Raw genomic sequence first — 66765 nt, forward strand, 5'->3', positions numbered from 1 at the left:
ACTTTGTTCACAGATTTTTTTTTAATGTATAACAATAATAATAATGGCATTCCACTGTTTAAAACTTGTCCATGACTTCTCACTGCTCTTAGAGAAAAAACCAAAATCCTTAAAATGAAACTTAACATGATCTTGTCCCTGTCTACTTTTCCAGTCTCAACTTGTTGAATCTTTCCTTGGGGCTTACTGAATTTTTTTTTTAAGTTTTATTTATTTAACAGAGAGAAAGCACAAGCAGGGGAAGCAGCAGGCAGAGGGAAATTGAGCAAGGAGCCTGATGTGGGGCTCAATGTCGGGCTCAATCCCAAGATCCTGGGATCGTGACCTCAGGGGAAATCAGACGCTTAACCAACTGAGCCACTCAGGTGCCCCTGGGATTACTGCATTCTGATGTTCTTTTTGTTCCTTGAACAATCCATATGCTTTAGAAGTATGAAGCCGATGTATTCCCTATTACTTCTGCCTAAACCATTCATTCCCTAATTCCTTGCCCATATTCACTAAATTTTTTTTCTTTTTATTTTATATATTTTGGCAATACCTTTTCAAAATCTTTGCACCCAGGATTAGATCAATTCCCCATTATTCATTCTCACAGCACTACGTATTTTTCCTTCATAATTATAGATTTGTTTTTATAATTGATTGATGTGCCCCCCCCCATTACACTGCTTCTTCAGGATGGAGCTATGTCTTTGCTGACCATAATACCCCAGGGATCTAGCCCAGTGGACAATAAACAATTTGTTGAATAAATGAAATGCTTAATTCATCCATCTCTGTCCCTGATTCTGTCCTCTCTTCTACATCAGCAGCCTTTCTCTCCTGCCCTCCCTCTCTCCTTCTCTTCCTCCTCCATCTCTCTTTCCCTCTCCTTTGGCTTCTAATCAGCCTTGAAACATATTCAAGCTTTTCCAGGCCTAAAGCATTTCATCTTTTGAAACCATATCCTCCTCAAGTTATAGCACAATTTCCCTACTTCTCTTCTCATCCAAACTTTCAAGAGTCCTATACACTTGCTCTTTCCATCTCCCCAGTTTCTATCCAATCTTTAGTCCACTGCAACTTGGCTTCCACTCATACCATCCACCAAATATGTGCTTGCTGTGGTAGGTATAACCTAACTGCCAGGCCCAGTTATCAATTTATAGTCAGTGTCTCGCCTGATCACTCTTAATAACTTCCTTGATATTCAGCTGTTTTTGTACATCTCTGATCATCTCTTTTTTGACTCCTTTATGAGCTCTTCTTCAGCCCAGGTCTCAAATTAATTTGTTTCATATAAGAAATATGTATTTAGTACCCATCACGTGCCAAGAGCAACTAGGGATGCAATAGTAATTCAAACAAACAAAAATTCCTGTCTTCATGAGCTAACGTTCTTTTTTTCTTAATTTGTGAATTTTTAATTAAGGTATAATTGACGTTATATTAGTTTCTGATATACAACATGATGATTTGTTATTTTTATATATATTGTAAAATGATCACCACAGTAAATCTAATTAACATCTGTCCCATACATACCCATAGATTTTTTTTTCTTGTGATGAGAACTTTTAGCATCTACTCTCTTAGTAACTTTCAAATATGCATTACAGTATTATTAACTATAGTCACCATGCTGTACATTTCATCCCTAGAACTCATGTATTTTATAACTGGAAAATTATACATTTTTGCTTTCTCCACCCATCTCACCCACCTCCCACTCCCAGTCTCTGGCAACCAACAGTCTGTCCTCTGTATCTATAAGTTTCATGGTGTGTATGTATGTGTGTGTGGGGGGGGTTAGTTTCCACATATAAGATCATGCAGTATTTATCTTTTTCTGTACATCCTTTTTCACTCAGCATAATGCACTTGAAATCCACTCTTGTTGTCACAAGTGACAAGATTTCATTCTTTCTTATGGCTGCAAAATATTCTATCTTACATATATACAACATTTTCTTCATCTACGCATCTGCCAATCGACAGGTTGTTTCCATATCTTGGCTATTGTTAATAATGCTGCTATGAATATAAGGGTGTGTATATCTTTTCTAATTACTGTTTTCACTTTCTTAGGATAAACACCCAGAAGAAGAATTGCTGGATCATATGGTAGTTCTATTTTTAATTTTTTGAGGAACTTTCATACTATTTCCCATAGTGGCTGCACCAGTTTGCATTCCCAACAACCCTATAAGGGTTCCCTTTTCCCCACATCCTTGCCAACACTTATTTTTCTGTCTTTTTGATGTTACTCATTCTGACTGGTATGAGGGGATATCCCATTGTGGTTTTGATTTGCATTTCCTTGATGATTGACACTGAGCACGTTTTAATATGCTTGTTGGCCACATGTATGTCTTCTCTGAAAAAAAGTGTATTCAGATCTTCTGCCTATTTTTTAATTGATGTTTGGGGGTTTTTTGCTGTTGAATTGTACAAGTTCATTACATATTTTGGATATTAACCCTTTATTAGATGTATGATTTACAAATATTTTCTTCAATTCCACAGGGTGTCTTTTCATTTTGTCGATGGTTTCCTTTGTTGTGCAGCAGTCATAATATTAGAATTCCCCAAGATTTTATCCTTGGCTCACAGCTTTTATTTTGCATACGTTCTCTTGGTAATCTTAGTTAATACTTATGACTCCAACTACCACAGATTAGTTGATAATATCCCTTTTTTTTTCCTTCAATCTAGACACTTCCCATGAGTTTTAGGCTGGATGTATTTATTTGGACATAATGCAAGAACTTTGAAATAGGTATATCCAAATAAGAACACTTTCTTTTTTCCCTGAGTTTCTCATTTCAGGGGATGTGCTCAGTTACCTAAACCAGAAGTAACCTTAGATCCTTCCTCTTCTTTCTTTCTAATATCCAACCAGTCACCATCTCCTGACAAATTTACTTTATGTAGCATTCCCCTAACTGCTCTTCATTTCTGATCTGGTTCCCTTTGGATTCACTTTCCAACAGCTTCAAATACAATCTCAGTCCCTTACTTAAAAGCTTTAAGTAGTTTTTTCATCACCAAAAAAGATGAAGCCTATGTTTTCATCATAGTGTAAAACTCACTGTGATCTGATCCCTGCTTGATCTTCCAGTGTTCTGTTTTTCTTTCCAGCTTAAAGATTTTGTTGGTTCACACAGTGTGGCATAATGATTAATATTACAGTCTTTGAAGCCAGGCTACTTAAGTGTGATTCCCAGGTCTATCACATATTTACCTCATTATACCCATTTTGCAGTTGAGGAATAGTCATTATGAGATTATTTGGAGGACTGAATTAATACATGTGTGCTTAGACCAGTTCCTGGCACATATTTACTATTATATTAGACTCTTCTAATATTTCTGCTTTTGTTAACCTACTTCCTCCTCCTTCTTGCAGTATATAATAAGTTCAGCTATGGATTCCATACAGTCATCAGTTTTTTATAAGCTTACATTTGATTTACTACCCAAGAAATTCATACCAATTATGACTTATTTCATGTTAGGGTTAATGCTCTAAGCAGGTATCCTCATAATGTTTTTTTTTTTTTTCTTTTGATGATGGCAAATGTAGCTACTTCAACTGTTTGTTCTATGTTGCCGGAGATCAAAAATGCGGTTTTTGTACCATATCATTTAAATGTAAAAGTGAGAGAGAGAAATATGGCTAACTCCCTAGTTTCTAGGTTGGATGACTAGGAAACCAGACAATACTGTAGAATCTTCAAATGTTTGTTCTCACACACACACACACACACACACACACACACATTCTTGTTTCTCCCAAGTTTCCTTTTCATCCTGCCACTGTAATTAGTATCACTTTGACCAACCTACCCTTCTCTCACAAAATTTTCCTTCTCTGCCACACCCACCCACCAACCAGAAAAATGCTTCACGACGCTGCCTTCCCTTTAAGAACAGAGCTACACGGAAGGTGAACGCCTACTCGTGCCCTCTGGGTTTCTCCGTCGCCGTAGCAACTGGAGCAGGAAGGGGCGGGTTCCGTCTTCCTACGTCCGGCTCACGCGTGCGCCAGCCGCTTTGGTGCGGGGGGGGGGGGGGGGGGCGTTCTAGGGTTGAGCGGGTTTCTTAGGTCGGGGTTGGAGTTGGAGCCGGAGCCGGAGCCGGAGCCGGAGCCGGATTCCGCGCAGGCGGCCACGTCAACCTAAACCTACACCGCCCTTCCCACCCTGCTGCCGTCGCACCCGCAGAGCCTGCCGCAGGTCCTCCCAGGCCGCGTCCTCCACGCCTTTCCCACAGTGCCCCGCGCCAGGCCCCGCCCCGGCTCGCCGTGGGGACCGGGGCGCGAGGAGCCGACTGGAGCTGCCGCGCTCGTTGCTGCCGGTGCGGCTTGTCCTCCCCCGTCCCGAGCGCGGCGGCCCGGCGGTCCGAGAGGGCGTGCTTCGTTTGCGCGCGCACAGCTTGCGCTCGGTCGGGTGGGGTCCGCCGCCGGGACTTGAGGATGGGGGAGTAGCTGCAGGAAGCGACCCCGCTACACCGAGGTGGGCATGGGCCGGGGCCCGGGGCTCAGCCGGAGCTGGCGGCGGCCTGGGCTCTCCAGGAAGGGCGAGAGAAATGCCTGTGCACCTCAATCTCCCTTTCCCTCTCCTCCGCCCCTGCGGCCGGCTTATTGTGTTCTCGCTCCCCATCTTTACCCGATTACCTACATCGTCACCCTCCTTCCGACCTCGGTTCCCTGCTTTTAACTCCAGTTTCTCACTTAAACCTCAGCTACTCGAGCTCCTCTCTCCCATGTCCGGCCGGAGACTTCATACACCAGCAACACTTAATAGTTTCTTTCACGCAATGCGTCCCATCTTTCCCCTCTCCCGCATCCCATTCTGGAGTGATGGCAGCTAGAAAGCCTTCGTATCGCATTATACCTGCAGCTTCCACCTGTCCCCGAAGCTTGGCACTGATCGAGTAAGCCACACCCACGCTGAGAACGACCGCTAGGCAGGGAACACCACTCATCCCAAAGGGGTGTTTAGGAATATGTTCTCTCCTGCTCTCCAGTCTTGCTTTCTAGTCTGGGTATTTGTTACTCTCCATCTTTACAAAGGTATGTTTTGGTTGCATGAAAAGGAGGAGTTAGGAATGAGCCAAAGACCATTTGCAGGTAAGAAAGTTTAGAAATAGACCTTTAGAATTAAATGAAGAAAGGAAAAACTGAGAATGCTAAAGTTAGTTTTTTTCAAAGCAGTTTGAGATCTTTTGTGATCTGATGAAGTGGAACTTATTTACCCTTTACAGGTGAGCATGTCAAAATAAGTGATTCCTTCTTTTCTGGTTTTTTTTTTTTCTATTTTTATTTATCTCAAACGGAAACATTGCAATAAAATTACACTTCTAGTAGTTATTCTGCTATTTGTATAAAGTAGTCTCTATGTATAGTGTAAGCACTTTTTGAGAAAACTCAGGATAAAACGGCCATACCAAATATGTTGTCTCTTAAAACAATATAAATTAATGCCATTCTTGGGAGAATTATATGAAAAAAGACCCTGTATTTCCTTCTAGCCCCTCCAAAGGATATTTCCTATAAGTGAAATCTGATTAAAATGAAACCGATGTAGACTTAAGTGGCAAAAAAAAAAAAAAAGTAGTTAAAAAGGAAATGATATTACAAAAGAGCAGTTCTTAAGCTAGATAGCAAAGGGAAGGAAACCGCTTTTTCCCAAGCTTGTGTTCTGGTGCTGATCAGAGCAAATAGTTGAATTTGTTTGTTTTTAAAGTGTTCTAGCTAGCTACAACTACATACTACCGTTTACCTTTTATCTCCTTTCTTGAGTAGTTTCACAAATTGGAGAGGGAAGCAGTGAAGGGGCCCCCAGAGGATAGAGTCTGGGTCCTCAACGGTGATTTGCCACTGAATGGAGACTATTACTGGTCATGTTATTTAATAGTGTTAGTACTATTTTTTAAAATGTATTTTTAACTACCTGGTTTCCTCTCTTTAGATTGACAATTTGATGATGCTTGATGCACTCTTGGAGTAATGTGAACAGAACTTCTCCAACTTGCATATTATATCAGCTGGAACCAGCGGTGTATTTTAATGTTCACTTAAATCAGAACTTGTATAAGAAAAAGAATGGAAGTCTGGTTAAATAAAAATGACTATGTCAGAGACTTGAAAAGGATCATTCTTTGTTTTCTAATAGTATATATGGCCGTTTTAGTGGGCACAGATCAGGATTTTTACAGTTTACTTGGAGTATCCAAAACTGCAAGCAGTAGAGAAATAAGACAAGCTTTCAAGAAATTGGCATTGAAGCTACATCCTGATAAAAACCCGGTAGGTAAAATTTTCTTTTTAAATATCTCTAATTAATGTATTTTAGTAAAGTTTTGATACATATTTAAATTTTAAATAAGTGCTCACATGGTTAAGAAAAATCATGTCAAAAATCACAGTTCAGTTTTTGTACTAAGAAGCAGCGAAATACTCTAGTTGAGAACAATGTGAAGGAATGTTGATACCAAAAATTTAATTCCCTCTTAATTTGAAAACTAATTTACAACAGGTCCATTACAGGTGTTAATTCCAAAGCCAACAAAAATGTGGAGTAGTTTAAGTAGTTTTTTTTAATAAAGTAAGTTAGGTAAGGGACACCTGGGTGGGATCAGTTGGTTAAACTTCTGCCTTTGGCTCAGATCAAGATCCCAGGGTCCTGGAATTGAGTCCCACATCTGGCTTCTTGTTTAATAGGGATCCTACTTCTCCCTCTGCCTGCTACTCTCCCTGCTTGTGCATGTTCTCTCTCTAACAAATACATAAAATCTTAAAAAAAAAAAAAAAAAAAGTAACAGAAAAATTATTTCCTTAGAACTGGAAAGGTTCTTGCTAAAAATGGCAGTAGGAGCTAGTAAGAACCAGGCTTCATCTTTCACTGTTTTCTCCCACATACAAATTCCAGACTAGAATCAGAAATTACTACAAATTAAAACTTAATAACAGCCAAAGCCAGTTAATTCCCATCATAAATATTTGATTATGTATTCAATAATGTCATTTTTTCAAAATAAAATGTTTTAATACTTAGAATATTTTTAGTAATTTCTGTAACTTTTTAATGAGATTCGGCTTATCAAGAAGAAAGGCATGGTTTATAATTTTGTTTCCTCTGTAGAAGTTTTAAATAGAGTTATTTTATTTTCATTGCATACAGCTTAGCAGTAGAACTCTTGTTAGTTGGTTATCTTTCCTGAGATCTGCACTCTATTTAGAATTTTTATTTTTCTTATTTTTCTTTTAAAATTACAGAACATGATTTTTAAAGTTTCTGTATGAAAGATGGTAGTCTTTATAGCTAATTATTTTATAGCTAATTATTATTTAGATGAAAGCATTCCTTAGAAATCATTTCTGTGCAACAGTAACAAATGAGGAACATTTCTAATCCAGTTTTGAGTTTTACTCTGACACCAGTCCCATTTAATTATCTGGTGGATTGGGGCACATACCTTTTGTTTTTTGTTTGCGGTGGTTTTTAGTTAATATTAAGTTGCTGTTGCCTCAAATGGAAAAATAACCAACAAATTTCTTTGTAATTGTTTTAGAGGTAGCATAAAATTTACAAATTTGAATGTTTCTAAGGTTTAGTCTTAGTTGCATTTCTTAGAAGGAATGATATACTGTAAAACCGTATCTGTCAGCCTTTGGAGGCATCAATTCTCATTTCTCTGTTACTTTCCTTATTCTTTTTTTTCTTTGGAAGATTGTAGTTTTTTAGAAATACTTTCTTATTTTAACCTGTGATAACACATTTCATGTCATCTCCTCCTTACTTTTTCTCCCAGAAATCTTTAAGATTAAATTAAATCTTCATATAGGCTTTGAAGAGACTTGATCACATACCTAAAACAAATGTTATATCTAATATTTTTAATAGAATAACCCAAACGCACATAGTGATTTTTTAAAAATAAATAGAGCATATGAAGTACTCAAAGATGAAGATCTGCGGAAAAAGTATGACAAATACGGAGAAAAGGGACTTGCAGATAATCAAGAAGGAGGCCAGTATGAAAGCTGGAATTATTATCGTTATGATTTTGGTAAGATGATATGATACTCTGTATGAAATATCGTTTTTATTTGAGTAAATTTTGAAAACTAATTTTGTTTTACTACTAAGCTTATGTAGTTAATATGTGTCACTTTTTTAATATAACATTGGAGCAGAATTCCAAAGGAGGGGAGGGGAAGTAAAATAAACACAGGTATCAAGGCAAGAGAGAGCATTCACTTACCCAGCATTTCTCTTCATTTTTCATTATCCTGAAATGCAGGCTAAGAACTGAGATATTCTTTTGTAGTAGACCACATAAATACTTTAAATTCATATTGGAGTATTTTTTTCTCTAGACTGACTTTTTTTTTTCCAAAATAGTATTTTCATTTATAATCACTGCAGTGCAGTAGGGTGTATCAGATGTCAGCAATCATGTTTCACAGGCTAAATATGGCCTGCCACCTCCTTTTATAAATAGAGCTTTATTAATCATAGAATTATGAGACTATGATAATTATGAGAGTAAAATCAGGTTCATTTATTTACATATTATCTTTGGCTTCTTTCAAATTGGGGGCAGAGTTGAATAGCTATGATAGATACTATACATTCCACAAAGCCTATTTAACTGGCCTCTGCAGAAAAAGTTTGCTAACACCTGGTCTTTATCCATCACTAGTATTATTTTTATATTTCACATAGTAAGAAATTTTCTCACATTGATTTTAATTATGACAATTTATATTTACTAAATAAGTTGATCTCTACTATAAAAATCCTAAGACTATTAAAAAATATTTTAGTGATACCATTTATTTAAAAAAAACATGTAATCTGAGAAGGAAGTAAGGTCTGTAGTCGAGTTAAGAGTAACAGATAGTGTCAATTTCCTAGTTTTGATATTTTATTAAAACTACATAAGTCACCATTAGGGGAAGCTAAGGGAAGGGTACATAGAGGTCTGCTATTTTTACAACTTCCTTTGAGTCTCTAATTATTACAAAATAAACAATTAAAAAATAATAATAGAAATTTTCTGTGGAGATGAAATCATGGGAATATTAGGAACTCCTATGCACAACTATAAGAGTCCCTATCAGGAAATGGATTTTTTTTGTTTTTTATAACTCTTCAGAGGCATCACGAGTGGTATTATTTACTCTCCATTTTTGTTCGTTTGTTGCACATTCTTCAACTTTGAGATTTAGTATAGTAATCTGATTTTTGATGAATAAACAAGAGCAAGTAACCTGTTTTTCTGTGGTAATTTATTTTTATGATGAACTATTAATTTATAATTTTAACTTTTAAATTAGGTATTTATGATGATGATCCTGAAATCATAACACTGGATAGAAGAGAGTTTGGTAAGTTCATGATCATATGGTTTTCTAAAACTAGTCCAAGACCATCTTTTACCTAAAACTCTTAAGGACAGATATATTTGAAATTTAGAATTTTTGTTGTTATTGTTGTTTTAACATGATAATCAGTATTTTTAACTTTTAAAATAAAATAGTTATTTTACCAGCAAAAATAGGTTTATTCAGGAATAGCAGAAAATTGTTACTCAGGACATGCAAGCTATGGTAAAACCATAGGCAAATAAAAGGAACTTTTATCTTATGGAGAAGGAAGTTGGGAGAGGTTTTTCTGAATGAGAGTCCATTAGAGAAAAGCAAGAATTCAAAGTGATAACAGTTTCTTTAGCTGATTTGCAGGGGTAGTCAATTTCTTATAGAAGACTCAATGTCCATCTTTTCCTATTGTGGCCTGTAATTGATCGTTTTTAACTCTTGATGATTCTTTTGTTAGGATCTTCATTTGACAGTTCTTCCTGTAATTGACTTTGAGTGGTGTGCCTCCCCTTTTCAACTTTCCCAGTCTTCTTTAATGAGGTTGTCCCACATTTCTCCCTTTTTGGTCAAGATCTTTATCCAAAAGCATCTCTGATCAAGAGCCAGGATTTCCATATTTAATGGTTTTGTTCCTCAGTGCCAGAAAGGACCTTTTCTTGTCCACACATCCTACTTCAAGGAAAGTACGTAGTAGTTAGAAACCATTTATGATCACATTTGAATAACAAGGAAGGTTAGGCATTTCTCATGTATAGTTCCTATTTATCAAGATTGTAAGCATTGGAGATCATCTCCTTACTGGGTATGTGATTTTTACAAAAGTTTGCCAGGCAACAAAATACAAAGCTTAAAATATATCGTGCAAAACAGAAGAAATAACCTAAATCAGATTTTATGAGGGTTCTAAACCAAGACCCTAGATCAGAAAGTAACTAACTGGGACACCTGGGTGGCTCAGTGGGTTAAAGCCTCTGCCTTTGGCTCAGGTCATGATCTCAGGGTATTGGGATCGAGCCCCTCATCGGGCTCTCGGCTCAGCAGGGAACCTGCTTCCTCCTCTATGCCTGCCTGCCACTCTGCCTACTCGTGATCTCTCTCTGTCAAGTAAATAAAATCTTTAAAAAAAAAAAAGAAAAAGTAACTAACTGAAAATATTTATTGGCACTTCCTCCAACAAAGGGGAGAAAGGTTCTCCCAACAGAAACAAACCCAGAGTTATGGATGCCTCTTGGAAGTCCCCACTTAGGTGGCTATGAAAGCCAATCAGTGAGTATTGCAAGAGCACACCGAATTTACAAAGTGCATTTGGGATAGTACAATGCAAGTATACGTGAAGCAATAGCTAATGAATTTGTTGCAGAAAATAACAAAACCTCAAAGATGTATTAAAACAATATTGCTATCTCAAAAGAACTTTTAGAACAAATGTTATCTAACCATACAACCTGTAAGGTTGCAAATTCAGAGACCATGAATTTGGATAAGAGTTCCAGAGTCAGATAACACATCAGATGAAAGAAGGACTTGTGAATTTTCAACCTTCTAACCCTTCAGAAAAAAACCAAGTAAAGGATTAATTTGATCACAGGATCATGATCAAATTAATGATCATGGATCATGATCCATGATCACAGGATCAGGCTATTTCCAAAAAGCTGATCAAAAAAAGAGGTTTCCCCCTGTTGTAGAGGTTTGGAAAATGCAGACAAAGCCTTCCCTTCTCTCTCACATACAAAGAGGAAAAAGGGAAGTTGGATGTCTAAAAGCATTTATTAGGGGCTTTACTAGGTTTTTCTTTAAAGTCCCAAAAGCTGTGTCTATCCACTCTTTCCAAATAGCAGGGTCAGGTGTGTCCTTTTTTTTTTTTAGTAAAGCATATAGAAGTTGAGCCAGAGGAATCCACTTTCAGCAGTGTCCAGTCGGTCCAAGAAAACCTTGCAATTAGAGATTAGCTTCCGAGTTGGGGGGGAAGTTCGGGATCCACTGAAGCCTACCTGAATTCAAAATGTAGCCCTTGCTCTGGCATAATATTTTTCTAAGAAATGTCAACCTGGTAAATGAATAGAGTGGCAGAACTAAGGAGATAAAGGTGGATATTTCTTAAAGACCCAAGACAAAAGGGAATAGGTTCAGAGCTAGGAAGCTTTTGAGGTTGATTAAAGACCCGCACTATTTGAACTATTTCAGTACTCTGGGGCAAGTTGATTTTATATAGCAGTGAGGTAGAGCAGAAAGACTATAGCTTTGGTGTTAGGGACAGGGAAAAACAAGTAGTTTTTCCAATCTAATTAAGTGGGAAGCTTGGGAAGATGCCTGGTAGTTCCTTGGATCCCTATCAGTGGGAATTAGGAAGGCATTGGAAAGGTGTCTAGAGGACTAAAGACATCTGAAGCACTTAAGAGGGTAACAGTCTTTTATCCAATGTCCTGGCTCTTCTCAACAACAGCAGACACTAGGAGGTTTTGGTTTTGCTTAGCGGCTTTCATTTGCTGGGGTTGAAAATTAAGAATTTTAGTGGTTTGTCTTTCAGGTGACTCATTTAGGCTGTGAGCAGGCTGGTTTGCAAAATTTAATCTGTAGTGGACATAGTTTCCCATTTTGTCTTGGTTCTTTTAACTAAAAGAGACCTGGGTTCAGCTTGCTAATAAACATAAAGTTAAATGCTACCTGTGTGGATTCAGCATGCACAGTAAGAAAAGAATTTTCTTTAAAGATAATTTGAAGTTCATTGTAGTAATCATGAACAGGCTCATCAGGCTTTTTGTGCGCAAGCCTGAATTTTGTTCCAGGCAACAGGCTTAGGAAAGGCTGCTATAATTGCTCAGTGGAGGTTTATAGCCGAGTGTTCTAACATCTTGCCAAAAGTTCAGGGTCTGTTTCTCAGAATCCCTTTCAGGATGTTCTCCCTGGGCTGATTTCATCCAGCGTTTGGCCTGGCCCTCATGAACAAGCATGTAGACTAACTGAAAAATATCTGAGAGACCAGGTTGGTAAGTTTGAATAACTATGCGAAAATCTTCAGCAGACCTATGGGGATCATCACTCACTTTAGGAAACTAACTATGGCTTGTAATTCAGCTTTAGTCCAGGGAACCTAAGAAATTTGGGGGTTTATTTGGATTCTCAGAAGTCTCTAATGGGGCAGGTTTAGTAGGTTCAGGAGAGATGGGAGCAGGGAGAGGTTCCAAATAACTCAGAGAAGTGCAGTTAGAAAATTCAAATGAGGAACCCAAGGGCCTGGAGGAGGTGGAGGTAGAGGTGTGTAGTAGGGAAGGAGGATGATGACAGTGGAGGTGGGGCCTGAGCGTGGCGAGATCGGGGAGGGGGAAGGAGCCCTAGGAAGCCTTTTAGCCTTTTTTTTTAATTGTTCACCTCATTTAGTATAAAAATTGTATTTTGCAGAGGCAATTTTAGGTTCCTGGTAAGATGCTTCAAAATTCCAGGGAATACAGGCATCCCATTCAGTTTTGACAACTGTAGAGCCATGGCTATCCAGTTCAGTTTTGAGGAAAATAAGTTTGGGGAGATCCATAGTTCACCATAATGGTCACTGAAGTTCTAAAATTAAATTTAGTTAAGTGGGTCCATTTACTTAGAAATATGCATAAGGAAGGACCATAGTTTTTAAACATAAAACCAGCTGAAGTCCTAGAAGTACAGACACCCTCAAAGCATTTTGATGACTAGTACCCCATTTATTAGAGTTTTTTTTCCTAAAGCAAAAAGAAAAATTCCTAAACAGCACAGTTCCAGTAGGAATAGTCTGGTTCCAGAAGGAATCAGTCTAAAAGCCAGTACAGTCCCAACAAGAATAGTCCCTATAGAAAAGGTCTGGTCCCAAAAAAGGAGTTGAACCAAAGGCCAGTGCAGTTCCCACAGAAACAGTCTGGTTCCAAAGAAGATTTGGACCAAAGGCCCAACGAGTACTCTCAAGAACAACAAAGCCTTAAAACAGATCCTGAATAAATCCTGGAGAGCTCAAATTGCAGAGAACAGAACTCAAAATCCAGGAAAAAAACCTAACCTCAGATTACAGAGTTGTAAGGAAGGAGTTAGCTCAGTTGACTCTGTGGGTGCCAGCATCTGCTGCTCACCTGTCTCATAGTTGTTGGGGTCCTGCCTGGAGCCCATGTCTGATCGCCAAATAATGTCAACCTGAAAACAGGATATTTTACCAGAAAAAGAAAGGGTTTATTCAAGAATAGCAGGGAATTACGGTTTGGGACATGCAAGGTAGGGCAAAAACATAGGCAAGTCTAACAAACAGCAGAGAGGAATGTTACTTTATGGGGAAAAAGGAGGAAATTGGGAAGGGTTGTTCTGAATGAAAATCCATTGAAGGAAAGCAAGAGTTCACAGTGACAACAGTTTAATTGGCAGATCTACAGACTATAATTGATCATTCTTTTCTGTTAATAATGATTCTGTCGGGGTTTATAATTGACAGTTCTTACTATAATTGATGCTGAGAGGTATGGCTTCTCATTCCAGCCTCCAACTCTAGTGAAGTTTCATTTTATTACTTTTCATCAATACACTGTGGATTAAATAATGTTCTTTGCAGAATGTTGGGCAGTATACTTTTTTCTAAAACATTAATATTTTCTGCAGAGTAAATGTGTCAGTATGTACACAAGAAAGAAAAAGAATGAATGATAAGTGGCCCCAGAACAGTTCAGGACAGGTTTGGATGCCATGAGAGCTTGCTGCAAACTTACGTATAAATTCCCAGTTTTGGAGCTTTTGGATTTCAGAGTTTTGGTTAACTGTGGTTATTTTGGAAACAGATTTACTTTGACTTTCATTTTTGTGAAAATGGATGTAAAAATAACAGTTCTATTAAAATCTTCCATTGCATTTTATAAACTCTAAACTATTGGATTAGATTCTTACTTTCAAAGGCTGTGCAGATGTATAAAATAGGTTTAGTCTTTCTATTTCAAATAAATATTTTACCTCAAATTTCAATTTTATTTTGTTCTATTATCTCATTTGATTTAGAAAATAAAAATAGCATACTAGCTGCAAAAAATAATGCATATAGTGTTTTTCACACATCATCATTATCAAAGATGTCTAATAGTCGCTTGATTTTGAACAGTTTCTTCTGACCAAGAACTGCACTTATTTTCTCTATCCTGTTGGTGAGCCTAGGCCTACAAAGATATTCAGTGCATTTTGTCAATAGTCCTATACATGAGCACTTGAACAAGTTCTTAAAATAAAAAGGTGTGTCTTCTATACAAAGAAAATTGGAAAAATTTGATTTTTTTTTATTTTTGGTAGACAGAAATGGTACTCATATCACAAGCTAGAGAATCATAACTCCACTGAATGTAGTTATATGAACCTATAGCTTTCCTCTATGGCTCTTATTACCTCTCATCAGCTAGTTTGCCAGTGGGTGTTTGGGGACCAGTAGGGCAGAAAACTGGAATTAGAGATAGAATTGGAAGAACTGAACAGAACTTGAAAACTGACCAATTAAATGGGGTAACCCAGAATGAGAGATTTTCCTGATGGTTATATTGCATATGGGTTCAAACATTTTCAGGTGTGTCACTATGGAACAGTTATTAAAAACTGCTAATAATTCATGTACAACCCCCAAAGAGTAGTTAAAAATGCAGCCACAAAACCTTAGACATCATTTTTCGGAAATAATAAGCTAATACTGATAGGTTCAGTGCATAGTTGCCACCATGGCATCTGATCTCTGAAGGTACTCTGTAACTGGGCTGAAGCAAGCTGCTCCAGATGTTTTAATTGAAGAAGCTGAAGCAAGATAGTATCAATTTGTACTTGTGTAAATATGACATTGACCTACTTGGTTGTGTATTTCTTTCTATTACTGGTTATTTCTGTTGGTTTGTGTTACTTAGTTCTGTTGTTGTATAACTATGCATATAATTGCAAAGATATTTTAAAATTATGTTGTTCTCTTTTCCCAGAGAGGAGTTACGCTTTCTTCTGGCTGAGGTCACTAACAGCCTCAGATCAGTTTTATTCAGAGACTGAAATGTTTCAAAAGCCGAGCTTTGGATTTTGAGAGGACTGGTCACTTTCCAGTTCATCTTTATTTAGAGGACCCTTTCTTAGATTTGCCCTGTACTCCATTTTTGTCCCTCTAGCCTCATGAATGTATTGAAAGTTCTGCTCACTTTATTGCCAGTCAACTACCTTTTCTTGAAAATGCCGGCGTTGTGATTTTCACCTCCTTCCATGCTTTGGCCCTCTAGTTCTTTACTATATTGGTAAATGTCTGATGCTTTCAGCAGAAGTCTTATATTTTGTCCAATTTTGCAGTTGTTGTGGGAGAGTTAGTGCTAATTACATAGTTCACTTTTATCAGTACTGAACTCTAGAGTGTTTATAGTACAGAAGAGAAAATCTGATTAGTAAACTCTACTTAAGGTTCTCATCCTTTCTACTGAGCATGTAGTAGGACAGTAGCACTGTCTTTTTATGTGTTACAGAAAAGTAGATTTTTAGTCATTATAAGCAAATTCTAGACAGTATCTGCAAAAGCAGAGGACATCTCAATTTTACTAGTCATTTTGAATAGTACTTACATAATACAGGCATCCTTTTGAAGACAAACTCAAGAAATTGCAAAGGAGCTCACAGCACCTCTGCCTTTTTTTTTTTCTTTTCTTTTTTCTTAAATCCCCATCATCTAACAAGGTGAAATCTAGGATTTTGTTCAATTATTTGTCAGAAAACTCTTCTTTTGAAGAGTAGTTATTGTTAATTTCAATTAACGATTATGAATTGTAATTCTTGTAGTTATGAAGCAGACATATCTAGTTAATACAAGATGTAAAGGCATCTAACAAAACCCATTCAGTGTTGAAGTGATACAAAGCACAGCCTGCATAGGGTGAACTTCTCAACATTCTGGACCATGTTTGCAGGAATGTATGCATAACTGGATCCTTATTAGTAAGGTTTGGGGGAATCTCAGGAATAGGGGCTATACTGGATTGCTTCTCATTGATAAGACTTTTTTTTGAAACCCTTTTCCTTGGGACAAGAAAGATGAAATTCTACCATTGGAAATAATAACACAAACTTCCTTTAATACCCTAAATTTTCTAATTTTTTTCCATAATAGTCACATCAGGGAGTGAATTATTTCTCAATAACTAAAGTGAATCAATGAATAAATAAACATCCTCTTAAAAGGCTTCATTCTGAGGGACAAAAATCGTAGCAAAAATTTTTTAATGTGCAGTTTCATGGAGCTGTTGATTTCACAACTGTGCTGTCTGCCAGCAAGTCCTGTGCTGCCTCTTAGTGAGTTATTACGACAAAGTTCTTCCAAATAATAAGTGGTCATATTATAAGAATGTTTTGTAGGTAAGTGGAAGAGAATAATAAAACATTGCTTTAATTTGTGAGCATCAGTTCCTATTCCAGGCAATTAATATTTAACATACCTAATCTTCACAACAAACATCAATATTGATACTAGGGTTTTTTCCCCAGAAATTACAAACTGCATTTGAGGGGAAAAAACCAATTACATACCTAAGTTCAGCTATTAGGTAATTGTGGTATATTTTACTATATTCATCCATGTTGATTGTTTCTCTTTCTCTGTGATGGAGAATTATACATCCGACTCTGTAGAATTTGGGTATGACCACATGACTTGCTTTGGCCAGTGAAATGTGAACAGAAGTAATGTGTGTCACTTCTGGGCAGAAGCTTTTAAGAGCCAACATGTAGTTCACCATTTTGCTCTGTCAGGAGAAATAGTGTTGTTGAAAATAGAGCCTGCTTCACCGGCCAGGGGTCACGGAGAGTTGCAGCCAACTCAGTATAGACATGTAATAAATGGTAGAAATAAACCTTTATTGTCAGCCCATTGGAATCACTTGTGTACTATAGCATAATCTTTCCTGACTGACACAGTACCAGAGATAGGGCATACACTCAGCTCTGGTTCATCTTAAAGCCTATGCTTGTGCTGCTCTTTTTTTCTTAAATGAAGTGAACCTGTTAGCATTAGAGTTACTCATCAGTTGTCTTATTGACTGTATTCCCTATACTTTTACATTTAGTTTTTTTTTTTTTTTTAAAGATTTTATTTATTTGTTTGACAGAGAGAGATCACAAGTAGGCAGAGAGGCAGGCAGAGAGAGAGAGGAGGAAGCAGGCTCCCTGCTGAGCAGAGAGCCCGACGCGGGACTCGATCCCAGGACTCTGAGATCATGACCTGAGCCGAAGGCAGTGGCTTAACCCACTGAGCCACCCAGGCGCCCACATTTAGTTTTGTCTTACTTAGTAATTTATGCTCTTAACTCTTCGATCTCTGTTACCACTTGTACATTTAGTTTTCTCTTACTAGGTAATTTATGCTCTTAACTCTTTGATCTCTGTTACCTCACGTGTTTATGACCTCATCCTATTGTTACATTTTTCTAAGCTAACAAGTTGTTAGCTGTCGTTGTGTGGATATAAGTGGACACTACTGTAATTGTAGAATTTAGAAGCTGAAAGTTGCATTCTGAAATATACTTGTTTTATTCTTAATAACACAGCATTAAGAATATTTTTTTTTAATTTTACTCAGCAGCAGTGGGAACTGTATAAATACGTTAAAAGTGCTCTGTGAAAACAAAAGTACCAAAAGGACATTTTTTCACTGTGAACAGTTTTGTTTCTTAAATGCCATTCAGATTTGTCATATGTTATACTTTTATTTAAGACTTATGATCAGGGCGCCTGGGTGGCTCAGTGGGTTAAGCCTTCGGCTTGGATCATGATCTCAGGGTCCTGGGATCGAGTCCCGCATGGGCTCTCTGCTCAGCAGGGGGCCTGCTTCCCTTCCTCTCTCTCTGCCTGCCTCTCTGCCTACTTGTGATCTCTCTCTGTCAAATAAATAAATAAAATTTTTTAAAAAAACAAAAGACTTATGATCAGTCCTATTTTGTCTAATCATTTCTTTATCTTTTTATATATAAATACCCATCTCATTTCTTATTTATAAATAAGCTAATGAAACAACCATATTTCTGTTAGAGTCTTCACTGAGTTTATAAAAGTTTTACCTAAGTTATTACCAGTTGGTGGTCCAAGTTTATATGGCAATTATTTTAGCCACTTAGATAGAATGATCTGTTGGTCAGACTTTCTAAACATTGCCAGGGAATAGCTAATAAAATGATAAATTATATGCTTTACCAGTAATGTACAAATTAACTTTTCTCTACAGATCCATGTGTCTTGAAATTGAAAGTAAACATTGAGTTGTTTTTTGAGTAGAGTTGACACACTATGTTACATTAGTTTCAGGTGTACAACATAGTGACTGAACAGCTCTGTAGGTGTGCTGTGTTCTTCACCAGTATAGCTGCCATCTGTCACTGTGCAATGCTGTTACAATACCACAGACTGTATTCTCTGTATCTTTTATTCCCATGACTTATTTATTCCATAACTGGGAGCTGGTAACTCCCACTTCCTTTACCATTTTGCTCTTTCCCCACACATTCCTCCCCACTGGGAACCATCAGTTTGTACTTACATGTCTGATTGTACTTTTTGTTTACTTATTCATCTGTTCTGTTTTTTAGGTTTCACATATAAGTGAAATCATACGGTGTTTGTTTTTCTTTGACTTATTTCACTTAGCATAATAACCTTGTAGGTCCATCTTTATTGTCACAAATGGCAGGATCTCATCCTTTTTATGGCTAATATTCCATTGTATATATACCACATTTTTAATCTGTTAATCTGTCAGTGGACACTTGGGCTGCTTCCGTATCTTGGCTATTATAAATAATGCTGCAGTAAACACAAAGGTGCATGTTATCTTTCAAATTAGTTTTTTGTTTTTTCTAGGTAAATACCCAGTGAAATTATTGGATCATATGTTAGTTCTATATTTAGTTTTTTGAGGAACCTCCCTATAACAATTTACACTCTCATCCACAATGCACAAGTGTCCCATTCTCTGTACATCCTTGCCGTACTTGTTATTTCATCTTGATTCTAGCTATTCTGACAGATGTAAAGTGATATCTCATAGTGGTTATGATTTGCTTTTCTCTGATGTTTAGTGATGTTAAGCATCTTTTACATACATCTGTATATCTTCTTTGGAAAAATATACAGATCCCCTGCACAGTTTTAATCAGATTATGTGGGGTTTTTGGTATTGGATTTTATAAACTTCTTATGTATTTATCTTCTCTGATTTCGGAGGTTCCTTTTTTTTTGGTGATGGTTTTCTTTGCTGTGCAAAAGCTTTTTATTCTGATGTAATAGTTTATTTTTGCTTTTGTTTCCCTTGCTTTAGGAGACATTTCTAAAACAATGTTGTTACTGCTGGGGTCAAAGAAATTTACTGTCTATGTTCTCTTCTTAAGAGTTTACATCTGGTCATTTTATAGATTATAACGCATAATAGATTATTGGCTAGATATCATGTGATATTCAGATCCATTATATTAGCAAATATGTATTTGTGTTTTAAACTGTTAAAAACCATGATCTAATGTTTTTCTAATAAAAGAGTTTAGGTAAATGACTTAAGGACAAAGATTAAATTTAGTCTCCACAGTCCTTACTGTCTTGTGTAGTTGTCTTATTTCATTCTTTGAAAATTTGAAGTAGCTGTCAGAACTGATTTACCCAGGTATGTAACCTGTTCTGCAGTTAGTAGATGAACTTAAATTTCCAGCTCTCTCACTGTTTCTCCTCTTCATTTATTTCTCTTATCCACACAAACTTGTGTATGAGGTTTGGCTGCTGATTCCTTATGCCACATCTCTTCAGAGCTTCATGATGACAAGTGTGTCTTGCTTTAGTCAAGTATGTGCCCAAAGGAGGTTTTTTGCAATATTGTTACTTTGATAGTTGATACACAGTTGACCGTTGAACAGTGCAGGGGTTGGGGCACTGGCCTCCCACCCAGTTGACTTTCCCAAACATAACTACTAATAGCCTTCTGTTGACTAGAAGCCTTGTAGTAACATAACGGTAGATTAACACGTTTTGTATATATGTTATATACTGTTATTCTTAATAGTAAACTAGAGGAAAAATTATTAAAATCATAAGGAAGAGAAAATACAGGTACATTACTGTATCAGAAAAAAATCCAAGCCCATATTGTTCAAGGGTCAACTGTAACATGTTCTCTTTTTATAGAAAAACTTGCACAGGGGCGCCTGGGTGGCTCAGTGGGTTGAGCCTCTGCTTTCGGCTCAGGTCATGATCCCAGGGTCCTGGGATCAAGCCCCGCATCGGGCTCTCTGCTCTGCGGGGAGCCTACTTCCCCCTCTCTCTCTGCCTGCCTCTCTGCCTACCTGTGATCTTTCTTTCTGTCAAATAAATAAATAAAATCTTTAAAAAAAAAAGAAAGAAAGAAAGAAAGAAAAACTTGCACAGAAAATAACAAAGGTAGTATGGAAGATGTATGACTAAAACAAAATTTTAACTAAAATATGCACAAACCTTCAGCAAATAATTCTAAGTTGTTTTGGTTTTATATGCTTTAGATGCTGCTGTTAATTCTGGAGAACTTTGGTTTGTGAACTTTTACTCCCCAGGATGTTCACACTGCCATGATTTAGCTCCCACAGTATGTATTTTTTTACATCTTGATTGTTAAAATTTTATTCTGATCTGCCGAGTGTTTTTTTAATATATTAGGACTTTGTTCTATTATTAGCAATGATAACTATCAATTATCAAATACTTTCATATATGTATGGTTTTATTTGATAAAAATACTCTTCTTTAAGAATGCGTAGCTTGAAGAGTGTTCAAGGAAAGAAAAATTACCTTATCAGGGCAATACTTACTCTTTTTTCTTACTAGTGGAGAGACTTTGCTAAAGAAGTGGATGGATTACTTCGAATTGGTGCCGTTAACTGTGGTGATGATAGAATGCTTTGCCGAATGAAGGGAGTCAACAGTTATCCCAGCCTCTTCATTTTTAGGTCTGGAATGGTAAGGGGTAAAGTTGGCATTTTTTAAATTTGGAACTTTATGACAAGGAAAATACTAGTGAGAACACAATACATGATTTTGTAGAATGTTTTGATTTTTAAATATGATTTTAGGTGCCATCTAACTAGAGTCTAGTCATAATAAACATTTTGGATTATATTGTGAATAATTTAAATGCCATTACTTTGACCTTTCTTTATTTCAAAATTAAATGTTTACCATTGGTTTCTGTCTTAACTGAACCATTATGCATATTGTACTTCATAGTTCACAAAATATTTTACCTGTATTGTCTCATTGAATATAAAGTTCTGATATCTCCTTCTTTTTCTAATGAAAAAACAAACTAGAAAACTATTATAAATAGTGTTGTTGAAATGTCTTTTGTGGAATCTATACAATCAAGATCTGCAGTATATCGTTTGGAAATAGTATTGAGAAATAAATCTTATTGTATTCAAAATAAGGTAAAGTTGAAAGCATTTGGTATTATTCCTACTGAGTTTTTAAAAGAAACAATAAAAGATGTTTTTCTTTTTATAAAAAAAAAAAAAGGCTGCAGTGAAATATCATGGTGACAGATCAAAGGAAAGTTTAGTGCGTTTTGCCATGCAGCATGTTAGAAGCACCGTGACAGAATTATGGACAGGTAATTTTATTTTCATTTCTTTGATTTTCAAGGATACTTTGATTTTGGTATTTTAATTTTTTTCAGTAATAGTGTTAACACGTTGGTCATAATATTGAAATTTTTAAGCTATCTTATCCATGCTTTTTAAAAAGAAGGGAATTTTGTTACTTTTCTGACCTCTGCTAAATAGTTGGTATTTAACAAGTGAATCAGATTTGTATAGAAATTAAAGCAGTTAAGATATGGGAAATGAATATGGTGTGATGCTAGGTGTAATGGCAGCTTTCAGAGTACAATGTTTAGTTAACCAAGCATTTTATTGCTTTCATAAGTGTACTGTATCAAGCAGTCAATTCCTGATCCAGTGTAATTTTAAAGTTTAAAAACTCTTTCCTCTAATCTTAGACTTTTAATTCATCAAGTGACTTTAGGTGGGTTTACTCTGTGATACCCATGAAATGATAGTATTCATATCTAGTAAGATGTTCACACCATTCTCTGAATACAAGTAATGTCTCTGGAACTGTGTTAAATATTAGGGCTGCAGTAATATGTAATTCTCATTGTTTTAGCAAGGAAGGCATTAGTAAACCATTAACGCAGTGTAATAACTATTATGGTAGAGGCAGTCTTAGGGAAACATGAAGGATATAAAAGAACTCAAATGAGGAAAACTGGAAGGATTAGAAGATATTTCTTGAATGAAGTCAGACCCAATCTGTCATGAAAATGAAGAGGAAGCCTTCAAAGAGCACTGTGAACGTTATAAACTGCCATTACTTTGCCATAAATCTAACAGAAAGATGGGCAGCAGGTGGAATAGTATGAGGAAAAACACAGCTAGCTGAATGGGTGGACAAAGCTCAGATCACAGGGGCCTTGGTTACCAGTTTTAGTTACCAATTTCTTAATGAAATAATGAATTAAGATTTTAGATGATGAAAACAATGGAAAGTCAATGTAGGAATTTGATATGCTTCAAGAGGATTTTTATGAATTCCTGAATTCCAGTAATAGATAATCAGAAATTTGCTTAATTTTCTTTCAAGGGAATTTTGTTAACGCCATACAAACTGCTTTTGCTGCGGGTGTTGGCTGGCTGATCACTTTTTGTTCCAAAGGAGGAGGTAATTTTTTTATTTTGTAATGATGAAAAAACCAAGATACTTAATTTTTATTTTTTTAATTGAGATAAAGTTGTCATATAAATAATGTACCTTCATGGTATACAACCTGTCAATACACTTACATATTGCAAAATGATTACCACCATAGCATTAGCTAACACTGCATTTCTGTCCCATAAATACCATTTCTTTTTCATGGTAAGAATATTTAAAATCTACTCTTAGCAATTTTCAAGTGTATGATACAGTAATATCGGTTATTATCACCATGCTGTACATCACATTCCCAGAACCTGTTAATCTTCTAACAAGGAGTTTGTACCTTTTGACTAGCTGTCAGTCTTAAGTATTCTACTGTAGTTGATTTCAGTACTTCAAACTACAGTTCATATCCAGTTACAATTTTTCATTTAACAAATACTTAAATTATTTATTAATTTACACATAAGTTATAGATTACTAATTTGTTGAGATTTCATTTATTTCATTTATGATTTTGTTTGGTGGTCCAGTTTTTCAACTTAATTATTCTCATTATAAATAGTACATTCGGATAACCACAGATATATTTGGCAGTTTGCAAAAATAATTAGTTGTTGACAGATTGTAACCCTCCCAAAATAATAATTTTTTGGTATTATGGACTTTGTCTCATACTTAACATATCAAAAATGTATGCATGTTGCCTTATAAAATATTTGAAGATGACAACTTTCCATTTCTAGGAAACTTTTTACCAGTAAATTAGTTAGAAAATTCAGTACTCTAGGTACCAAACCACAAACTATTAAACTCTATTCAAACAATGAGATCGGTTAAAAATCAGCCCCATTATTACAGAATACCCCAATTCATTAATACATTTTCATATGTTTAATTCCAACATGGGTCTTTAACCCAGACTTTACCTGTCAGCTTCATGCTACTGTATTGAGAACAAATTGCCCTCAGCTAAAATCAGCCACTCACCCCTATCCTGTAAGGCCCATCTTAGGAAGATATTGCCTTCAAGCAAAAATAACCCTTAAATTAGGCTATCATTGAGGAATTTTGTTTCATTTTGGTCTAATGCATAGATTTCTGGTTTTTTCCACACATTAAGAAAACTTAAACTTTCTGACATTCTTTTACTTTTCACCCCAGGTAGATTGTTGTTACATATCTTTAAAAGCTGTATGGTGCTACAGCTCCCTTACTTCTAAATATGTCTCATTGTATCCTAGCATTTTCATGAAAATGATGAGTTTTTTTAAAACTATATTGTATTTTATGAAGCAAAGCTTCCGTATTCATTCTAGGAGGCCAGCATTACCCTGATACCAAAACCAGAAGATGCTACAAAAAAAACCACAAAAAAACAAAAAAACTATACGCTAATATCTCTGATGAACATAGATACATAGATACAAAAATCTCTAACAATACATTAAAAAATTCATTTACCATAATGAAGTGGGATTGAATTCTAGGATACAAGGGTGGTTCAACATTATCAAATCAATCGATGTGATATCAACAATGTGATATCAACAAAAGAAAAGATAAAAACCATATGATGGGGGCGCCTGGGTGACTCAGTGGGTTAAAGCCTCTGCCTTCCGCTCAGGTCATGATACTGGGGTCCTGGGATCGAGCCCCGCATTGGGCTCTCTGCTCAGCAGGGAGCCTGCCTCCTCCTCCTCTCTCTGCCTGCCTCTCTTCCTACCTGTGATCTCTGTCCGTCAAATAAATAAACAAAATCTTTAAAAAAAAAAAAAAAAGCATACGATCATTTCAGTAGATGCAGAAAAAGCATTTGACAAAGTACAGCATTCATTTATGAACAAAGTAGGTTTAGAAAGAACATACCTCAACATAATAAAGGCTGTATACTAATCTACAGCTAACATGATACTCAGTGGTGACAAACTGAAAGTTTTTCTCCTAAGATCAGGGCCAAGACAAGAATGTCCCCTCTGACCACTTTATTCAGTGTAGTACTGGAAGTCCTAGCCACAGTAGTCAGACAAGAAAAAGAAAAGGCATCTAGATCAGTAAATGGTAAATAGTAATAGTAATCAGTAAATAATCACTATTTGCAAGTAACATATAGGAAACCCTAAAGACTCCACTGAATATAGGAAACCCTAAAGACTCCACTGAAAACTATTAGCACTGATAAATGAATTCAGTAAAGTTGCAGGGTGCAAAATCAATATACAGAAACCTGTTGCATTTCTATACCCTAATAATAAAGCAGCAGAAAGAAAAATTAAGAAAATCATCCTATTTAGAATTGCACCAAGAGTAGTGAAATACTTAAGAATAGGGGCGCCTGGGTGGCTCAGTGGGTTAAGCCGCTGCCTTCGGCTCAGGTCATGATCCCAGAGTCCTGGGATCGAGTCCCGCATCGGGCTCTCTGCTCAGCAGGGAGCCTGCTTCCTCCTCTCTCTGCCTGCCTCTCTGCCTACTTGTGATCTCTCTCTGTCAAATAAATAAAATCTTTAAAAAAAAAAAAAAATACTTAAGAATAAACTTAACCAAAAAGGTAAAAGATGTATACTATGGAACTATAGAACATGATGAAAGAAACTGAAGACAATACAAACAAATGGAAAGATACCATTCCATGCTTAAGGATTGGAAGAACAAAATTGTTAAAAATGTCCATGCTATCCAAATCCAATCTGTAGATTTACTACAAACTCTATCAAAATACCAACAGCATTTTTTATAAAAATAGAACAAATAATCCTAAAATGTGTATAGAACTGCAAAAATCCCATATAGCAAAGCAACCTTGAAAAAGAACAAAACTGGAGGTATAACAATCTCAAATTGCAAGATTTCCTACAAACCTATAGTAATTAAAACAGTATGCTACTAGCACAAAAATAGACACAGATCAGGAGAAAGCGTATAGAGCCCAAAAAATAAAGCCGTGCTTTTGTGGTTAATTAATCTACAAAGGAGGGAGAATATGTAGTGGGGGGAAAAGTCCCTTCAACAAATACTGTTGGGAAAATTGGACCACTTTCTTACACCATTAACAAAAATAAAATGAAGTAAGGCCCTAAAAAGTAAGACCTGAAACCATAAAAATTCTAGAAGAGTGCACAGGCAGTAATTTCTCTATCAGCCACATTTTTCCAGACATGCCTCCTAAGGCAAGAAAAACAAAAGCAAAAGTAAACTATTGGGATTACATCAAAATAAAAACCTGCCCAGCAAAGGAAACAACAAAACTAAAAGACAATATATAGAATGGGAGAAGAAAATATTAAAGAACATATGTAGCTCAACACACACACAAATAATCCAGTTTGCAAATGGGGAGGAGACATGAATAGACATTTCACCAAAGAAGACACACAGATGACCAACACACACAAAAAGATCATGATTATGTTGAGCATCTCACACCTCACACCTATCAGAATGACTAAAATCAAAAACAGGAAACAAGTATGGATGAGGATGTGGTGAAAAAGGAACCATTGTGCACTTTTTGGTGGGAATGCAAACTGATGCAGCCACTGTGGCAATATGGAGGTTCCTCAAAAAGTTGAAAATAGAGCTATCATATGATCCAGTAATTACCCAAAGAATATGAAAACTAGTTGAAAAAGATACATAGCTCCCTGTATTGATTGCAGCATTAATTATAATATCCAAATTATGGAAGCAGCCCAAGTGTCCACCAATAGATGAATGAATAAAGAAGTGGCATTATGGTATATAGTGGAATATTCAGCCTAAAAAAAAATAATGAAATCTTGTCATTGGCAACAGCATGGATGGATTTAGAGACTATAATCCTAAGTGAAATAAGTCAGTGAAAAAAAGATAAATACCATATGATTTCACACATGGAATTTAAGAAAGAGGGAAAAAGAGACAAACCAAGAAATAGACTTTGAAGTATAGAGAACAAACTAGTGGTTATCAGAGGGAAGGTGGGTGGGGGGATGGGTGAATAAAGTCATGGAGATTAAAGAATACACTTGCCATGAAGAGCACTGTAATGTATAGAATTGTTGAATCCCTTTGTTGTACACCTGAAACACTGCATGTTAACTACTGGAATTAAAATTAAATAAAAGACTGTTGTATTTTAAATTTAAATGTTCTTTATATATTTTTATCAAATAGAGCCATTACATTTCATTTCTCCAAAATCATGAGATTTCTTAGATCAAGGGGATTATTGATAGGAGCAGAGATTTAAGAGGATCATTGTAAAGAGATTACCTTTAGCTAGAAATCCTGGGAAACTAGGGAGAGAATGTGCACGCGTGTGCATGTGTGTCAGCATGTATGGACATGTACCAGTGGAGTCCAGTCAGTTGCCTTAGAATCACTGTGTTAGTTTGGGGTGAAAGGCAAAATAAAGTACAGACTTAATAAAGCTAAAATTGTGTTACAATTTTTTTCCTCGCTAGATTGTTTGACTTCACAGACGCAACTCAGGCTCAGTGGCATGTTGGTAAGCATCAATTATTTTGTAAAACTATGACCGTATTAAGAAAGATACTTGAGAATTGATTCTAAATATTTTTTCGTAGTTCTTTAAACACTTATTTGTAAATTTTGTTTTTTGATAAGTGTATTCATAGCTATAAAACTTTTCTTCCTAATTAGAATTTTGACATGTGGTACTTTCATTGTCATTCACTTCTAAATATCTAACCTAACTGAATTTTTCTTTAATCAAAGAGGTATTTATAAGTGTGTGTGTCCCTCCAAACTTTATTTCTTACTATTTTTGCAATATTGTTATTTTGTTGTATTTTTAGCTCTCATCACATTATGGTTGGGAATGTAATCTGTATGTTGTTGATACTTTAACACTGTAGGAGCTCCCTTGGCTGCCTGGAAGTTTATCAGTTAGGAAAATTGTGAAGAATCTATGTGTGCTCAAAAATATGTTTTCTATATATGTTTGGTAGAATTTTTATATCTATTAGACCAACTTTATTAATCATGAAATTCAAATCTGGTCATTTATTGTTTAAACTTTTTTAAAAAATTTTAAATTTACAGTAGAAAAGTTGGGGTTTTCTAAATAAAACTAAATTCCTTTAACTTTCTCTTTTACTTAACACGTGACCTGTTTTGGGTTTTTGTTGTTGTTGTTTCTTTGCACTGTAGGATGGTCTTGTTAATGTAGGGTGGATGGACTGTGCCACCCAGGACAACCTTTGTAAAAGTTTGGATATTACAACAAGTACTACTGCCTATTTTCCTCCTGGAGCCACTTTAAGTAACAAAGAGAAAAGCAGTGTTTTGGTATGAGTTACTAATTTCTTTATATATATGTGAACACATATATTCAAACATTATAAATCATTTTGTAAACAGTAACAAGGAAATGAATCCACTTATAATAAACATTTGATATTTAGAATAAGTATTTAATTTCTGGGATTCTATTTAATGGTAAGGTCTGCTATAAGGATTATTTTACAGTGGTAGAAACCATTGCACTTTACAACCCAGAAGTATGGAAAACATTCTTAGATTATATGAATTTTCATTGGTTTCTATTTATATGTGTATTTTCTAATGTTAAAATATAGATCATTCGTATGTTTGGAACTCGTGTTTGTTTTTTTAAACCACTCTGTTAGATTCTGGTATAAACTCAGTTTGGCAATCTACTTTACAGTTCACCTCCCTAATTTTATGAATGAGGAGACTGAGGCTCAAGCTAGTTATCAAGGAGCTAAGATAAATAATGGGCTATTAGATAGGTCCCTAGGGAACTTCAAAAGACAATAATAAATTAAGACAAAGTGTCAATAGTTTTATTTCTGTATTTTAATTCTGCTTTCTTGATGTCAACAAAGGTAACACATATTCACTACAGAAGTTCATGTGTGGGTATAGAAATGTATATAGATAGATCAAAATTCTTCTAAAACCAAACCACCCGTAGATAAGCACCATCAAATCTTGACAAATACTCTTCCAGATCTCTACATACATATATGTGCACTTAGGACTTCATGCTGATAACTTTCCACTTTTATCTGTGGCCCAAACCTCTGACCTCCACTCCAGACCTACATACATATTCCACTGCCTATTTGACATCTCCCCTGGAATATGAACTGATTTTTTTCAAACTTAGATATCTGTACCTATACTGCCAATATCCTCCCATAAATCTGCTCTACCCACAGTTTTCTCTATCTCAGTTGATAAAAAAAAATCCATCCTTTATCATTCAGGTCAAATACCTTGCAGTCATTCTTAACTCTTCTTTTTCTCATAGTCATATCAGGAGAATTTGTGACTCTGTCATTAAAATCGTTTTAAAATCCACTTCCACTGCTACTAGAGCATTTATCCCCTTATAGTATACACTAATATATTATCTTTGTATTTTTATTTTTCTCCCACAGTACATTTTTAAGTTTGATTTTTTTTTTTTTTTTACTGTTATACCTCAACTCCCTAGAAGATTATCTGGCATGTAAGTGGACACTATATATAGTGCCTATGTATATTATATACTATGTGCTAGAGATAAATAACACATAAATGGATAAACCAACAATCCCTAAGTAACAATCCATCCACTAAATGTGACATACTTTAAGTGGATTTTTTAAACAACTTCCTATTTTCTGGAAAATTTCTCTCAGGTTTTTGAACTCTCTAGAAGGTGTTTTTTTTTCCCCCTTAACGAAATTGTGTTTCAGTGTTAATGTAAATTATTTATTTCCATCTTTTATTTTCATGGCCAGTTAATTTCTGTTTAGAAACTATTGTTAGAGCAATGTCTATATTGTTAATTAAATCAGTCCTCTCTTGATATTAGGGACACCTGGGTGGCTTAGTTGATTGAGCAGCTGCCTTCAGCTCAGGTCATGATCCCAGCGTCCTGGGATCGAGTCCCACATCGGGCTCCTTGCTCGGCGGGGAGCCTGCTTCTCCCTCTGCCTCTGCCTGCCATTCTGTCTGCCTCTCTCTCCCTCTCTCTCTCTGACAAATAAATAAAATCTTTTAAAAAAAAAAAAAGAATTATATGGAAAAAAGACACTAAAATAAATGGATGTCGATTTAAAAGATTATAATATGATTCTCTTATTTTAGTTCCTTAATTCATTGGATGCTAAAGAAATATATTTGGAAATAATGCATAATCTTCCAGATTTTGAACTACTTTCGGCAAACACACTAGAGGTAATATTTCTGTTAATGGTAATAAATGGTAGTAAATGTTGGTAACATTTCAAGTCTTACATTTTAAAATCAGCATTTGTTTTATTCATCATTAGAAAGCAGTTTCAAAGGATTGCATATATAAATATAACATATATGTATATATTAGTTATTCTAGGTTAAACTCTAATTGCTGGAGTTGCAACTTCAGGGTGGGTCTGGAGTTCAAGACAACATAATCAGTCCTGAATGGGGCCTCAGCGGGAGTGTCAGAAAAGCCAAGATTCTGATCACAAAGTAACTTTGGATCTGATTTAGAATTTTATGTTCTTGCTTACAGAACTGTTTATATTGTTCACTGAGAACTAAGAAGCAGCATTAGAAAGACTGAGTTTGTAGTAAAATCATTTTTTTTTCTACTCAGTGATCCCAGAGCTAAGTCTGTATCCCTACCAAACTCTGCCAAACCTGAAAAAGCTTCCTTCCCTACCCCCCAACTTTTTAGCTATATATCATTAAAACTATATAATTTTTGGCACAGGTATCTGCTTTTAGATTATATAATTTGGTGATTTTTAGCCTTTAATATAGGATCGACTTACATAACATTCCAAAGAAATGCAGAATATAAGTGTGAGTAAGTCTGAATTTTAGTATTTTGAAGTAATGGGTATGGTAGCTAAAATTTAAATCAAAGAAATAAACAATAGGGCCATTAGAATTTCTTGATTCTGACATTATTTTATCACTTTTTTTTTCCTTTTTATCACTTCGAAGGATCGGTTGGCTCATCATCGGTGGCTCATATTTTTTAATTTTGGAAAACATGAAAATTCAAATGATCCTGAATTGAAGAAACTAAAAACTCTACTTAAAAATGAACATATTCAAGTAAGAAAAAAGCATTCTGCCTAGCCTTATGCTAGCGTGTTTTCTTATTAATTTAATATATGAAATTATATTTTAAGTAACATAAAAAATGCTTATTGGAATCTAGGTTTAGAAAGCCCTAAGTGCTTTTGTTCTTCTGCTGTGATTTTGTTTTTCTATTAAGAATCTACAGTGATGTCTGAAAACAGTTAACTTTCATTTCTCTTTAGTAGCTAGCATGTGATATATCTGTATCAGACAGTTTTTTGGAATGCATACCATAGAAGAATATCATTCCCTTTTTAAAATTCTTATTGGTTTATATAAATAATTTGTACTCATAGTTTAAAAATTAGGATATATAAATAAGCTCGAAAATGAATTAAAATATTTAATATTTTTACTGCTGTTAATAGCCCTACTATAAATTTACTGAGTAACTTTTCAGACTTTTTCTGCATATGTTTTAGTATGTGGGCATAGATATGTGTGTTTACATCATGCGTATTGTAACAGCCAGTGTAATAGACATACCTGTAACTTTATTTATGAGCTTTTTTAATGAAAATGGATTGAGTATAGGGGCACCTGGGTGGTGCAGTTGGTTAAGTCTCCGACTCTTGGTTTCGGCTCAGGGCTCGATCTCAGGGTCATGTGATGGAGCCCCACATTTGGCTCTGTACTTAGTGTAGAGTCTATTTGAGTTGCTCATGTCCTCTCCCTTTGCCTCCCCCTGCCACTCTTGCTTTCTTTATCTGTCTCTCTTCCTCTAAAATAATTCTTTAAAAGCAAAAACAAAGAAAACCCCCCAAAATGGATTCACTATACTGTAGTCCCTCTTTTCTACAGGGGATATGGTCTAAGGCCCCCAGTGGATGCCTGAAACCACAGATAGTACCAAACACTATATGTACTTATTTTTTTCCCTATGCATATATCCCTAATAGAGTTTTTTGGGTTTTTTTTTTTCCTAATAGAGTTTAACTCATGAATTAGGCACAGTAAAAGATTAGCAATAACAATAAAATGGACAATTATAATAATATACTATAATAAAAGTTATGTATTAGTGTCTTATTATACTATACTGTACTCACCCTTGTGAATTGATACAAGATGGTAAAATGTCTACATGATGAAATGAATTCAGGTGAATGACGCAGGCATTGTGACATGTTAAGCTACTACTGACCTGAAAATGCCTGAGAAAGAGAATCATACTTCTGGACTTAGTTTAACCAGTGGGAACCAAAATTATGGAAAGTGAAACATTATGACAAACCATGATTATTGACAAACCATTGCTGTATTCTCTTGTAGAATTTTCCATTTGACAATATCATTTATTTTTTTATATGCTGGTGTGTGTATGTATGTGTATATGTGAATATGTGTATATGTGTCTATATGTATATGTACGTATGTGTATACAAAGTACTGCCTGGTCTTTAGAGATGATAAATATATACCTCTTTAGAGATGATAAATATATTAAGTACATTATTAAATATATGATATAAATATCATCCTAGGGATTTCATCCTCCCTAAAGTCTAGGTAGTATTTCACTATATGGTTACACCATAATTGTTTAACAAATCCTCCTTTACTAACATTGTTTCCATTATTTTTTATATCAAAAACACATACTGTAAAAATGCAGTATGGAGAATGTTTTTAACCAAGATTATATATTTTTTAAATTGTCCTCATTACCAATGTCCTCCAGAATGTTTGTATCATTTTATATTCTTACCACATGTTGGTAACCATTTCTCCATACCTGTGCCAACCATGGTTTTAACATTTTTAATCACCATTCTGATAAGCCACAGTGATATGTTAATAATATTCATTTTCATTTATTTGGTTCCTAGTGGGGTTGAAAAAGTTTTTTGTGATTATTGACAAATTACCATTTTTTTTTATTTTCTGTCTTTGGCCCATTTTCTTTCTTCTAATAGGATGTTTACTTTTCTTTCTTAGTGGATCCTCTGAAATACTCAAATATTTTTTGCTTGGTTTATCATTTCCCTCTTAGTATTCTTTATGCTGTTTTTCTTTACAGTGAATGAAATCGTCACTTTGCTTTATTATGTCTGCTTCTAGGTCTGAAAGAGTTTTCTCTCCCCCCCACTTCAAATTATATAAATATATCCTTTATATTTTTAGAAGAGTGGATTTCTTAAACTTTTTTTAAAGATTGTATTTATTTATTTGAAAGAGAGCACAGCAGGGGGAGCAGCAGGCAGAGGCAGAGGGAGAGGGAGATGCAGGCCCCTAGGGAGGAGGGAGCCCCGTGCAGGCTTTGTCCCAAGACCTCAGAATCATGACCTGAGCCAAAGGCAGACGCCTAACCGACTGAGCCACTCAGGCGCCCAAAAAAGTGGATTTCTTTTTTTTTTTTTTTTAATTTTATTTATTTATTTGACAGACAGATCACAAATAGGCAGAGAGAGAGGAGGAAGCAGGCTCCCTGCTGAGCAGAGAGCCCGATGCGGGGCTCAGTCCCAAGACCCTGGGATCATGACCTAAGCCAAAGGCAGAGGCTTTAACCCACTGAGCCACCCAGGCGCCCCAAAAAAGTGGATTTTTTAAACAACTTCCTATTTTCTGGAAAATTTCTCTCAGGTTTTTGAACTCTCTAGAAGGTGTTTTTTTTTCCCCCTTAACGAAATTGTGTTTCAGTGTTAATGTAAATTATTTATTTCCATCTTTTATTTTCATGGCCAGTTAATTTCTGTTTAGAAACTATTGTTAGAGCAATGTCATTCCTTTATGAATATATTAAAAATGAATGCATGTGATTTTGTCTTCATCAAATTAAACTTCTACTTCAGGTTGGCAAGTTTGACTGTTCCTCTGCACCAGACATCTGTAGTAATCTGTATGTGTTTCAGCCATGTCTAGCAGTATTTAAAGGACAAGGAACCAGGGAATACGAAATTCATCATGGTAAGAAGGGGAAAAAATGATAAAAATTTATATTCGTTTTCAAATATTAATTTTTAATTATGCTTTTTATTTTGTTTTTTAGTTAATTTACTTGACATGTAGTTGACACACAATTACATTAGTTTCAGATGTACAGCAGTGATTGCACAACTCTGTATGCTGTGCTGTACTCACTACAGGTGTAGTTACCTTTGGTCCCCATATGATGCTATTAACAGTACCATTGACTATATTCCTATACTGTACCTTTCATCTCTAGGACTTACTCATTCCATAGCTGGAAGCCTGTAACTCCGATGCCATTTCACCCATTTTGCCCATCCTGCCATTGCTCTCCCCTCAAGTAACCACCAGTTCTCTGTATTTACTTGAAGATTCTCTCCCTCGGCCCCTTCCCCCACTTGCTCAGTGCACAGGCACTTTCTCTCTCTTTGATATAAAAAAATCTAAAAAAAAAAAAAGATAACTTTGTTGTTCTGCCCCCCACCCCCCAGTTCACTCGCACGTTCTCTATCCCTGTATATAAACTTAAAAAAAAAAAGTTGTATCATTTGAAAATATCTTTTCCCACTCAGTATGTTTTCTTTTCTTTTTGTTGTTTCCTTTACTGTGCAAAAGTTTTTCATTTTGGTGTAGTCCTGACAGTTTATTTTTGCTTTTATTTCCCATGTCTGAGGAGACAGTTATAAAAAAATCGTAACTAAGGCCAATGTCAGGGAGTACTGCCTAAGTTTTCTTACAGGATTTCTTTGGTTTCAGGCTTCGCATTTAGGTCTTTGTTCCCTTTTGAGTTTTATTTTTGTGTATGTTGTAAGAAAGTGGTTGAATTTCATTCTTTTGCATATAGCTGGTCAGTTTGCCTAGGAACATTTACTGAGGACACTCTTTTTCCCCATTGTATAATCTTGTCTCCTTTGTCAAAGATAACTGATGGTGTAAGCATGGGTTTATTTTGGCGGTCTCTATTCTGTCCCATTGACCTAAGTGTCTGTCTTTGTGCCATTGCATACTGTCATGTTTACTATATAGCTTTGTCCTATATCTTGAAATCAGGGACCATGATATCTAGATTTGTTCTTCCTTTTCAAGATCATGTTGGCTACTTGGGATCTTCTGTGGTTCTTTTTACCATATTTTATATGAATATACTTACTGTAAATAACTTTACTTTTATTAGTAAATAGGTTTCTTTTGGAGAAAGATTTTTTGAATTATATTTAGTTATTTTACTCTCTTTTTAAAATAATTAACTTTTTTTCTGCTCACTATTTTGACTAGTGTTTCAGCAAGAATGCTGGTGACATTGTCAGATTAGTTCAAAATTTAGGGGTCTTATTAACAAAAGTAAGCAATACCTATAGTTTCCATTTCTAGTGTGCCGAAGTGGTATTTTAACCATGGGCATTTTCCAGGTTTTTCTTCCCGCTAGACTGTTAAATATTTCTATGGCTACTTTTATCTCTCTTGAATTTATAATTACATTTTTACATTTCAGCTTGTGTGGGACTTTAGTTCTGCATTCATGTAGGTACAGTTGCAATTATGAGGATTTGGGCTACCTCATAGTCCCTGTCCTGAAAAAGGTCAAATGTACAAAAGAAAGAAATACTACTAACTGTAACACAGCTAAGTGAAAAACAGATACTGAATGATGTTATATGCTAGGAATGCAAAGTTCTCTCAAGAAATTTGAAGTACCAGAGCTCCTGGGTGGCTCAGTTGGTTGTATCTGCCTTCAGCTCAGGTCATGATCCTGGGGTCCTGGGATCAAGTCCTGCATCAGGCTCCCTGCTCAGCGGGGAGTCTCCTTCTTCCTCTGCCCCTCTCTGTCTCTCATGAATGAATTAAAAAAATGTTTAAAAGAAAAAAATTTAAAATATCATCTGGTGTAGTTGACAGGAAATTGTAAGAAAAGTAGGAAAAACATTGTAATGGCCAGTATGTATAAATTATAAGATCAGATCAAAAGACTTATGTTTAGTATAGATCTAGAGATGATATTTGAGTTGAGATAACATTTGAATGCTCAGTTTCTCAAAGCAAATACAGAAAAGCAAGAAGTGAGGCTAAGCTGAAGGAGCTGTGTGAGCAAAGTCTCGGCAAGATGAACCTAACAGTAACTCCTGTTTATTTAGTACTTTTTACAAGTCAGATGTTTTTCCAAAGGCTTCACATACTTTTCCCTTTCTGTTTTTATCTTCACAACAGCCCACCAAGGGAGAAAACAGTGGCTCGGGATAATTATTTGCCTATGATCAACAACTAGTAACTAGTCAAGGTAGATTTTGTACCCAAATATGTCTTACTCCAGAGCCTAGGATTATAGCAGCACTAAACTGTACTGTCTCCTGAAAGTGCTAAAAATGACCACATTTTAATAATGGAGTTCTATTCTTCTTTATCTCTGAAATAATTCCAATTCCTTCTCAGTCCCATGTATGCTGCCTTATTTCCAGTTCATCATCTCCTTCATTTACTCTCTTACGATCCTTTGGTAAAATTGACAGTCTCACGTCATTTTTCTGCCTTGACTTTGCTGATTTCTCTAAGTATTTTTAAGTTTTTTTTCATTAAGTATAATTGGAATACAGTTTTAGTTTCTGGTGTATTATATAGTAACTCCCTTTTATATTTACATTGCAGAATAATCACCATGATGTTTAGTTAATATCTGTCACCATATAAAGTTGTTAAATTATTTTTGACTAGTTCTCTGTGCTATACTTTACACCCCTGTGACTTGTTTATTTGTAACTGGAAGTTTGTACCTCTTAATCCCCTTTAACTATTTCACCCTCTTCCCACCTCCCTCTCCTCTGGCAATCACCAGTTTATTCTCATGAGTCTCTTCTATTTTGTTTTGCTTCTTCATTCATTTTGTTTTCTAGATATTGGTAAGACAGTTGTCCAAGAGTCTTCTGCCTGTGTTTTGTTTTAGGAGTCTTACGGCTTCAGGTCTTATATTTAGGTCTGTAATATATTTTAAATTGATTTTTGCATATGGTATAAGAAAGTGGTCCAGTTTCATTCTTGTGCATATAACTCTAGTTTTCCCAATACCGTTTATTGAAGTCTTTCTCCATTTTATGTTTTTATCTCCTTTGTCACAGATTGACTGTTTAAGTATGGATTTGTTTCTCTTTATTCTGGCTCTCTGTTCTGTTCCATTGATATATCTGTCTGTTTTTTTGTGCCAATACCATAATGTTTTGATTATTATAGCTTTAATAGTATATCTTGAAATCAGAGAGCACGATACCTGTGGCTTTGTTCTCTTTTTTCATGATTGCTTTGATTTCTTCATGGTCTTTTGTGGTTCCATACAAATTTTAAGGTAATTTGTCCTAATTCTGTAAAAAAATGCCACTGATGTTTTGATAGAGATTGAATTGAACATGTAGATTTTTAGAGATCATATAGACTTTTTTTTTAAGATTTTGTTTATTTACTTGACAGAGAGACACAGCAAGAGAGGGAACACAAACAGAGGGAGTGGGAGAGGGAGAAACCGGCTTCCTGCTGAGCAGGGAACCCAGTGCTAGGCTTGATCCCAGGATCTGGGATCATGACATGAGCCGAACGCAGATGCTTAACATTTTAATAACATTAATCCTTCCAGTCTATGAGGACTGTATTTATTTCTGTCTTCTTCTGTTTCTTCAGCCATGTCTTGCAGGCAGCCCTCCCTGCCCTCAAAAAAAAAAAAAAGGAAATGAAAAAAAAAACAAATTTTTGTATATTAATTTTGTGTCCTTTTACTTTACTGAGTTGATTTGTTCTATTAGTTTTTGAGCAGAGAGTCATTTATTTGTTCTTTTTCTAGTTCTTTAATATGTAAGAATATGTAAGGTTAGATTGAGATTTTTCTTGTTTCTTGAAGAAATTTTTTCTGAGGAAGATTTTTCTTGTTTTCTTATGCCTGTATCTCTATAAACTTGCTGCTGCTTTTTTTTTTTTTTTTTTTTTTTTTTGAGAGAGAGGGTAAGGGAGGGAGAGAGAGAATACGAGAGGGGGCAGAGGGAGAAGCAGACTTCCTGTTCAGTACAACTGAAGCCAGATGCTGGGCTCAATCCAGCAACCCTGTGATGATGATCTGAGCTGAAGGTAGACACTTAACCCACTGAGCCACCCAGATGCTCCTAAACTTGCCTCTTAAAACTGCTTTTGGTAGGTCCCGAAGATTTTTGAACATTGTGTTTTATTTTTATTTGTCATATAAGGTATTTTTTTGTCTCCTTCTTTCATTTCTTCTTTGATTCGTTGGTTGTTAGGTACATGTTTAGCCTCTACGTATATGTGTTTGTGGGGGATTGTTTTTTTTTTTTTTCAGTTTTGTTTAGTTTTAATTTCTAATTTTATACCATTGGGTCAGAAAAAATACTTGGTATGATTTCATTTTTCTTAAATTTATTGAGACTTGTTTTGTGGCCTAACATGAATCTCTTGGAGAGTGTTCCGTGTGCCCTTGAAAATAACATGTATTCTGTTTTTGAAAGAAATGTTCTGTATATATCTGTAATATCAAACTGGTCTAATATGTCATTGAAGTTTACTGTTTTCTTATTGATTTTCTGTCTGCATGATTTGTCATCCATTGATGTACGTGATGTGTTAAAGTCCTTTATTATTACTGTATTGCTGTCACTTTCTCCCATTATATCAGTTAATACTTGTTCTACATAGTAGATATTCCTATGTTGATGTTTATAGATATTTATAATTATTTCCTCTTGTTGAATTGATCTCTTTATCATTATGAAATGTTCTTCTTTGTCTCTTATTACAGTCTTTGTTGTAAAGTCTATTTTGTCTGTTATAAGTGCTGCTAATCTATTTTTCTTACTGTTTCCATTTGCATGGAATATCTTTTCTCATCCCTTCACTTTGTCTTTGTATATCCTTACATCCGAAGTAAGGCTTTTATAAGTAGCCTATAGAGGGGGGTTTGTTTTGTTTGCTTTTGTTATCCATTCAGCCACCATGTGTCCTTTGTTTGGAGCATTTGGTCCATTTACATTGGTATGTATTGACATTTTCTTCATTATTTTCTGCCTGTTTTGTAGTTCTTCTCTGTTCCTTTCTTCTCTTGTGATTTGACGACTTTCTTTAGTGTTATATTTGCATTTCTTTTACTTTCTTTGTGCATCTGTTCTAGGTTTTTGGTTACCATTAGGATCATATGTAACAACCTATGTGTATAGTAATTGATTGTCACTTAGGTTTGAATGCATTTTATTTTATTTTTTTAAAGATTATTTATTTGACAGCGATCACAAGTAGGCAGAGAGGCAGGCACAGAGGGAGGGGGAGGCAGGCTCCCTGCCAAGCAGAGAGCCTGATGCTTGGCTCAATCCCAAGACCCTGGGATCGTGACCTGAGCCAGAGGCAGAAGCTTTAACCCACTGAGCCACCTAGGCGCCCCCTGAATGCATTTTAAAAGCACTACATTTTACTCTCCCTGCTGACTTTTACTTGGCATCCTATTTTACATCTTTTGTGTATCCCATAACTAATTATTGTAGATACAAGTTTTACTACTTTTTCTCTTTAACCTTGGTACTAGCCTTAAAAGTGATCAATCCACTGCCTTTTCTGCATGTTTACTAATGTTTGCCATTACCAGTGATTTTTTTTTTTTCATAACATTCTTTTAACTATGGCCATTTCTTTTCTACTTAAAGAAGTTTCTGTAACATTTAAGGCTGGTGTAGGTGATGAACTCCTTGAACTTTTGTTTGCCTGGGAAACTCTCTCCTTTGATTCTGAATGATAACTTTGTTGGATGGGGTGTTCTTGGTTGTAGAGTTTTTCCTTTCAACAGTTTGAATATATTATATCACTCCCTTCTGGCCTGCTATATTTTTTTTTAAAGATTTTATTTATTTATTTGACAGATAAAGTAGGCAGAGAGGCAGGCAGAGAGAGAGAGGAGGAAGCAGGCTCCCTGCTGAGCAGAGAGCCCGATGTGGGGCTCGATCCCAGAACGTTGGGATCATGACCTCAGCTGAAGGCAGAGGCCCCAACCCTCTGAGCCACCCAGGCACCCCTGGCCTGCTATATTTTTGGTGAAAAAATCAGCTTATAATCATATGGGGGTACCCTGCTATATACTATTGGCATGGCTCTTGCTGCTTTTAAGATTTTCTGTTTCTCTGTAGTTTTGACATTTTAAAAATGTGTCTGGGTTTGAATTTACTTGAATTCTTCTTGTTTGGTTTTCTCTGTGCTTCCTAAATCTGTGTATCTGCTTCCTTCCCCTGGTAGGGAAGTTTTCCAGCTCTGATTTCCTCAAGTAAGTTTTCTGCCTTTTAGTCTCTTTCTTCTCTTTCTGAAACCTCTATAATGTCAAGATTAGTATGCTTGATGCTGTCCTAGAGGTCCGTTAACCTAACCTGTACTTGTTTTTTATTCTTTTCTTTTTGCTTTTCAGCCTGGGGGATTTTCTCAACTCTGTCTTCCAGATTCCTGGTCCATTATGCTGTTTCTAATCTGTTGATTCCCTCCCATGTGTTTTTAGTGTTACTGTATTCTTTGGCCTCTGACTCATTTTTTATATATTTTATTTATTTCTTTTTTAGTTCTCACTCTGTTCATCCACCTAGTGGATAATTATGTCATTGCCAAGATAGGGAAGGTGAGAAAAGGAGCAAGTCCTGGGGAAAATAACTCAATTTCAGTTTTAATATATTTGAAATGTTTGTATGACATCCATGTGAATACTTTCACTGGGTAGTTGGTAATACAGGTTTTGAATTCATAAGGGAAGTTGAGTTTGAAGAAGCAGATTTAGTAGTTGGGCCACAGTAATAGTTCAGGTAAGCATAAAGAACACAAATACTGCAAGAAGTGGTTACTCTGCCTCTGAGGATAAAGAAATATTGGAAAGATAGGTCCTCCAAGAAACAGAAGCATATAAGAAAGGTACTCCTGGCAGAGCAAACCTGTTTACGTATAGTATAAAGAACACTAGACCCTCACCAAAATCAGTGGGTTCAATAAGTTTATCTTTATTTCTTTAATATATTAAGTATAAAAACTTTGAAATGTTTATATGGGTAGAAAGGAAGAATGTGGATTTTAATTTTTCTTTTATTCAATTTCAAAGGAAAGAAGATTCTATATGATATACTTGCCTTTGCCAAAGAAAGTGTTAATTCTCATGTTACCACACTTGGACCTCAAAATTTTCCTGCCAATGACAAGGAACCGTGGCTCGTTGATTTTTTTGCCCCAGTAAGTAATTTTTATCTGTCAGTTTCAGTGTTGTCAGATTTTCTCTTATCATAGCAAAAAGACTTTTTCTAGATAGTCTTGAGCCATGAATACCAAAATTGTGTTACTCACTTTGGCTCCTATCAGATACTGCTTCCAAGGGGGCAGGGATGCACTTGCCCCTCCAAGAATTAAATACACAGGCAGGCACACAAAAGTTTGCCACTAAGTATGGTTTGTCTTACTTAGTATATATTGCTTGTTGCAGAAATGTGGCTTTTTTGTTCCCTGTAACTCTATGCTTATATTTTTTCTTTCATAGTGGTGTCCACCATGTCGAGCTTTATTGCCAGAGTTACGAAAAGCATCAAAGCATCTTTACGGTCAGCTTAAGTTTGGTACACTAGATTGTACAGTTCATGAGGGACTCTGTAACATGGTACGTATAAAATACTTGTTCTAATTAACACTATTGTAAAATAGTTTTGAAATAGAGACCTTTTTCAGTGTAACTTAAAATGTGCATCTATATTTAGAGGAGTAATAAATATTTCAAAAAATGATATAAAATTATGATTGGATTAAAACATGAATAGACAACATAAAGAGTTGAATGTGGATATGGTCTTATTTATCAAACATAGGAAAATATTTAGTTTATGTGATAAAATATATGATTTTTCTATTATTTAAAATCTTTATAATTTTTGATGCAATATTGCCTTTTGGCAGTTTGTAGTTTGATTCTCAGGTTTTCCTCATAATTGTTTTCTTAGTAGATGGAAATTTTAAAAATGAACAAGATTTTTGAACCTTTGTTTATAATAAAATATTTTCTTAGGTTAATTAATGTTCATTTTTCAGTTCCAGGAATACCTAGAAACTATATATCTTGTCATGAAAGTATATGCCATCTATAAAATATTCTTGGAACAAGTCTCTGAGACCTAAATCAAATCACACTTTGAGATCTCTCCGTGTGTAGGGAATCAGTTAGAGGAACATTAAATGAAACCATGGGCATGAAATCTGTAAGTGCCAGCATGTAGAGGATCTTACAGGACAAATACCTAATTTATTGGTCAGATACACTGAAAGGTGGGAAAAGAGATGAAAGAAATTCAAAAGACATATCACTCAAATGCAATGTTTTGGTCTCATTTGGATGCCAAACCAACTGCAAAAAAATGAGCAACCGGTAGTTAGGGAAATTTGAGCACTGACAGGGTATCTGAAAATTAACAGGAATTGTTCATTTTTAGGTCTAAAAATGACAGTGTAGTTACACTTGGAGGAAAGTCCTTATATTTTATGTAAGTGTGTATATACACTTGAAGGAAAGTTCTTATATTTTAAATATACTGAAATATGGATGAAACGATAAATCATCTGGAATTTGCTTTAAAATAATATCGGTGGGGGTGCTGGGGTGGTTCAGTTGTTAAACGTCTGCCTTCGGCTCAGGTCATTGATCCCAGGGTCCTGGGATCAAGCCTGACATGAGGCTCCCTGCTCGGCGGGAAGCCTGCTTCTCCATCTCTCACCCCCTGCTTATGTTCCCCCTCTCACTGTCTGTCTGTCACTCTCTCTCTCTGTCAAATAAATAAGCAAGTGAAATCTTTAAGAAATAAAATAAAATAAAATAAAATAATATTGGTATAGGAATAGAGTTGGGAGGGAGTATAAATGAAGTAAGTGTGCGCATGCGTGGAAGATTATTATAGCTACAAGAGTATATGCAAATGTATTGCTGTCTGCCTGCATGTGTATTTTAAATATTCTATAAAAGCCAACTTGGAAAAGAAAAAGAAAAATGGAGGAGAAGGAAGGAAAATAAAATGATAGGTTTTAAAAACAAGTAAATGTAGAGTGAAATCTTTATGGCATCTGTGTGAGGAAAAATTTCTCAGTCCACACACACAAGGTAAAAATGTGAATGATTTTGACTACATTAAATGATAAAACTATTGCCAAAAACTATAGCACATGTAACTGACAGAAAACCTTACTGCCAAAATATTTGACTACAAGTGAGTTTAAGTAGATGAGAAAGTTGAGACTTTTTAGAAAAATCCAACAAACATAAAAAATCTTGCACTTCACTGACCATCAAGAAAGTACAAATTACAACAATCCATCAAATTAATCTATAAACAAATTAACAAAAATTTTGAAATCTGGTAATAGCAAGTATATCGATAAATGATCCAGTCATGTAATGAATACCATAGAGCATTTAAAACTAAATCTATCTTTACCAGCATGGGTAAGTCTCAAAAATGCATTGTAAGATGACAAAAGCAAGCTGCAGAATACCTTACAGAGTATGATAGAATTACAGAAAAATTTTTAATGCTTCAGCATTTCACTATATTACCCAGGGATACTTACGCATGTCACAAAAGTATCAAAACATTTATGGATTGGATATATACTTATTTGAGGATATTGATTGCTCTTACTTTCAGGGAAGAAAGGAAATGTGATCAAAAAACAGAATTTAAGCAATCTGCCAGGGTGACAAAGAAGTTAAATTTAAATATTGAGAAGGGATATCTGGGTATTTGTCAGGTGATTTCCCTCTTCATTCTGTTTGAAATTTCATTTAACTAAAAACTAATGTAAGATCTTTGGTTTTGAACATCTTATATGTGACATTGAAAAGTTCTTAAGCAAGATACAAACCATGTGATAAATAATGATTACCTTAATTTGAATTCTTCTAGTTTTTCTACTTTTTATCAAAACTATTAAATATCCTTGAGATAATTGAGTAAAACATAAGATTTTAAAACTGTGGTGTCAGCTTCACCTGGAATAGAGGCCAGGAGTCATTACTCACTAATTGGTGGAGCTTGACCAAGTCACATAGCCTCTCAATACCTCCGTTTTCTCGTCTGTAAAGTTGATGTGGTAATTTTAGCTTCTGAATAGAGTTGTTATACAGAATAGATTAGAAACTACTTATTTAAGGGGCACCAGGGTGACCCAGTCAATTAAGCCTCAAGAGTTTTGGTTTCTGCGCAAGTTGTGATCTCGTGATCATGGGATTGAGTCCCATGTCAGGCTCTGTGCTTGGCATGGAATCTGCTTCAGATTCTCTCTCAGATAAATAAAAGCTTTTAAGAAGAGAAACTGCATATTTCAGTGCTAAAAAGATGTCCAGCATATGCTAAACAGTCATACCTACTGAGTTTTTTGAATCCTAATCAAACATTCCAGTTTGCTGCTGAGTGCTTGTCAACTTTAAGGATGCAAAGATCAGCTACAGAGAATTCACACAGCATAGCCATAATATGGCTAATTAGGAGCATGGGCCCTTTTGACTCTCTTGAAGCAAGATGGATAATGCTGTAAAGAGAAGGCTAATCTCTGACTTGAGTCTTTGAAACCACAATAATGCTCCAATTTGTCTAGTAGTAGAAGAAAATAAAGGAAACGAAGTAGCAAGGATAAAGAAAGAATAATGCATACACAACCATATTTTAACTTAAGGAATTATGACTCATGTCCCAAGAATGTATTATCCATCTTGCTTCAAGAGAGTCAAAAGGGCCCACACTCATAATCAGCCATATTATGGCTTTGCGCACTTCTCAATGTTTCATTGCCCATGGATTTTATGGCTAATGGACTACCTATAAAAAAGGGTAATTTATCAGTGCAACTGTGAATCCATTTCTTTGCCAAATTTGGCCAGGCTAAAATTTTTCAGTCACCAGCAGTTTAGCAATGGGTTTTTAAAATGTTACTGTTGCTACTTAAAAGCAATTTGGTTATAAATTTGCAACCAAGAGGTAAAATGCATAAAATCTTTAGTTTGTATTCTTATTCCTAACAGTATAACATTCAGGCTTATCCAACAACAGTGGTTTTCAACCAGTCCAATGTTCATGAATATGAAGGACATCACTCTGCTGAACAGATCTTGGAATTCATAGAGGTATTTTAATTTATAGTATTGTAATTTACTGAGGTAAATTATTTTTAACTGGTTTTTGGTTTTGTGCTGTTTTGTTTTTTATTATTTCCCCTGTGAAGCTAACATTTTTGTTAGTATTACCCTATCATGGTAGACTGAAGCTGTATTAAGACAGCATTTGGAGCAAGTGAGCGTTTAGGGAGGTTGAGCAGTATCTCCAATCAGACTGTCAGGAAAATAGAGTAATGGGCTTTTCATTAATGATTAAAGGATCGTTTCCAAACCAATCATTGGTTCTGGAACAAGACTATTTGGCCTGTGTAGCTATCTGGGCACCTCTTAGAACTTTTTGTCCCATCTAATGTCACCTTAAGTAAAGTTGCCTCTGTTCTCTACTAAGATGATTTTAATGATACATAGAAGTAAGAAAAAATTATAATAAACCTTGAATTAAGAAGGCTAATGGGCAAAGTCTAAACTTAACTGGGAATAATTCCTTCCTTTTTAAAATAATTCACTGTCGATTATCTTTTAAACATCCATAAGTATCTTTTTATTATTCAGAAACAGGAACTTTTCTAAGTGACAACAATTTGCCAAGAATATGTGAACACTTTTTTATATTGTTATAATGAAAGTTATATTCTCTTTAGGATCTTATGAATCCTTCAGTGATCACCCTGACACCCACCACTTTCAACGAACTAGTTAAACAGAGAAAACAGGACGAAGTCTGGATGGTTGATTTCTATTCTCCTTGGTGTCATCCCTGTCAAGTCCTAATGCCAGAATGGAAAAGAATGGCCCGGGTATAGTAGTTTCTTAAAAAATCTTAACATATAGCATGAATGTGTATTTAACAAAACTGTTTTGAAACTGAGATGAACCCACCTCTATCTAGATTATCACTTAGAACAGTTCTGATTATACCAGTTAGATTTCAACTCTCTTTCTGTCTGGTTGGGTGAATGGTATAGATACCTTTTTTTTTTTTTTTCTGTGTCACTTGTTTGGTACTTATCTGGCCAAATTTTTGCCAAAGTCAACCCCCAAATCCCTTTATTTTCCATACAAATAGACATAGTGTTATGAAGGATTGGAAGAAAGTTACTAAATAAGAGAATGGAAGATGAAATCTCTATTTTATATTTCTAAGAAAAAGTGAACAAACCAAACAGGTAAAAGTGATTTCTAGTATCTTCACATTTAAGATTTTCAGTAAAATTTTAAAATTTGGGCATGATTTCAATGTGTTGCAATGCAAGTCTCTATTTGAAAAAGAACTGAAATACCATTGCAAGGAACTTCATTAGTTCCTTGTTTCTAACACTTAATTTTATAAATACCTAATTTCCCCCCACATAGAACATGAATGAAATCTGTTGTTTAATCTGCAATAATTGTAGTAGGGTCCTAACTACAGCATTACATTCTCAGTTCATTACTGTAAGTGTTCTAGTCACTGAAAAATAATAATCATCTCACAGTGATAATTTCTCTATTATAAACATAAAGTTATATTTTATTCTAATTCTAATTTTATTCTAATCACTTTGATCTGTTTATCTTCTCTCTTTCTCTTTTATAGACATTAACTGGACTGATCAATGTGGGCAGTATAGACTGCCAACAGTATCATTCTTTTTGTGCCCAAGAAAATGTTCGGAGATACCCTGAGATAAGATTTTTCCCCCAAAAATCAAATAAAGCTTATCAGTATCAGTAAGTGTTGCCTAAAATGTAAAGACATTTATTATAACATTTTTTTAAACAGTTAAAATTTTAAAGTTATCTTAGGGGTGCCTGGCTGGTTCAGTCAGAAGAACATGTGACTCTTGATCTTATGGTCATGCATTCCAGCTGCATGTTGGGTATAGAGATTACTTAAATAAATAAGCTTCTTTAAAAAAAAATTATCTTAATTAAATAGACGTTAACCCAACAAATATTTTTTGGGAGCCTCCCATGTTTTAAGATGATGTGCTAATGAGAACCTCTGAAGATGAAAAAAGAATTGAATGATCTCAGTGTTTACGAAGCTGGCACACCATTATAGAAAAAGATAAACGGAGGAAGTACTAACATTTAGTAAGTTAGTTTTTGGTTTCAGGTGTTATACCAGATCCTTTTGTTCATGTTATTCCCACTAGTCCTCCCGTAGACCCTGAGAAATAAGAATTCTTGCCTTTCCTCCTATTACAGATAAGTAAACTGATTAACACACCTTAAATAATTTTGTCAAGTCACACAGCTGCTAAGGTTTATAGTTGAAGATTCAGCCCAGTCTGTGTCAATGCCCATCCTGTTTCTGTAACACCACATGGCATTTGGGGTAGAAAACTCAAATGTAAGGCAGAATATAAAGAACATTATGTAAAAAGTAAAACTGAACCATGGATTGCAAAGGAGGGAAGGATCACAGCTATGAGAGGAAATCATGAAAGGCTGCATTTAAGAGGTGGCTTTTGACATGGGTCTTAAAAAGTGGGTAGGAATTTGACAGACATAATGACCAGAATAAAGGTTCTAAACTGAAGTCTTAGACATTTGGAGTGTTACCATTCCCATGCATCTATAGGAGCTGTCCAGCAGGCAGTTAGACTTCGGGGCTGTCTGGAGCACCAAAAAAACACCCAGACTAGAGAAAAATTTATTTGGAAAGCCATGTAAGCAGCATTTATAGGTAGGTGTATCTGAGAAGGGAAATGGTATCTAGTCAATAAGTTAAACTGCTCAGTTGCTGCAGAGAGATGGTTCTCTGAGCATATCCAATAATAGAATATAGTATTTAAAACTTTTTTTTCAATTTTCTTCTTTCAGTAGTTACAATGGATGGAATAGAGATGCTTATTCCCTGAGAATTTGGGGTCTAGGGTGAGTAATCAAAATATGCATCATCATATAAAATAGATTCAGTACTATTTACCTTCCTCTTATGTCTGTAGTTACATTTATTGTGAGTTGCTTAAGGCTGTGGCAATTTAAATTACTTCGTAAGGAATTATAATTTACCAAGATAACTTGGAAGGCCTTTTTTACTTAGAAACTTTTACAGTATTATATTTTAGATGTTTCCTTTGGTTTCATATAATGAAAAATAATTTGATCCCTTGCCACAGATTCTTACCTCAAGCATCCATAGATCTGACGCCTCAGACTTTCAATGAAAAAGTTACACAAGGGAAAAATCACTGGGTGGTTGATTTCTATGCTCCTTGGTGTGGACCTTGCCAGAATTTTGCTCCAGAATTTGAGCTCTTAGCTAGGGTAAGTCTTGTCTTTCTACTTAAATAACTTGTAGTCACATACATGTTTTAATAATTAGATAAAATAACAGTTATTTTAAAAGTAGCTATATTAAATGATTAGCTATAAGTATTTTAAATATTAATTCTCTTAAGTTTCCTGTGAATTTTTTTTCAATTCCATTTCATTTCTATGACTATAATCTTTGCAGATTTCTTCCTTATTAACGCTTTTAGCTAACACCTCTGTCTTGATTGAGGACATCGTCTACCTAATAGCCAGATACCTCAGTTTTGCTTGTTCCCTATTTCTTTCCTTTACTCTGCTGCTTGGCAGGCCATCAGAGATCCTATCAGTTCTGTCTTTTAAATGCCTTTCAAATTTGACATCTCCTCTCCATCTCTTCTGCTAGCCTCTCTGTTCAAGCCCTCATCATCTCATCGAGACATCTCGTGTACCTTTCAGCTACTCTCATGTTGCCAGTCTGCCTTCTTCAGTTCTGCCCTGATCATCTTTCTGAAATACTCCCTTCTCAGGCTTTCTGTGAACCAGTTTTCTGACCTGGCATCCTAGGTTGCACCATCACGTCTCTGATGGGACCCTTTCTATCTCTTTGGCTTTTTCTCTGTCCCTACCCCAAACCTTACAGTTCAGCCACAACGAGGTACTCCAAGTTTGTTGAACAAGTACATGCTGTTCCCTATCTCTAAAATGCCTTTTCCTTATCTTGGTCATGTGGATCTTTTCCTCCTTATCCTACAAAACCCAGCTTCAGTTGGCACTTCTGTATTCACTGTCCCCATTTCAGTCAGTTCACTTTAATATCTTGTACTCCTTTGGTGTACTTACATAATGAATGTTAAATACTTAGTTACCTGTCTCCTCCATAAGACTGAGCTTCTTGAGGGCTAGTTTTACTAGTCTTGTCTAACTCAGTAAATGCTCATAAAACTTAACTGAATGCATAAACTGAATAAGTCTGAATGTTTATTGTTTCTGTTAGCCTTCTCATTAGCCTATCCAGATTGTTAGCTTCCTGACTTCAGGGAGGTTTGCCCATGGGCTGTGAAACACTCTCTAGAATGAGAAAGCTCCAGTTTCACCAGCCTAAAACAAAAGCTGAAAATCCCAAGCTATGGAAATTTCTTCAGCAAAGGGATTTCCAGGAGTCATAAAAGATTAGTTTAGTTATTGGATTGTCCTTCAAATAAGAGGTTATTTTCCACTTACTAGATCTTTTTCTTTTTTTATGCTTCCTTTTTCTTTAATAATTCAACAAAATGTTTTACTCCCTTTGTATTTAGCTTATTTTGTAATGCAACAGTATCTTGAATATAGCAGAAGGTTACTCAATATGAAAAAGACCATACCCTGAAGAGCAAGTCAGAGGCCTGATACAGAGGGACTGGAGGCTTAGGTAGAGTTGTGAGCCTTCCACAAAAGGAAGAGTGCTCCCTCAGCATGTGAGACCAGAGAAAGGAAGAAGGTGGATGAGGACAGAATCTGAGGTGTTTGTGGTGTGATGGACAGGGTGTGGGTACCAGGAAGGAGCTTTTCTTGATAAGATAAAGAGTTTATTTGCTCTTGGAGAGGTGTTTCTGGGTAAACAGGTGTTTAAAGAGCCAGTAAAAAGTTGGAAGGGTCTTACCAGGATGGAAAGGATGAAAGCTTAAGCCTTGACAGTGATAAAGATTTGAAAATATTTGTATTATTTTGCTTTGTGGTTGCCAAAATAGTTTATGCCACAGAGAATGACAAACCATATTTCTCTCTTTTCAGATGGTTAAAGGAAAAGTGAAAGCTGGAAAAGTAGACTGTCAGGCTTATGCCCAAACATGCCAGAAAGCTGGCATCAGAGCCTATCCAACTGTTAAATTTTTTCCCTACGAAAGAACAAAGGTACGTACAAGGCCTTCGTATATATGCCTCTCCTATAGCAGACCAAGTGGAAAGGTTTGTTATTAGTCTGAATGTTTTTATTAGCTTTTTCTCCCTTTGTCATTTGTTTCATTTGTATATGTGAAAAGAAGCTTCGGTAAAATATGCATCACGTGATTTTAAAAGGTTTTTCTGTCTCAAAGTTCAGATGACCCACTGCCTTAAAATTTTTGTACTCCTAGATTACAGAAACTACTGAAGAAACATACTAGAATATTAGTAGTAGTTTTCTGAGTGGAGATTTAAGGTAATTATTTTCTGTGAAGTTCTGTATTTCCTACTTTTAGAAAAATATTACCTTTATTATTATTTTTCCCAGGAAACAAAAAAAATTAAAAGAATACTATCATAATTCATAATATTTTTTAAATAGACTAGTACCAGAACATTTATCTTGAGAAATATAAATTAGTGATTTAGACTATAAAATAAAACTTATGGTTCCTTGGTTTGGTTATAACTCCCTTCTGTGGACCACTATGTGTTTTTTTTTTTCCCCTTCAAAAAGAAAACTAGACATCTACTGATGGGTCTTAAAATTCAGGTGATAACCCCTATGGTCATTTATATAAATGCATATACCTTTCAACCAATGTAATTGCTAACTGAAAGTATTCATGACTTTTGCTATCTTTCTGGGTAAAAGCATGACATTTTTGACAATGTAATTAAATAAGGATTTGCTATGTATTCATGTTTTCTGGTAAAACATTTGAAGTAAGTCATTTCAAATATTTTTATACTTTTTGAGAAAGCTCATCAGCTTAAGATTTCATGTTTATTTATTAGAAATTATATTTTGGAGTTAAATAATGAAATTGGATGATGAATTTCAGAAGTCTAGTGTTGTCATCTAAATTTTTCAGTGAAGGATTTTGATTTGGCAAAGAGGTTAATTCTGTCTTAAGAACAGCCTGGGGTAAGCAGAACTCAGTGAGAGTAAAGGAGCTTATACTAGTACCTGAATCTTCATTTCTTTGGAATCATTGACTCGACTTTGATTCTCAGAACAGCTGAGAAATTTATGACATAGATAGGGGTCTTCACTCAGATGGTGTTAGGGAAGTATCAGTATAATGAGCAGTCACAGAATTAATCAGGCCATAGAAAGAGCTGTTTGAAAAGATGTTACCATGTGGCAGGAGAAGCCCAGAAGACATTAGGACCCCAAATACCCCTGTCCAAAACCAAAAGACAGAGGTGGAAGTCCAGGCCAGATTTGAAAATCAAAGCAGAATAATGATTGTGGTAAATAGCAGTACGAATCAGGTGGGCAGGAACACAAAAAAAAAACAAAATCCTAACATACAGTGTGGAGTTCCCACCAAGAAGGAAATAAATAACACCAGATCCAAGAAAAGCAAGCCTGATATATTGACCTGCCCCCTTCCCTGATTTTCAGCCACTTTCCTGCTCTGAGCAAATGAGAACCAGGAGACATACAGTACTTTCCAGTGTTGTTGACCAAGGTTTTAACTGTGCCTATGATTCGTATTAGATTGGAATGATTTGAATCCTGTGAGGGCTGTCTTTTCTTTACAGTTTAGTTATTTTAAGGCAATTGGAGTTAGCAATATCATTTTTTCCAATGAATTATTTTCATGTTCCCCTAACAGTATTGTATTTAAGTAAATTATGAGTTAACTGCTTTTGCAGCATTATTTCCTTGAAGAAATTTGAGTTTCAAATATTTAGAACTTTTAAGGAATATTTAATCAAATTTCTTAAATGGAAATGTCATGTTTTGAATAGATACCTTAAAGATTATAACAGGAGTGTTTTTAATTTTAGAGAAATATTTGGGGAGAGCAAATAGATTCCAGAGATGCAAAAGAGATTGCTACCTTCATATATGAAAAATTGAAAAATCTCCAAAATCATGGAAAGAGAGATAAGGTAAGGACTAAATCTAGAGCTGACTTTGGCAAACATTATCTATTCTTACTGTACATTATATCAATAAACAGGTAGAGTAGAAGCTTCAAAAAATAGTAAAGTTGAAATTTCTTAATTTGGAAAATACGATAATCAGAATGTAGCTTGTAGGCACTAATAAGCATAGAAATTTAGATACATAAAACCATTTAACTCAAGTTTTGGCCATAGTTCACTACTTTATTTAAATTTTGTTCAATTATAAATAAAGCATTGACTTGTTGAGAATAAATATACTGGAGCCTCATAAAATATTTTATAAGGCAAAATATCTACTCTGGTAGAGTCAGGATATATTGGAACCATATTCGTCTTGGCCCCTTCTTGAATTTTTCTTACTCAAGAGGCAGTGCAAGCCCTTTGCTATTCTGTGAAAGAACTGTTCTTTTTTCCCTTTTTAAAATCATTGTCATCCTAGGACATACTTAAAAACAGGCCAAAGAGTGCTGGAGTGCTTTCTGAGTGGAATTTAATAAAATCATGTATGAGGTTGTTTTGTATTCTTTCCCTATAAGGTGAAAGAAGGACAAAGAAGAACAACCCAGATTCTGGAGAGGGCTAGAGACCTCTGGCCTTGGAGAGCCATATTAGAACTGCAGACTCCAACACAGAGGGCTTACATCCTGTTTGGGGAGTTATAAATCTTTATCTTCTTTACAAAAATATTTTCCGATGTTTTTACCAGGTCAGCTTCCTCGAGAGGTTTTAAAGTATGACTCTTATCTCAAGTTAAACCTTTGAAATAGAAAATGTTATTAGACGTAAACCAGAATATCATAAATGAAATTAAGTTTAAAAACATACCAATATCATTACTTAAGTGTAATTAGTAGTATCTGCATGGACAGGTAAGAACTAAGAGATATCCTTTTCCATTGTGACAATTAGGCAAGGTGTATTTCATACAGTGATCCATTAGTTATTTTTTAAAAGGTAGAATACTATAAACTAATCAATATTTTAATATAAATTCATACTTTTTCTTTCAATCACTTTTACATTATTATAGGATGAACTTTAATGATGTTAAAGATGAAGAAAAAAGAGAAGGAATTCTAACAAATGACATCAGAAGACATCTTTTTAGGATGTTACTACTTGGTGGGAATAAATGAACATTATCTTGGACTTGTAATTGCACTGTCTGAATTCTGTACAACACTGGTATAAATGAAGGGTCTGCAAACTTTTTCTATAAAAGGCCAGATTGTAAAGATTTTAGGCTTTGTAAACCATAATACAGTTGTCACATACTGTTTTTGTTTTGTTTACAGCCCTTTAAAAGAATGCAAAAACCATTCTTAGCTCAGGGCCATACACAAACAGACCACAAACCACATTCAGTTCATGGGCCAGAGATTACTGACCCCTGGAAATGATGTTAAGACTGGCTGGCACAAACAGGAGCCTGTTGAGTTATGTACATATGTGTCTAAGTTGTACGAAACTGGTCTCTATTTCTTAAAGTTTTGTGGCTGGCCTGAAGAGCTGTAACTTAGTTTTTGTCACCTGTTCTGAAATGGGATGAAACAGATTCTGTTTCCTTTTAAAAAAAAAAAAACACACTCCCACTGTGGCAAACATACTGTTTTCATGGTGTTTTATAGTGAAGCGACTTTTCATTTTCTTTCTAAAGTTTGAAGAACTGATTTTAATTTTTCACAATTGAGAAAAGTTTTTGTAACAATAAATGAACCCAGTAGATTTCTACAGCCTCTAGAAATACCTGAGGAAAACAATATTTGGAGCTGGTAAGTGGGCTGTGTAGTGGGCCCAAGTATATCAGGTATTTAGAGTTCTGGATTTTAAACATATGTGTTTATTTATCTTCTGAATTGCTTTCTTAGAAGTTTTACCCTGTGATAGTAATTGACTTTTGAAGTATTGTTCTAATATTTATGGTTTTTGTCTTCTGGACTTTGTTTTGATATAGATCCTGTATTTACATTTGCCTCTTCCCCTCCCCCCACAGTTGAGGTTTTTTTCACTCGTCTGATTTATTATTCAAATAGGAAAAGTAACTTTACGGTTTTGTTTCACTGTAGCTCATAATGACACTGCGGTTATTCCATTTATTAGTTTGCTGTTGAATGCTGCCATTTTCAGATAAATATTGGCATAACAACTTATTTTTATAAGAAAAGTATATAAATCTAAGGCTGGGCTCTTTTCATTTCTTGGTTGTTCAGACTAAAAGAATCTGGAATTTTCCTTGCATCTTAACAAACATGTCAGTAACGTGTAGTTGTTTAGTTACAGTTCAGAGTGCATTAAAAACTCTAATTGTTTGAAAGAGGTCAGCAAATTAAAAAAAAAGTTTCCCCAAAAACTTACTAGAATTATGCTCTATTATATTGGAAGATTTATTTGATGTCACTTTATCTCCTTCTCAGTATTTCCTCATGAAGATAATTATTTTATCACTGCAATATCTACCAAAAAAAATTTTTTTCTAGTCTAATCCTATTCATACCTTCCATTTTTGCTTCAGTTGAATCCTTTAAGTCCTATTACCCTTGGATTCCACTTCACATATGTGAGCAGTTACAGAACAATTGCCACTTCTAACTTTAATACCACCTTTTTGAAATACGATCAGTAATGGCACGTGCCTTTCATATGTTAAATTCTCACTGCCTGGAAATCTCAAAATTGGCTTTCCACAATAATTCCAAAATGGAAGATGTAAAGAAGTCTTGGTAAATGTTTATTGAATTAACATATCAATTATGCAAATACCACTGTGCTGGACACTGAAGCATATGTAGAAGGAATCTAAGGGATGGTTCCTCTCTCCCAAGTGTCTGTAATTCACAGTTCTGACACTGAACCCATAAATAGGTTTATAGGTACCTATACTACTAAATATAAATACAATTCCAAACTTATTGAGAAACGTTATAGGCAGTAAAAAAAAAAAAAAAAAAAAGTAAACATTATATATCCTGTAACCTGGTGCCTATGGAGTTGGCTCTAAATCCAAGACTACTGGGAGTCCTATTAAATGATATATATCCTACAATATCCATCAGGAAGCAATTTCCTGCAATCACAGGTGTCATTGAGTATCTCAAGAACAGCTGGCAGAATTAACAGTTTTAACAGCCATGTAAGTGCAGTGGATCACCCCTGAAGAGTGCTGATGTTTCTCTCAGCAACATCATTTTTGTGTGCAGCTGACCTTTGGTAACACAACACCATTTCTAGCAGACTGGAGCATTTTCTATCAGGCAATTATATTTGAAAATTAGATACATTTAAATATGTGGCTATATAAAACAACTTGGAGTTTGTGTTTTTGATGTTAGTGATGCTTACCTATTCCGATTTGCATATTTTATTTAAGATCTTTTATCTTTTTTACTTAAGGTATATGATTAAGATAAAGGAAAAGGAAATTATTTTTATATTGTAAAAGTTTTCTTTAAATTTGTGCTTTGTTTTCTAACAGTATTCAAAGCGGGAATTTTCTTAAGTACAATGATCAGATTTGCTGTGTTGTTTCCTATGGGACACATTTACATAGATATTTAGAATATGAAAGCCTTCAATGCAGTAATAATTTTTAGCCCTTTTAAAACAGATTCTTTATATAATTTGGCCATAGGTCTACCAAACTCAGATAAATGTCTTAAATTAGACACATTCAGTCCATTATGACTATTAAATAGTACAAAATTAACAAAATATATTTAAAATTTTTTTTTAATTTTTTTGTAATATTTCCTGTAATTGATTCTGAGGATGAGAAGAATATCTTTCTAGAGTATGCTACTTTACACATAAACAAACTTTTAAAGACACCTAAATTCTTCTGGTGAACAGCTTATTTTCGGTAAGAGTAATGGGAATCTAAGTTAGCCACCAGACTAAGTAGAAATGTGTTACTGATCATACACCAAAGTGTTAGTGATTTACAACTTGAATCTTTTTTACATTTAACACTAAATTTGCACTTAGTTTCTTGTACCGTCACCCAGTCCCCTTGTTAGCAGTTGAATCTATTTTGTGAAAGGTGATTAACCCAAATTATGGCTGCAAGCTAATGCCAGACCAGCCAGTATAATGTCTTGATCAATGGGTTACACTGCTCACTTGAGTGCATTCCTTAGTACCTGCTGTCCTATTTAAAAAGATACAGGAGGTGCCTGTTGGTTCAGTCAGTTGAGCACCCACCTTCAACTCATGTCATGATCTCAGGGTCCTGAGATCGAGCCTCGCATCAGGCTCCCTGTTCAGCAGGGAGTCTGCTTCTCTCTCTCCCTCTGCTGCTTCCCTACTTATGTTCTCTCACTGTACTCTCTCTCTCTCAAATAAATTAAAAAAAAAAAAAAAAAGGGGATACAGATCAAAAACCTATTCAGAAAGATCTGTGCTGATGTCCAGAAAAAAACTGTTCCATATAAATTGTTCCATATTAATTAAATAACTACTATTCTAAACATTTTAAATTTTCCATCCTCAAATAAAAAAGAATTGGTCCCAGTAGAAAGTGGTGAGATAGGAGGCTCCTAAACTCACCTCCTCCCATGGACACACTGAATCTACAGCTATGTACAAAACAATTCCCTCTAAGAGAAATCCAGACACTAGTAGCCAAGCGATTCCTATCCATCAGGTTAATGAGAGAAAAACCCACACTGGAGTGGGCAGAAGCAGCAATGACACAGTCTTATAAACCCCATCCCCCCAGTGCAGTGCCACAACAAAGAGGGAACTTGTGACTGCCAACCAAGAATACATAGCAAAATTGTCCTTCAGAATTAAAAGTGGGAGTATTACAGATAAGCAAAAGCTGAAGGAATTAGTCATCACTGAACAAGCTTTACAAGGAATGTTAAAGTGATTTCTTTAAGCTGAAATGAAAGGGTATTAGTAAATACAAAACATTGAGGGATGCTTGGGTGGCTTAGTTGGTAAAGTGTCTGCCTTCTGCTCAGGTCATGATCCAAGTGTCCTGAGGTCAAGCCCCACATCAGGCTCCCTGCTCAGCAGGGGGCCTGCTTCTCCCTCTGCCTGTGCCCTCTCTCTAATAAGTAAAATCTTTAAAAAAAAAAAAAAAGAAAGAAAAAGTATCAATCTCACTGACCAAAATAAATACATAGATTCTGAATAATGTGATGCTGGTGGGTCCATCATTTTATAAATCTAGTATAAAGGTTGAAAGACAAAGGTAGTAAAAATAACTACAGTAATTTGTTCATACTAAAGATTCAAATTGTGACATCAGATACACAAAAGGAGAATGAAGTAAAGTTTTTGTAGGAGAGTAAATTGTTAGCATAAAATAGACTAATGGATTTAAAGATGTTTCATGTAAGACTCATGATAACTACACACCAAAACCTATAATAGATGCACAAAGAGAACTGGGGCAGTTGGGTGGCTCATTCAGTTAAGCATCTGCCTTCAGCTGGGGTTGTGATTTCAAGGTCCTGAGATTAAGCCTCACGTTGGGCTCTCCACTCAGCAGGGACTCTGCTTCTCCCGCTCCTTCTGCCCTCACCCTCTGCTTGTGCATTAGCGTGCTCGCTCATGCTCTCTCTCTCAAACAAAATCTTTTAAAAAAAAATGGAATTAATGTGAATAGCTACAGAAAATGAACAACTCACAAAGGAAGACTGCAAGAGAGGAAGAAAAGAACTATAAAACAGCCAGAGAACAATTATGAGATGATATTAGTAAGGTCTTGCCTACCAATAATTAAATGTAAATGAATTGAATTCTCCAATCAAAACAATAGCTGGACAAATTGAAGAAGACAAGACCCAACTATGCTGCCTACTGGAACTACTACATCTTTAACGACACACATAAGCTCAGGAATGAGGAGAAAGAAGCTGTTACAAATGGAAACCAAAAGTTGATATAGCTATGCTTGTCCATCAAAATATACTTTAAAACAAAGACTAGTAAGTGACAAAGTCACTGTATAATGATAAAGGGGTCAAACGAAATAACACTTGTAAATATTTATTCATCCAAATTAGGAGGACCTAAATATGTAAAGCAAATGTTAAAGGTAGAAATAGTAATAAAATAATAGTAGGATATGTCAGTCCCCACCCGCTTTGATCAATGGATAAATTGGACAGAAAATCAACAAGACAAAAAACATTGGATGTCTGTTCATCTGATCTAACTTGTAGTCTAAGTTAGACTACAAGTTACAGACCATTCCACCCAAAAGCAGAACAGACATTCTCAAATGGGACTCTCCAGGTCAGATTTTATGTTAAGCCACAAAACAAGTCTTAGTAAATATGATAAGTTTCAAATCATTTAAAGTAACTTCTGATCATAATATTATAAAGCTAAAAATTACAAGAAGAAAACTAGAAAATTACATATGTATGGAGATTAAACAACATGCTGTCAAACTATCAATGGGTTTAAAAAAAAAAGATGCCTTGAGTGAAAATAAAACAGCAAATCTTATGGGAGGCAGCAAAAGCAGTACCACTATAAGTTTATAGTGATGAAAAGCCTTCATTAAGAAAAAGGAAAGATTTGGGGCACCTGGGTGGCTCAGTGGGTTAAAGTCTCTGCCTTCAGCTCAGGTCATGATCCCAGGGTCCTGGAATCGAGCCCCACATTGGGCTCTCTGCTCAGCAAGGACCTGCTTTCTCTCTCTGCCTGCCTCTCTGCCTCTCTGCCTACTTGTGATCTGTCAAATAAATCTTAAAAAAAAAAAAAAAGAAAGAAAAAAGAAAGATCTGAGGAGAAGGGAATATGGGAGCAGAGTAGGAGGGCCCTAGGTTTCCTGTGTCCCACAAATCTGACTAGATAACTATCATATCGGCCTAAATACTCTAGAAGTCAATCTGAAGACTGACAGAACAAACACCACAACTAAAGGTAGAAAAGAGGCCACATCAAAGAAGGTTGGAAGTGCAGATGCAGCTTGGGAGAGAAACAGAGGGAGCTATAGTCCTGGAGAAGGACAAAGGACACGCTACCACACAGGGAAAGTAAATCCCTATAGAAATTGGCTTGGGGGGCACTTGGGTGGCTCAGTGGGTTAAGCCTCTGCCTTCAGCTCAGGTCATGATCTCAGCGTCCTGGGATTGAGCCCCACATCAGGCTTTCTGCTCAGCAGGGAGCCTGCTTCCCCCCTTCTCTTTGCCTGTCTCTCTGCCTACTTGTGATCTCTGTCAAGTAAATAAAAAATTAAAAAAAAAAAAAAACTTTAGAAATTGGCTTGGAAAGTGAGAAGGCCCAATTTTCATGAGTTCTTGCAACCAGTGGGATTTAAAGCTCAGATTATAAAGGTCGCCATGCTTGGCTCTGGGCGAGCTTGGAAGACATTGGGGCTACTCTTGGAGAAAAGGAAGGACAAACAGACCATTAACACAGAGATAAGGAATAACATAGAGATAAAGGGCTCAGAGAACCTCAACAAAATCAACAAAAGCAGATCTACACCAAGACATATTGTAATTAAAATGGCAAAATATAGTGATTAAAAAAAAATATTGAAGTCAACAAGACAAAGGAAGACAGTTACATACATACAAAGGAAACCCCATAAGGCTATTACCAGATTTTTCAGTAGAAACTTTCCAAGCCAGAGGGGAGTGACATGACCACGTTATACCAGTTAGAATGGCAAAAATTAACAATAGAGGAAACAAGTGTTGGTAAGGATGTGGAGAAATGGGAACCCTCTTACACTGTTGGTAGGAATGAAAGCTGTTTTAACCACTCTGGGAAACTGTATGGAGTTTTTTCAAGACATTAAAATAGAGTTACCCTATAACCTAGAAAATGCACTACTGGGTATTTACCCCCAAAATACAGATGTAATGAAAAGAAGGGGCACATGCACCTCAATGTTCATAGCAGAAATGTCCACAATAGCCAAACTGTGGAAAGAGCCAAAATGCCCTTCAACAGATGAATGGATAAAGAAGATGTGGTCCCTATATACAATGGAATATTACTCAGCCATCAGAAAAGATGAATACCCACCATGTGCATTGACATGGATAGAACTGGAGGGGATTATGCCAAGTGAAATAAGCCAAGCAGAGAAAGGCAATTATCATATGGTTTCACTCATATGTGCAACATAAGGAATAGCACAGAGGATCACGGAAGAAGGGAGGGAAAACTGAATGGGAAGAAATCAGAGAGGGAGACAAACCATGAGAGACTCTGGACTCCAGGAACCAAACTGAGGGCTACAGAAGAGAGGGGTGTGGGAGGATGGGGTAACCAGGTGATAGGTATTAAGGAAAGCACATGTGATGATAAGCACTAGGTGTTATATGTAACTAATGAATCATTGAACACTACATCAAAAACATGATGTACTATATGCTGGCTAAATGAATAAATGTGCTGAATGGGGAAAAATTTGCAGCCAAGAATATTCTATCCAGCAAGGCTATTTTTAAGAACAGAAGGAAAGGAAACAGGTTTCCCAGACAAAAACTAAATTTCATGGCCACTAACCCAGCCCTGGAAGAAATATTAAAAGGAAATCTTTGAGTGGAAAAAGAAGACCAAAATCACAGCATGAAGTCAGGAAGCACAAAAGCAGTAAAAGTGAATATTTCTATTTAAAAAAATCAGCCAAGGAACTCAAAAGGATATAAAATATGACACCATATGGGATGCCTGGGTGGCTCAGTCAGTTAAGCATCTGCCTTCAGCTCAGGGTCCTGGGATCAAGTCCCACATCAGGCTTCTTGCTCAGCAAGGAGCCTGCTTCTCCCTCTGCCTCTGCCATTCCCCCTGCTTATGCTCTCTCTCACACACACAAATAAACTCTTTGAAAAATGAATAAATAAATAAAAATTAAATACGACACCACATATCTAAACCATGGGGAAGAGAGGAGTAAAGAATGGGTTCAAACTTAAACAACCATCAACTTACTACAGACAGCTCTATGCAGAAGAGGTTATATAAATATCTTACAGTAACTATATATCAAAAACCATTAAGTATGCAAAGAATAAAAAAGTTAAATCCAAACATATCAGTAAAAGATACTAGCAAACCATAAAAGACAAGAAAGGATTGGAGAAAATCTTCAGAAACAACCACAAAACAAGTAATAAAGTGACAATAAATACATATCTATCAATAATTACTTTGAATATAAATGGACTAAATCCTATATTCAAAAGACATAGGATGGATTTTTAAAAAACAAGATCCATCTGTATGTTGGCTACAAGAGACTCATTTTAGACCTAAAGACACCTGCAGATTAAAAGTGGAGGGGTGGAGAATTACCTATCATGCAAATGGATGTCAAGAGAAAGCCAGAGTAGCAACACTGAGTTAAAATAGACTTTAGAACAAAGACGTATGTTATATAATAATAAAGGGGACAATCCAACAAGAAGATATACTAATTATAAATATGCAGCCAACAAGGGAGCACTAAAATATATGAAACAGTTAATAACAAACATAAAGGAACTAATCAATAATAAGACATTAGTAGGAGACTTTAATACCCCACTTACATCAATTGCTAGATCCATCTAAAAGAAAATCAGTAAGGAAACAGTAGCTTTGAATGACACACTGGACCAGATGGACCTAATAGATATATTCAGAACATTCCATCCTATGGGTGCTTGAGTGGCTTCGTTGGTTAAACATCTGACTGTTGATCTCAGCTCAGGTCTTGATCTCAGGGTTGTGAGTGCAAGCCCCGCACTGGGCTCCATGCTGATGTGGAGTCTATTTAAAAAAAGAAAAGAAAGGAAAAGAAAAAAAATTCCATCCTAAAACAGCAGAATGCACATTATTTTCAAGTGCACTTGGAACATTCTCTAGAATAGATCACAAATTAGCCCACAAAACAAGCCCCAACAAATTCTGAAAGTTCAAAGTCCTAGCATACATCTTTTCTGACCACTACACTACCACAAGAAAAAAATCTGGAAAATCAAGAGTCACATGGAGATTAAATAACGTACTACAAAATAATGAATGTGTCAACCAGGAAATCAAATAAGAAATTAAAAAATTACATGGAAATAAAAATGAAAACAATTGGTCAAAACCTTCTGGACCCAGCAAAAAGCAGTTCTAAGAAGAAATTTTAAAGCAATATACGTCTACATTGAAAAGCAAGAAAAATCTCAAACAACATAACCCTAATGCCTGAAGGAGCTAGAAAAAGAACAACAAATAAAACCTAAAAGCATTGAAAGAAGTAAATAATAAAGATAAGAGAATAAATAAATGCTATAGAAACTAAAAAACCAATAGAACAGATCAATAAAACCAAGAGTACTTTGAGGGGGGAAAAATCAGTAAAATTGATAAACCTCCAGCCAAATTTATCAAGGAAAAAGAAAAAAAAAGAGCAAGCGAGAAAGCCCAAATAAATAAAAACATGAATGAGAGAAGAGACACCACCACAGAAATACAAACAATTGTATGAGAGCATTATGAAAAAGTAAATGCCAATAAACTAGACAACCTGGAAGAAATGAATAAATTCCTAGAATCAAAATGGACAACAGGCACATAAAAAGATGTTTGACATCCCTAATCACCAAGGAACTGTAGTTTAAAACCACAATACTACTTCAAACATGCTAGAATAACTGTCATCAAGACAAAGGACAACAGGTGCTGGTGGGAACATGGTTAACAGGGAACTCTTATACACTGTTTTAAGAATGCAAATTGGGGACCTCTGGGTGGTTCAGTTGGTTAAGCAGCTGACTTTTAATTTCAGCTCAAGTCATGATCTCAGGGTCCTGGGATTGAGCCCTACATCCAGGCTCTGTGCTCAGAATGGAGCCTGCTTGAGTACTTCTTCTCCCTGTGCTCCCCATTGCTGCTTCTCTCTTCAATCTCCTGTTGAGTTTGTAGGTGTTCAGAATGGTTTGATAACTATCTAGCTGAATTCCTGGGACCTGATGAAATTTAGGTCTCCTACTGCTCCACCATCTTGCTCCTCCCCCTATCACCTACAACTTATAAGGCATAAAATAATTTTAACTTCTAGCCAACAGTTCTTATCACAATTCTTACCACAATCACTGGCAAACTAATTTTAAACAATATAACAATATAGTGCAATACATCTGATTGTTAATTATACACTTTATATGTGTGTGTTAGGTTCTGAAAATGGAGGAGGACAGATAAAAGCCATGTCTTATCCCCAGAGAGGAAAATTGCAAATTATGGGGGGAGAAGGTGGAAGAAATTTCTTATCATTTATATTTTTCTACTTTTATACAAAACACATCAACAAAATACATTCAAAATTTACTTAATCTCAATAGGAAAAAAGGTATTTTTTTGCACTTTGAATTTATTAAAATAAATACCGTTTATTTGTTAACCATTCTGAACACCTACAAACTCAACAGGAGATTGAAGAGAGAAGCAGCAATTCTAGGGACAGAAAAGCGACCACGTTCTGGAAGGTAGGACATGCAGAGAAGTGAATATACAGGAAGATAGCCTGAGTGGGGAGGGGCTGGCTCCTGGCAAGTGGTAGAGCAGCAGAGCACAAAATTGGAACTTTTCGAAGTCTGCTCCATTGAGGAACATCGCTCCAGATGCTAAGCAGGGGATGGAGCGCTCACCAGGACGGTGTGGTCTCAGAACGCACAGGGCAAGAAAGACCAGAGATGTCTAAGTGTGACAGAGCTCCCGGGTATTGGCCCCAGGAAGCCGGCAGCAGAGATGGAGCCAAGGAGTGGGCTCTCAGCTTGGGGTTGTCAAAAACTGTGATTCCCCACAAACCCATGTCACTGCTTTTTAAGCAGGGACCTCCAAAAGTGGCAGATCCAGGGAGACCCCCTCCTTCTTCCTCTAGGAGGAGAGGCACAGGAGTGCACTACAGGAACTGGCTGGGTTTGGAGACTCCAAATGGAGCCATGCACCAGAAACAGAAACACTCAATCACGGGCTGGGTAAGCATGGAGTGTGGCTAGAGACCAGAGTGACAGGAGGGATTAACTGCTTTTCTCTGAGGGTGCACTGAGGAGTGGGGCCCTGAGCTCTCAGCTACTCCAGGCCAGACACTGGGAGGCTGCCATCTGTATTCTCTTCCTCCAAAACTGTATAGAAAGCATTCAGGGAACAAAAGCTACCAAGAGCAAACTTGAGCAGATTACTTATCCTGGCCCCTGGCAGGGGTGGTGCAATTCCACCTAGAGCAAAGGCATATGAGAATCACTGCAACAGGCCCTATCCCCAGTAGACCAGCAAGAACATCCAGCCAAGATTAAATCCAGTATTCAAGAGAACCATGCAACTCCAGAGCTAGGGGAATGAAACACACAGAATTCATAGCTTTCCCCTATGATTCTTCAGTCTTTCAAAATTAACATTTTTTAATTTTCTCTTATTCTCTTTTTAAAAAAAAAATTTCCTTTTTCATATTTTAACCTTTTAAAACTATTTTATCAATACCTTTAAAAATCTTTTAAAAATCTTTATTGTTATACTCATATTCTATCCCTTCATTGTATTTAATCTTATGTTTTATATACATATAAGTCTTTCTTTCTTTAAAATTTTGGGATAGTTTCTTCTAACACATCAAAATATACCCTAAACCTAGGTATATAACTTTGTTCTAGTTTCCAGGCTGATCACATTCTCTTGTTTCTGTTTTTTTTTCTTTTTTCCTTTTTCAACCAAATTCTCATCTCACTAATTCCTTTTCTATAATCTTTTAAATTTTCATCTTTATAATCATATTCCATCCCTTCATCATGTTTACCCTTCTTTTTATATACATAAAAAGTTTTCTTTCTTTAAAGTTTGGGGAGGCCATTTCTTCTAATACACCCAAAATCAAGTGTATGGATCTGTTCTAATCATATTTTGTTTTCTCTTTTTTCCTTTCTCCTTTCTTCTCCCCATAGTTTTGGGTCTCTTCTGATTTGGTTAGCATATATATTTTTCTGAGGTTGTTGCAACCCTTTTAATATTTTGTTCTCTCATTCATCTACTCGTATCTGGATAAATGATAAGGTGGAAAAAGTCACCTCAAAAAAAAAAAAAAAAAGAACAAGAGGCAGTACTGATGACTATGTACCTAATCAATATGGACATTAGTAAGATGTCATAACCAGAGTTCAGAATGATGATTATCAAGATGCTAGCTGGGCTTGAAAAAAAAAAGAGGATACTAGAGAATCCCATTTTGGAGAAATAAAAATGCCCTCTGGAGAAATAGAAACTAAAATCTAACCAAGCTGAAATTTTAAAAAGCTATTAATATGGTACAATAAAAAATGGAGGCTCTTACTGCTAGGATAAATGAGGCAGAAGAATTAGTGATATGGAAGACCAAATTATGGAAAATAAAGAAGCTGAAAAAAAAAATACTGAACCACAAAGGGGAGAATTTGATAGATAAGTGATACCATAAGACAAAACAATATTAGAATATTTGAGATAATTATTAATAATTAGGATAATCCCAAAAGAAGAAGATGGCGGGGGGAAGGTATATGAGAGCAAATTATAGCACAGAATTCCCTAATGTGGGGAAAGGAACAAGCATCAAAATCCAGGAGGCACAGGGAGTCCCCCTCAAAATCAATAAAAATAGGTCAATACCCTGTCATCTAATAGTAAAACTTACAAGTCTCAGTGACAAAGAAAAATCCTGAAAGCAGCTAGGGACAAGAAGTCTATAACATACAATGGTAGGAATGTTAGCTTGGCAGTAGACCTATCCATAGAGACCTGGCAGGCCAAAAAGGACTGGCAAGATATATTCAGAGCACTAAATGAGAAAAATATGCGAAGAATACTATATCCACCTAGGCTGTCATTGAAAATAGAAGGTGAGATGAAAAGCATCCAGGACAAACAAAAACTAAAAGAATTTGCAAACACCAAACCAGACCTAGAGGAAATATTGAAAGGGTCCTCTAACCAAAGAGCCTAAAAGTAGTAGATCAGAAAGGGACAGAGACAATATACAGTAACAGTCACCTTACAGGCAACACAATGGTACTAAATTCATTTCTTTTGATAGCTACCCTGAATGTAAATGGGCTAAATGCCCCAATCAAAGACACGGGGTATCAGAATGGATAAAAAAAAAAAAAACAAGACCCATCAATATGCTGGCTACAAGAAACTTATTTTTGACCCAATGACACCTCCAGATTTAAAGTGAGGGGGTGGAAAACAATTTACCATGCTAATGGACAACAAAAGAAAGCTGGGGTGGCAATCCTTATATCAGATCAATTAGTTTTTAAGCCTAAATCTATAAAAAGAGATGAGGAAGGACATTATGCCATACTTAAAGGCCCTGTCCAACAAGAGGATGTAACAATTTTAAATATCTATGCCCATAACATGGGAGCAGCCAGTTATATAAACTAATTAATAACAAAATCCAAGAAACACATCAACAATTATATAATAATAGTAGGGGGCTTTAACATGCCCCCCCTCACTAAAATGGACAGATCACCTAAAA

General features: G+C 35.6%; 1 protein-coding gene across 3 annotated transcripts; it reads left to right on the top strand.

Moving 5' to 3' along the window:
- The first annotated feature begins 4407 nt into the window (after positions 1–4407).
- On the top strand, positions 4408–54482 carry DNAJC10 (DnaJ heat shock protein family (Hsp40) member C10). 3 transcript variants are annotated; one of them, XM_059394293.1, is made up of 23 exons: positions 4408–4499; positions 5958–6295; positions 7893–8058; positions 9332–9382; positions 20887–20969; positions 21209–21340; positions 21896–21989; positions 23021–23098; positions 27520–27563; positions 28229–28366; positions 30179–30268; positions 31025–31138; positions 33958–34072; positions 41178–41305; positions 41607–41723; positions 45126–45227; positions 45860–46015; positions 46795–46928; positions 48027–48080; positions 48326–48473; positions 50232–50351; positions 52182–52286; positions 53335–54482. In XM_059394293.1, the coding sequence occupies exons 2-23, from the start codon at positions 6092–6094 to the stop codon at positions 53344–53346; spliced, it is 2385 nt and encodes a 794-aa protein (XP_059250276.1). In that variant the 5' UTR covers positions 4408–4499; positions 5958–6091; the 3' UTR covers positions 53347–54482. The 3 variants fall into 3 exon arrangements, with proteins under 3 accessions (XP_059250276.1, XP_059250277.1, XP_059250278.1); XM_059394294.1 differs by lacking the exon at positions 4408–4499 and adding an exon at positions 5030–5116; XM_059394295.1 differs by lacking the exon at positions 4408–4499 and adding an exon at positions 5135–5250.
- Positions 54483–66765: the final 12283 nt, after the last annotated feature.

The sequence above is a fragment of the Mustela nigripes genome, chromosome 3 (assembly GCF_022355385.1).
Source record: "Mustela nigripes isolate SB6536 chromosome 3, MUSNIG.SB6536, whole genome shotgun sequence".
In the NCBI taxonomy this organism is placed as follows: domain Eukaryota; kingdom Metazoa; phylum Chordata; class Mammalia; order Carnivora; family Mustelidae; genus Mustela; species Mustela nigripes.

Coding starts and splice junctions, on each gene's coding strand:
- DNAJC10 (XM_059394293.1), top strand. CDS start 6,092: ATGGAAGTCTGGTTAAATAAAAATGACTATGTCAGAGACTTGAAAAGG. Junction 8,059..9,331: donor TTATTATCGTTATGATTTTG/GTAAGATGATAT, acceptor CTTTTAAATTAG/GTATTTATGATGATGATCCT. Junction 46,016..46,794: donor AATGGAAAAGAATGGCCCGG/GTATAGTAGTTT, acceptor TCTCTTTTATAG/ACATTAACTGGACTGATCAA.